Source organism: Lactuca sativa, chromosome 8, assembly GCF_002870075.4.
Source record: "Lactuca sativa cultivar Salinas chromosome 8, Lsat_Salinas_v11, whole genome shotgun sequence".
Taxonomy (NCBI): Eukaryota; Viridiplantae; Streptophyta; class Magnoliopsida; order Asterales; family Asteraceae; genus Lactuca; species Lactuca sativa.
The window spans coordinates 258,410,179-258,482,267 of record NC_056630.2 but is presented as its reverse complement, the minus strand read 5'-3'; the positions used below and the strand labels follow the sequence as shown (position 1 = coordinate 258,482,267).

Below are 72,089 nucleotides of genomic sequence, written 5' to 3'. Positions count from 1 at the left end.
TGGAACCTTCTGGATAAGGCCATGGACGAAAATATGATGGGCTTCCATCATAATTACGTTCACCCCTTGATCCTTTAGCATTCCTTAGCCCAATAACTCAATTATCCAATAATTGCAGTCCAGTCCCCCAAATTTAATTAATCTCTTTTAGCCACAAAATTAATTATCAATTAATTCTTGACTAATATTAATTAAACAATATGATTTCTCCTTTAATATATTATTCTCATAATATATTAATAAATCATATTTAAACCTTTCTCTCCTTAAATCATCCTACATATTGCTATGGTGAAGGCAACCCAAAAGGACCATGCTCATAATCGGGTCAAGTACATATCAAAATAGTTATGGACTTAGACACTAATCCAACATAGACCTCCATCCTTCCTTTGTCTAACCCAACTGTTCTTCCGGTTAAACAACGCAAAAAGATCCCAAACAAGAAATTCCATACTTTTGGAAGATCAGACTTCTTAAAGTCACTTATCTTTGTCAATGGGGGCTGATATCCCATTTCATTAAACATGTGGATAATTTGGGAAAATTGGAATTCAATAAAAGGAGGTGTATTTGGAATGTCAAGAATCTGGCAAAACAATCTCTGAGAAAGCCTAACCTTTTCGTCATTGATTAGGTGGAAAGTAATCGTATCAGAGGCTTTGTTGTATGTGGCTGTAGATCCTGCTTGATAAAGCCATGATACCGGAACAGAAAAGGAATTGAACGTCGCTTTGGATAAAACATAGTGTTTTAAAGCAACAATAAGCATCTTGAATTCCTCAAGACATTGAGAAATTGCACCTTCCACATAATAATTGGTAGATTGAATCTTCATAACTGGTGCAGAGGAAAGGTCTTCAGTAGAAGGATCGACATGCGCAGAAGTCGCCATTGTTAGGGTTTGAAGAAGATGAAGAACAGAGAATTTGGGAATTTTTTAGTTTGATCGCGTAATCGTATAAAAAACTCTTGAACCCCCTTTTATAAGTAACCCTGATTGATTTGAATTTGAAGCGGGATGCATTTAATGCGTCAAAACGCAGCTATCACATCACCTAGAAAACTGGCCAGAATAGCATACGTCACAGATACACAGCCTGTCAGTATCCCTTTTATTGAATTGTAACCGTTAGAACCCTTCGAATGGAGGCAAGGCTCTTTCACTTTTGGGATGAAAAGCGAAGTCATATGCTAGATGTTTGAAATCATCAGCATGAGTTCGTATTACTCAGAAATCATCAGCGTGAGTGCAGTGTTCCAAAGAAAGTTAGACAAGATACAATTCAAAAAAAATTGGAATATGGTGATGTCAAAAAGTTAATTTGATACGAAGGCAGTTAAACCCTGGGCAAAGGTTGCTTCGTTAATCATCAAGAGAGATGATCAACAGCTTGTGTATGTTCCCGTGAATTACAATCGAATACTTTTTGATAAGTATCAAAGGGCTTCTTTTGAAAATACTTCGTGGGTAGGTTCAAAATTTCGTTACATGTCAACCTAAACATAAGGTGATTAATTGTAATAGAAATTACTTGTATGACCAGTGTAGTCAGTGACAAGTCGGCTTTGAAAATTTTTATCATGATAAGAACATTCGAATGAAACTCAAACGGAAATCATATTCATGAAAAAAAAATTGTGTACTCGATCTTGTTTGATAACAAACATCGTGGGTTTCAAATGTTTGATCAAGACCACGCATGCGAAATGAATATGATTTGGAGTTTCGAACTTTGGTACTGAAACAAAAGTTTCATCAATATTTGGAACAATGTTCCCGGTCAATTCCTTAAGTTGTAAGATGTTTGGGTTTCACCTTCATCACGGACTCATAATGTCAGATCAGTAACACAGAATTATTGTATATCTAAGTCTCGATGGGTTTGATCAGAGACCTCTCGGACATACATCTTTGTGTGTGATCATGTAAGAATGTTTAGATGAAAAAGATTGGTATAAGACATAAAGTGTACCTCTATTAAGATTTAGACCAAACAGTAAACTCTTTACTCATATGAGAAGAGTCAGGTAGCTCAGGAGACTAATGTGAATACAAGCCTGATTGGGAAGAAAGCTTCGTATGAAAAGTTCATTAAGGCTTTCGTAGACACACATTGAGTCATGGAGGCTTTGGTTGACATGCAGCAGCATGCTTCTAGGGACATCCTAACTAGTTTGAATAATGAAAACATGTCAATTCATACGAAAAAATGTTTACCTAACCCTTATATTGCTTGCTTTGTCCCTCTCTGAATCATCACCATAATCTGCAACAAAATTCCAAAAAGATGTAAAAATATTTTTGTTGTTTTTGAATTTTTCGAAATAAAGACATAACAAAATAAAATCTTTTTGGATTTTTGGATTTTCGAAAATAAAAACAAAACAAAAGAAGATCTTTTTGGATTTTTGATTTTTCGAAAATAAAAAATGAATTTGTTGCAAACAGACGAATAGTTGGCATTCCATGAAGAGTAACAAATGTACGAATTCGAAGCGTTCAAAGCATTGACCATGAACAGTAACCACTGAATTAACGCTGAAGATTAGTGACAAACATGCGAATTCGAAGCGGTCGAAGCGTTGACTATGAACAGTAACCGCTGAATGCTGAATAACTTTGTGTTATCGTTTATTCAACGCCTCTGAATCATTCTTTTTCGCCCATCATTCTACTTTTTTGCATGGAACAGAAGTGCCATCGATCATTCCAAGACCTTCAATTATTCGCACAAATGACTTTTCATCCAAAGCTTTCGTGAAAATATCAGCTAACTGATCCGTTGTTTTCACGAAATGTACTTCAGTGTTCCCATCCTCCACGTGATCTTTAATGAAATAATAACGAAGAGCAATGTGTTTAGTCTTTGAATGCTGCACAGGATTATGACAAATTCTTATTGCACTTTGAGAATCACAATATAATGGAATCTTTTTCATATTAATTGCATAATCACACAATTGACTTTGGATCCAAATTATTTGTGAAGTGCAAGCAGCAGCAGCCACATATTCTGCTTCAGCTATGGAAATTGACACACACGTTTGCTTTTTTGACTGCCAGCTGACTAATTTGTCATCAAGAAATTGACATCCACCACTTGTGATTTTTTGATCAAGATTGCAACCACCCAAGTCTGCATCTGAGTATGCTTGAACGAAGAATCCTGTTTTCGAAGGATACCACAATCCTAACAAAGTTGTTCCTTTAAGGTAACGAAAAATATTCTTCACAGCAGTGAGATGTGGTTAGCGTAGATTAGATTGATACCTAGCACAATTACACACAGAAAACATGATATCAGGTCTACTGGTTGTAAGATAAAGTAACGAACTAATCATGCTCCTATACAACGTTATATCTGTTGGATTAGTGTCTAAGTCCATAACTATTTTGGTATGTACTTGACCCGATGGTGCATGGTCCTTTTGGGTTGCCTTCACCAAAGCAACTTGATTGGAGAAATAAATAAAGAGAGAGAGGTTATTATGATTTATTAATATGTTATAAGAATAATATATTAAAGGAGAAATCATATTTGTTTAATTAATATTGGTCAATAATTAATTAAGAATTAATTTTATGATCAAGTGTAATTAATTAAACTAGAGGGGCTGAATTGTAATTATGTGATAGTTACAAAATAAGGTAAGAATTATCTTATATATATGGTGGACGAATTTGAAGTGATAATCACTTAGAATTCGACTATGATAAGGATTCAAGGATTATCTTATGGGTTGCTTGGTGGATAAGCAACTAGATAAGGATAATGACTGAAACTCTATCTTTACACCTATATAAGGACCCCAAGGCTCATAAATTCGGGTACACCTTCCCAAGAGGATCTAAGGACGAATTATAACCCTTCTCATCTCTCTTTATACCTTCTCCACTTGCTTATGGTGTTTGTAAGCCATTAGAGGAGTGACACTTGTGACTCTCAGCTTTCCAAAGTCAATTCAAGGAGGAATTGGATTGTTATTGTTATATAACAATCAAGGTACTATCTTAAACCTAATTATATGTTAATATCAATTTCCATATGCTAGAATTAGGGTTTATAGTCTTGGATTCAAAGCATGTACAATAGAGAAACCTAGATCCAAGCATTAGGGTTTGTATGAGCACATAGGATGTCTTATGACCAAAACCCATCAGTGGTATCAGAGCCTAACTTGGTTTCAATTGTATTGATGCATTGTATAACTGGAAAATTCGATTTTTTGGATTCTGGAGGCTGGACTCGCCGAGTCCATGGCTGAACTCGCCGAGTACATGCAGACTCGACGAGTCAACTCGTCAGATGGAGGGTACTTCGGGATTTCTTGCTGTTTTTGCTTATGGATAGTTACCTTATATTGTTAGATCAATATAAATCCGATTTTATGATATATTTTACAATATTCTTGATCTAATTGAAGATATTTATCAATTAATAAGATAATTGTTTCCTTATAAGATAATTGATTAATTATTTTGACTAAATTGATAAATTGTTTTGCAAGAAATCATTAAACAAATCAAATATGGATAATTATGTAATTAAATGTTAATTTTGAATTATTTGTTATTTGATCCTTGTTGTTATGAAAAGTTTCATATTTTTCCCTTTAGGTTTTATAGTTTAAATTTGAACCCAAAAGTTTTGTTGTTTTGAAATTTAAATAGTTGAAACCTTAATGTTTTGAAAAAGGTTTCAAAACTTGCCCTCAAGTTTTGGAATTTAAATTTTGATTAAATAGTTTAACTTTGATGTATATTTAAATTCTAAACCCTAATGTGTTGAAATGTTTCAAAACTTTCCCTCAAGTTTTGGAATTTAAAAGTTGATTAAAAGTTTAATTAGGAATGTTAAATTCTAAAACTCTAGTATAGTTTTGAAAAAGTTCAAATCACACCCTTATGGTTTTATTAATTAATTAAGGTGTATAATTAAAAGAAGTTTAATAAATCCATAAAAGTTTAGGCTTACAATTTAATTAAATTAAAAGTATAATTGTTAAAATTAGACCACCTACTATTTTAAAAGTATAAAATACACCCTATACTATATATAACATTAAAAGTCTAACATTATATATATGTATGAGTAAAAGTCAGTCTTACCGTTAGTAGGCCTCATTCACGAAGCTGGTCTATAAGGGGTGTTTAAGGAAATTGCCTATAAAATGGCGATTGAATGGGTATCCACTCTTACCCACCGCACTCTTGACTAGTGGAGGGTCGTTAGCCGAACGGGTAGGATAAGACGAAACCTTCCATTATAAGTATAATGAATTATAAAAGTAACTAAATGTTTTCAAAATTCCCAATCTTAGTTACTTAGGCAAAAGTGAATTGATGCAATTCCATGAAATTACACTTTGTGCCCTTGTGAAGACGTTAGTGGAGCGTGTGTGGTTTACCGGCACACTAAATGGTTCTAAGCAAAGGTAGCAAAGGGTGACTCAATGTTTGCCATACTTCGGTGGAGCGTGTGTGGTTTACCGGCACATCGAATAAGTGACTGTAACATGTCAGGACACCATGTAAGTTTGCATGGTTATTCACACCCGCTTTATGATCCTCAGCATCCCAGTCACAAACAAGAGGGGCATATCGAGATTTAAACATGCCATTGAAAGTTCAATGAATCTCAAAGGATCTAGGAGTTTTCATAGATTTAAAACTTAAATTTTTTTTCGTTTTTCGTGGTGGAAATTAGTGAATCGTCATTCACTTACCTTCAAATATTCTGCAATTAGGGTTACAGCATCCCTCTCCCGAGTTGTAGAATATTGTGTTGGGTCCTAGCCTTAGTATCTCATTTGGGTGATTTACTAAGGACTCAATCAATCAACTAACTTGAATTCATTTTCTCCCGTTTTGTAGATGTCAAAGTTCGACAACTATGGTCTTCCCAAATCCCGTGGAACAAGCATTCCACATGAAGATGATATTCCACGATTCGATCGAGGAACAAGAGATCATGCTTCACTTCCTCCTCCTCCTCCAATTATTCTCCCTAACCCACAAGTTCAAAGGCTTGAAAAGTTCAAGATCACTCAAACCCGTTTGGCAAGTAAACATAAAGAAGGAAAGTCGGTGTGTGCACACGTCCTAGGGATGAAGTCACACATTGATAGGTTGATAATGTTGGGTGTGTCATTCCCGAATGAGTTGGCTGTGGATTGGGTTTTGCAGTCACTTCCAGAATCATATAATGAGTTCAAAAGAAAGTATTATATGATGGATCATGACGACAACCTCATTGACCTAACTTACATGCTCATCGCTGCTGAATCAGAAATGATTTGGCGAAGCAATGGAGCGTATTTGTTGGGAGAGTCAAACGACCATACTTTCGAGGACGTTTTAGGAGAACCGACCTGCGTTTGCTGCCAAAAGAAAGGGCGTTGGATACAAGTCTGCCAAAAGAACCTAAGAGATCTAAGAGATGGGAGAGTCAAAACATATGGCTTTGATTTAGGTAAAATCCATTGACTAACTATTTTAAGCTTCATTCAAGATTCTTAATACATAATGTGATAAGATTGCAATTGATGTTTTGTAGGATCGAAGAAAAGAAAGGAAGCTTAAGGGAAGAAGTGAGCAGAATCTAACCGTGAAGGAATGGATTTCGATCGCATTTCTCGAAGATTAGATTCTTGAGCTACTACTTAGAGTTAGAATTAGATTGCTAAGAAAGATGTATTAGCATAAGTTTTTCAATGAGTTGCATTGTAAGGACAAATTTTTCCGCAATAAAATAAATTTTGATTTTAAATTTTATTTATTTATCCTTACAATGGCGTGTATGAAAAATTGATGTTAAAATGTTTCTATTATTAGCAATAATGGATTTGGTTCTTATTATGTTATGGAAAGTCAAGAATTTACCAAATAGGGAGAGTTTCTCATCGCCCAAGTTTCAATTGGAAAGAAACTTGGAATCATGCAACGTGGATGCACGATGAATGAGAAATTTCGTATTTGGAAATTAGACTAATTCATTGACAAAGTGTCAAGTGAAGGACTAGGAGATCGAGTACACAAAGTTGTGTGTTGATCAAAGTCCACCATAAGAGTAACAAGATATTCGTCATAATTTATTAAAGGTTTAGTAAATATGATTATACTTATAAGATTAAGTGTAATTCTGAATTGATTGAAAAAGTTTAAATCAATAGTAGAACGAATAACAAGAATCAAGTAGGCAGAGAGATAAAAGTTTCTCCATTCTAAGAAGAAGGGAGAGTACCTTTTATGCTTTATGATAGGTCTTAATGATTAAGAACCATATCTCAATTGATCCTCTAAGTGAGTCTTGGTACAATTGTATGTCCAAGAAGAGGAATCAAAGATTGAAGAAATTGTCAAATCAAGAAGTCAATCATACTTCGTTCCAAAACAAGTCTTAAAGTTAAGATTGTGGCAATGAGTGAAAAGTATTAAAGGTTTAAAACATTCATAAAATGTGGAAAGTTGTGATGTCTTGAATAAGACAAAGACCAACTTGGACCAATTTATGAAGTGTTTTGCTACACTAACTCTTGAATATTTGTTTGTCAAGAAATGGTTATTGACAAAAGAATCTTATATGTCAAAGAGTCAGTGGGAGTCTTAATGGTCTTGAAAGGTTTCAAGAACAAATCAAATAAACCTTATCAATCATCACTAGCACACGAGTTGAGGTTTACAACCTATCGTGCTGACATTATTTTGTTTCTGTGCTATTTTAATTGAGTTAATTAGGCATGTGAGTTCTATGAGTTCTCATTTTGAACGCATAAATGGCAAAGCACCTTAATCGATGAAAGGTACATTGATAGGAAAGGGTGAGCTGCTTAACTACATGGAAGACATGGTGGGCAGCTGTGCTACCATAAAGGCAAGAAATCAAGATTAAGAAAGTTCGGTCCATATGAGTTTGAATTTGTCGTAAACTTTGGTTTTAACAAACTCACATGGATAGGAACACATACACCGTTCAAATCTAAGTGTCATAAGATTTCCTCTTTCATGAAAATGATTGAGAGGAAATGCTTTCACTAAGAAAGATTTTAAGAAGATAGTGATTGTTAAAATTGCATTCTCGAATTCGATTATGGTTACGGTATCCCTTTCCATAATTTGAATTGTGAGGTTTGGCAATTAGTCTTAATTGTTTAGACACACATATGAACTATCTAAGGCAAAGGTGTATAAGTTTAAGAGGCCTTGATAAAAGATTATCAAAGCATTAAGTATTAGAAACATGAACTTAAGAAATTCAATAAGTATTGATTTTCTGAAAGTTAAGATGTTTATGAATACATGTCGAAGCTAGTGGGAGCATAAGTGTTATGTTTTATAATAATCATCAAGATAGTGGGAGCATAAAAGTTATGATTGTATGATTATTAAGGAAAGTATTGCAAGGTTAGCAATATTAATTATAGAAAACAAGAGTCATACTTTGCAAAGTCGCAATAGTTGAAGAGTTGTTTTGCTATAATTAAGGGAGAGAATATTATGCTTCATTTCAAATCTAAAGGTATAGGTTGAGAAATGTTAATAAAATTTAGTCAAAGGTACAAAGTGTGTTCTTAAAATTTCGATTATGATTACGGCATCCCTCTTCACAATTCAAATTTTGAGAACATAGCAAATAAAACATTATGCGTCGTGTCCCATACGCTTCGGGTATAGGATCGATTGCAAATGCTTTAATGTTTGACCATTCTAAAATTTTCCAAATGTCGAGCACATTTAGAGGGAAAAAGGACTAGAATCGGTTTAGACTAAAATGATTAAACAACTATCAAAGGACAATCCAAAGTTCGACGAGGATTGGTCGCTTGTGAGTAGTTGGAAGTATAGTATTGGAAAATATGGAAATATTTCAATATTGGATGGACCATATCGACATCATTACGAATAGATAAGATTCTATTAAGAATGAGTTGTCATATGGAACATATGGAAGTGTGTCCATATTGGGAATTGAATATTGAAAAATCTATGACTAGATTAGAAACTTTTATGCAAAAGGATGTTCAAAGGAATGTACTTTGAGTGAGAGACGTCATATCTAAGGAATTGTCTTGTAACAATCTCCGATAGAAGACTTTGTAATATCATTGGCAATAGTCTCTGTGACTTTGGTGCATTGGCATTACGAAAGGGTAAGTTGCATAAAATGTTAGAATCTAGCATATTCTATAAGTGGCAAGAATTTGATATTCTTAAACTTATGAAAAATGGATTTGGAGTTGTGAAATGAGAAGGATTGGAAATGTGTTCAATGTGATCTATTTCACAAAGTAAGAACCATAGGTAAACATTGTGTGCATGCTAGGAGCATGGGACAAGTGTTGGAATTCGAGTAAGAAGTTGATTAACCGAAACGACAAATAATGAGTAATCGATATGGTGATAAATAAAAGGTGTTTTATTTATACTCAAAGGTTTGAGGTCATATGGGATTAGTATTATTCTTGTGTTTCACATTTGCATGTTTTGACTTCCAGAATAATTGAATTTATTAAGAATAATCGAATTATTCAAACGGGCCACAGTCATTCATATGTTGGAAGTAGATATGAATGAAGATTGTCGTGAATTGGTGTGTGGATTGTCTAAAAAGCATTAGACATAAGCAAATGTTTGCTGTAACGTTCATGAGTGCTTATGAATGTGATTTGAGCATTGGATTAAACCCACGCTCACTTGGATCACTCCATGAATTGTATCACGAGTGATTGGTGAGACGATAACATCTTATATTCTTGAAACCGAGATGTGTGAGTTGTATCTTGCGGATCGGTTGCACATTGATAATATGTAAACGTACTAGTAACTTGGTGTTATAAAACATATTGTTGTGTGTGATTCGGTGCGTGAGTGCAAGCAAGCATTGAATCAAAGTTTATACGTTCCTTTTATCCAAAGTAGGATAAAAGTGATATCTTTGGGCCCCTCGATGGTTTAGTGATGACAAACATAAATGCTCGGCCAGGCTAGGGCTAATTTGATTTGTTCAATTAGTCAGTCGTCATAAATCAGAAATCGAGAAGTAGTACAAAGAGAATGATTTGAAATCATGTCTCGTTTGATATCTAGAATGGAGGAATATATGATCCCTTATCTAAGGACACGCGTATCTGATAGGATCAGAGTTGACAGCGGCTTTGGAAAGCTACGATTGTAGATCAGGATCTGAAGTCATACGCAGAATAGTTGTTAGACTTATCCAAGTGGGAGACTGTTGGATTAGTGTCTAAGTCCATAACTATTTTGGTATGTACTTGACCCGATGGTGCATGGTCCTTTTGGGTTGCCTTCACCAAAGCAACTTGATTGGAGAAATAAATAAAGAGAGAGAGGTTATTATGATTTATTAATATATTATAAGAATAATATATTAAAGGAGAAATCATATTTGTTTAATTAATATTGGTCAATAATTAATTAAGAATTAATTTTGTGATCAAGTGTAATTAATTAAACTAGAGGGGCTGAATTGTAATTATGTGATAGTTACAAAATAAGGTAAGAATTATCTTATATATATGGTGGACGAATTTGAAGTGATAATCACTTAGAATTCAACTATGATAAGGATTCAAGGATTATCTTATGGGTTGCTTGGTGGATAAGCAACTAGATAAGGATAATGACTGAAACTCTATCTTTACACCTATATAAGGACCCCAAGGCTCATGAATTCGGGTACACCTTCCCAAGAGGATCTAAGGATGAATTCTAACCCTTCTCCTCTCTCTTTATACCTTCTCCACTTGCTTATGGTGTTTTTAAGCCATTAGAGGAGTGACACTTGTGACTCTCAGCTTTCCAAAGTCAATTCAAGGAGGAATTGGATTGTTATTGCTATATAACAATCAAGGTACTATCTTAAACCTAATTATATGTTAATATCAATTTCCATATGCTAGAATTAGGGTTTATAGTCTTGGATTCAAAGCATGTACAATAGAGAAACCTAGATCCAAGCATTAGGGTTTGTATGAGCACATAGGATGTCTTGTGACCAAAACCCATCAATATCAACAGCAGGGTTGTCTAACGATGGTGTTAGTTTTATGCCAGTTGCCATTGGTACATGAAGCTTTGTGCTATTTGTAAATCCAAACTTTTCTAACAGATTTTTCGTATATTTTTCCTGATTGATGAAAATCCCTTCTCTGTTTTGATGAATATTCAATCCAAGGAAATTATTGATTTTTCCCATCATGCTCATCTCAAACTTGCTTTTCATCAAATCTTTGAATTCTCTAGACAAAGCAGGGTCAGTCGAGCCAAAAATAATATCATCAACATAAATTTGAACAAGCATAAGATGATTCCCCACTTTCTTTCGAAATAATGTGGTATCAACAGATCGTTGTTTAAATTTAGATTGTTTCAAAAATGATGTTAGAGTTGCATACCATTCTCGAGGTGCTTGTTTCAGATCATAAACTGCCTTATCTAAAATATAAACATGATTAGGATATTCTTCGTTAATAAAACCTGAGGGTTGTTCGACATAAACTATTTCTTCAAGCTCTCCATTTAAAAATGCACATTTCACGTCCATTTGATAAACATCAAAATCTTTGTGAGCTGCATAAGCCAGAAATATTCGAACCGCCTTGAGTCTTGCGACAGGGGCAAATATTTCTTCATAATCAATTCCCTCTTATTGTGAATATCCTTTTACAACAAGCCTGGCTTTATTTCGAACAATGTTTCCATCTTTGTCGGTTTTGTTTTTGAAAATCCATTTTAACCCGACGATCAAAACATTTTTCAGGTTTAGGAATTAATCTCCAAACCTTGTTTCGTTCAAATTCAGACAACTCTGATTGCATTGCAACAACCCAATCTAAGTGTTCCATTGCATTTTTAATTGTTTTTCAAATTTAGAAATGAAAACATTAAACATACAAAATTTTTGATGAGTATTCAATACCTCATTCTTTGCACGGATTTGAGCTCTTGTCATTACTCCCTCTTGTGGATTCCCAATCACTTGATCCTTCGGATGATCTTTTGTCCATTTTTCCATGGGTGGATAAGCTGGATCAAATTCCAAAGGTGTATCTTCGTATGTTTCATCATTTTCTGAGCCTGCATTCGAACAAGCATCATCAACATTATGCTCCCCCTCAACAACAAACTCCCCCTCGACTACATGCTCCCCCTCAATTTCAGCATTCAATTGTTCTTTCTCCCCCTCGAAAGAATGCTCTTCATCATTCAAATTATTCGAATCCAATTGCTCCCCCTCCAGTGGACTATCATGCATAGTTTCGTCTGCTTGAGGAGTCGATGGTGAATCATCAGTAAGTTTCGAAAACTCTGGTATGTGATTCTCAGGAGCATGAACTTCAGCATCAACTGCATGATCTAAAATTCCAAAAATTAAATCATAATCAATATCATCCATTTGTAAAGATTCAGTTTCAACTTGTGTTTCTTGTAAAATTGGATGATTCGAAAATTTATGCTCATTTGTTTTAACATAATAATCATCAAATGTGAGATTGAATTTTTCTTCTACTTTTCGTGTTCGCTTATTTAGCACTCGATATGCCACTGAATTGTGCGAATATCCAATAAAAATCCCTTCATCATCTTTTGCTTGAAATTTCGAAAGATGATCCTTGAGATTCATAATAAAGCACCTACATCCGAAAACATGAAAGAACTTCACATTAGGTTTTCGATTATTCAAAATTTCATATGGTGTAATATTAAATTGACGATGAATGAACGATCTGTTTCTCAAAACATGCAGTTGAAACAGCTTCCGCCCAAAGATATTGAGGTAAATTCGCATATGCCAACATGGTTCTTGCTGCTTCGCATAATGAGCGATTCCTTCGTTCTACAACTCCATTTTGTCGTGGTGTGTATGGAGATGAAAAATTATGCGAAATCCCTTTTTCCACCAAAAATGAATCAAGAACATTGTTCTTAAATTCAGTTCCATGATTACTCTTGATTTTTCGAACAGTCTTCTTCAACATGATTTCCATCTTTTTGATAAAGTCAGTCATTATTTGTGCAACTTCAGATTTGAGCCTGAGAAATTAAACCCACGTGAATCTTGAAAAATCATCAACAATAACTAAAATGTACCATTTATTTTTGAGAGTTGAAATAGTCGAAGGACCACACAAATCGATATGTAATAACTCCAGCGGTGCAACAATTTTCGAATCAATTGTGATTGGATGACCTTGTTTATGTTGCTTGCCAACTTCACAAGCTGCACATAAAGAATCATTGTCAAATTTAAGTACAGGTAAACCTCTTACCAGATCTTGTACCACAAGTTTATTGATGTTTCGAAAGTTGAGATGTGAAAGTCTTCGATGCCACAACCAGCTCAAATCAGATGTAGCTTTCGAAAGAATACATACTTCTGGTTTGCCTACAATTGGATTGATGTCCAAAGTGAACATGTCACCTTTCCTTTTAGATTTCAATAATATTTCGTTTGTGTTAACATTCGATATAATGTTTTCTTCTTCGTTGAAAAGAACTTGATTGCCAGTGCCCACAACAAGTTGAGAAACACTTATCAAGTTATGTTGAGGACCTTCAACATATGCAATACGATTCACTATGAATTGTCCATTTGTGATTTTCCCATATCCCTTGACTTGACACTTTTGATTGTTCCCAAACATTACTACTCCTGCATTTTTTAGACTTCGAAAATCTCTTAAATTCTCCTTCTTCCCAGTCATGTAATGAGAGCAACCACTATCAATGTACCACTTGTTATCATATTGCTCGTCACATAATACCTGCAATCAATGGAAAAATTTAGGTACCCAAGGCTTTTTGGGTCCTTGGAAATTAGATTTCAACTTCGAATGGAATGAAGAACTTTTAACCCAATCACAAACTTTAGTTTTGAGGCTATCAATTAATTTGACTTCATCATCTAAAGGAACTGAAACATAAGTGTTGATAGTTTCGAATATTTAATGACATTACCCTTCGCATCCTGAGTTAATGATTGAACTATCTTCGCTTTTGTGACTGGTCTCCAAGCTTTGACAGAAATATTCGAATCCCTGGATGATGAGATACCATTCGAAGAAGTATTTACATACTTTTTGTATGCTTCAGGAATTTGCTCTTTTGAATATTTACTCGACTGATACATTTTTCCTTTTCCTTCAAGCCAATGATCAACGTTCTTTCTTGAAGTCATTCCTTTTTCTTGAGACGTCCTCATAGTTTCTTTCTTTGTGTTATTAGGAAAATTTGGCTTTTGAGGTACAAAATCAACTTTGGGTTTTGTGACATAGGAGTAAGCATATGATGTATCGACTTTTGATTTAAAATGTTGACATTGAAAAACTTTTTGATTGACATTAGATCTTTTTGAAAAATCTCTTGTTTTGTTGGTTTCAGAAACTTTCGAAAACTTTGTTTGCTTATTTACTTCAGACCATGTTTGATTTGATTGAGATGATTGTTGAGTTTTTGAAAAAGAAGCATTTTTAGCTTTGAAAACATTTTTCGTGGATTGTGATTCAGACATCTTTTGAGACTCAACATTTTGCCAAAAGATTTTCTTTCTTGCTTGTCGTTTTGAAATTTTGTTTTCCTTCGAAAATTTATCAATTTGATCTTTAAATTCCTTAGAGTTTAATTTGACAACTTTTTCTTTTCCTTTTTAAACATTTTTCATTTTCTCTTTTTCAACTTTTGATTTTTCAACCCATTGTTTTTGTGATATTTGTCGTTGAAAAATATACGAATTCTTTGTTAAGGTGTTTTCAACTGTGTTTTGATTTGCGAAAAAACCTTCCTCAGTTGTTTTTGAATTATCTTCCTCAACCATCTTCTTTAACTCTGGTTTGATATTCTCAACATTTCCTTTAGTTACAAAAACTTGATTTGGAAAAATGACATCATTTATGCATTTGAAATTTGAAAAAACCACCGTGTTTGTTTCAATACAATGTGGACCTTTTTCATTCATCACTTCTTCGAATTTTTGTGTATCACCATACACTTGGTCAACAACTATTCGTGGAATTTCTTCTTCCTTTGAGGATGTCTTTTCTTTCGAAACTTTATCAACCTCTTCATCATCACTATGATCAGTTTGGTAATCTTTGAGATCCTTGAAGTTCATTTCATCAACTTTCGAAGTTGAGGGTATATCAGTTTCATTCTCAACTATCAAATCCTTAACTTTTTCTTTCCCTTTAGAATTCAAAGCAACATTAACAATAGTCAACTGAGAACAATCAACATCTTCAAGCTCACTAATTTCACTAATATTACCAGAGTAATCTTCAATATCAGCAAAATTAGATTAAGAATCAGATGTTGAATTCTCAGTCTTTTTCAAAATGTGAATTTGTTCAGATTTAGTCAAAGTATCATTTACAATGTTAACTAAATCATTCGAATCAAGACATTCATCAACTTTGACAATTCCATATCTATACTTGTCATTCGGAACTTTGTCAAAATTAGCTATCTCTTTTTCACAATCATACGAAATGTTGTCTACCTTAGCTCTTTCATAAGCTAAAAATGGCAACAATTTCCTATGTTGTTCTTTACTAATTTCGCACGAATTATGAAGTTCAGTTATTTTTCCATATAATCTCTTAGCAGCATTACAGTAGATGTTTCTTTGTGCTAATAACAGTTTATTATCACTAGATAAATTGTCCCTATCTACCATGATGTTAGTTATTTGGAGTTCTAGACAATCTATCCTAGTGATTTTCAAATCTAACTTCTTCTGAGTCTCAAGCAATTGCATTGACAGCTTCTTAGCCTCATTGCTAGCAGATACCACAATCGAATCAAAATAAGTAACAGTTTCATCAAAAGATACTAATTCATAATTCTAAGCATGTCCTGGAATATTAAAGGATTCAAGAATGTTTCGTACCTTTGTTGTCATTGGTGATTTTTCAGCAACCTTTGATACGAAGCATCTTCCATGCACTTCGTATGAATCCTCCTCTGATTCCTCCTCCATCTTTGCAAACATGGCTCCATGGGTTGGATTGCGCATCTCCTTATCATCTGATCCAGATGACCAGATTTGATAAGTACCATCTTCCTCATCATCTTCACCCATTGCAACCAGAGACAAATTATTGGCTTTCGCACGAACCTCCTCCAACTTTTCAGCATAGTACGCTTCATCCTTGATCTTCTTCTTTCTCTCATCCTTCTTTCAAAGCATGCAGTCATTTGCAAGGTGATTGGCACCATTGCAATAATGACAATCAATCCCAACATCTCTTTTTAGCTTCTTCTCAGTCTTTCCCTCAACAACCTTCGAATCTATCTTCTCTTCCTTCTTCTTCTCTTCCCCAGCACTTTTACTCTGAAAGTTGCCTTTTGTCTCAGCTGACTTTGCCTTCGGATTGAAAGTTTTTTTAAAGAACTTTTTCACCCGATTGATTGAGTAAAAGGCAATTGCCTCATCATCAGAGTTCATGATGAACCCTTCATCTTCATCCGAAGCGTCTTTCTCAAAGATTTTTGACACCAAAGCTAATGGACCTCCCAACACAGTCTTCGATTCTTCAGCTATTTCATTCACTTCGCTTTCATGTGTCTTAAGCTGATTGTACAAGTCATTCAAAGTAGATGTGTCAAAACTCTTTTGATTCTTCACCCTCATGCTTACACTCCGCCATTCCTTTCGAAGTCCCATTACAAATGTCAGATTGAATTCCATGGATGATCTAGTGATCCCATATCGATTGAATCGATAGATCAGTTCATTAAGATGATCATAATAGACTTCAATTGTTTCACCATCTTTATGTCTGAAGTCTTTTAGCTCCACTAAACATTGCTTGACAGAATTAATCCTCGTCTTCTCGCTTCCCTAAAAATTTTCCTTTAGATTGTTCCAGATATCTTTTGTCGTTGTACAACTTCTTACATAGTTGTAAACAACAGAAGGCAAAGCTCCTCTCAACTCTCTTACAAACCTGTTCTCCAGCTTTTTCAGTCGATCAGATTGATTTTCAACTTCAGAATTACCAGAGGAAGAACCAAGTGGTTGAACATTTGACGGTGGATTCAGATTGCCAGTGATGCAGCTCCAGAGTTCTTCATCCAAACCGTTGAGATAATCCTACATACGATCAGCCCACTGATCGCAATACTCAGGGATGAGCATAGGAATTTTGGTGGATGATCCTAGAAGATGAGAAAATGAAGTCATGGAATTCAGATTGAATGACGCCATTGTTGTATGGAACAAAACTTTGAGAATTTTTGAAGAAACTTTGAGAATTTGACAACAAATTGTATGATTCAAATCACAATCACTCTAAGAACACTTGATTCAATTAATTAAGTGCAAAATCATATCACAAACTTAGATCTAAGCAATTTTTCACTTTCAAAAAGTGCGGAAACTTTTGAATCAAAAAGTTTTTTCAAAAACCTTTTGAATAGAGTGAAAATCAGATCATAGATGTAATTCCTGCTCTGATACCAATTGATGAATTAATGAATGAAGTATCAAATGAATTAGAGAATGAATTCAAAGTACAAGTGCGAGATTTGAACACAGAATGTAAATATGATCTGTTTGGCTCGTATTACGCTTTTGCAAGTTTACAGAGTACAATGAATATTCTGTAAAAACTTCGTTACTAAGACACTAGTAACCACTCCTATTTATAGGAGAGGAAAGCGTACAAAAAATATACTAAGGACTAGACATTATGCTTCGAATATTATGCCCTAGTAAAAAACATTACATGTTCGAAGATAATGAATACAAACTTCGACTATTACAATAATTCGACCTTAACACTACCACACGAATATAATTACATACTATCGGTGCTAAATAATTCTTTGAATGAAAGGTCCCACACTACAACGGTTAGACTCAAACAAGAGTTGAACAATATAGTTAGACCTATCCTTCCAAAATTATCTAATCTAAATAATATGTAACCAAACGCATTCTTCCACTAGTTAGCTGGTACTAATAAAATTACTAAAAGGACGAAGCATGCAACATTCGAGCATTAAGTAATTCAAATTAGAACACAACCTAAAAAAGGCATCCTATCGAGTAACTGATCTCATACTAGCATGCAAATATATAAGCTCACATGATAGGCCCATAAAGGCATATCTCTCCTAGCATCCTATCATGCAATCCTGAGCATATCCTTAGCCCTAATCTAGCATGCAATTCTTATATCATAGCGTAAAACATACAACATGTATGGGTATTTTGGAAAGACTTACTTGAGCTCGGCTGATTGCACGCATCGCACCCTTTCTTTTATTTTAATTCCTTAACTAAAATTTTCCTTTTTATGGAAAATCTACCAAATCCTCGAGGCTCTAATACCAACTTGTAACATCCAAAATTTTCAAATAAAATTTTCATTTTAAATTCATTCCAATTATGAGAGTACAAAAATCCAAAAATCATGTGATGAGGAATAACATAGGAAGATGTAGTGCGATCAGGTTGGGCCCTTCCCTTTCGAGCTGGAAGTACCTGAAACATAAACTGAAAACCGTTAGCACAAAGCTTAGTAAGTTCCCCCCAAATACCCATACCATATATATATATATATATATATATATATATATATATATATATATATATATATATATATATATATATATATATATATATATATATATATAACAGAAAAAACAAATTTGGTCTATTTCACCCCTCCCCCTTCAATATCTTTCAACCGGTACCGGGTCTATTGCACCCCCTTCGGTATCTTTCAATCGCTATCGGGTCTATTTCACCCCTACTACTAACACATATAATCATAACACTAAGAGTTATAGAGACATCAAACAGATACATGCATAACATGTAATTGTCATGAAGACAATCATCATACTACAAACATAATCTAGTGGGTCGACATTAGTGCCTTCAACCCCTCGTATACAGTGAAGGAAATTCACCTCAAACTGAAGGTATAAAATCACACTCAAGCTACTGACTCGCGGAATCCTCCCACTAAATTGCAAGTATAAAACCCTAATTATAAATTTGGTCAATAATCCAACCCGATAGTCCAAACCCTAAAAAGGCTGCTTAACCGTTGCCTTATTGGGCCTAAATCACCAAGACCCAAACCAAAACAAGCCCAAAAGAGATTCTAAGTCTGACTAAAAAGGACCCTAAGGTCCAACATAGGGCCTAGAGCTCCATGACGGCCTAAAGCCTACAAATGACCTGATACCATAAGTAGGCCTAAGGCCCAAACTCAAACAAGGAAACACAGCCAATCTAATCCTGAGCCCAACACTCCAAAGGGCTATGTAAGCTCGTACTTACAGTGTACCCGATTCTTACGCCCGACGTATGTTGCTTGATCCGAATTCGGGGTGCTGGCCTAGTAAGCGCAGTGTACTCAGGAGTACGTCCGGCGTACTGGTCGAACAATGTCACACCCCAAAACCAAGAACGGCGGAAACGTTTTGGGGCGGAGGACGTCAGGTATAATATAACAACAATGTAAAGTAGTAAACAAGCAACAACATCATTCATTGCATTAATAATATAATTATTATACAAATGTGTTCTGTCAAATTTTGATAAACACTAAAGCATAAATCAAAATGAAAGATGAGTCTTGAACAAGCTCCATCTTCCTTTTTCCTTGCATCGGTACCTGTCTATGATGACCTGAGGATACAAGTAATTTTGAAAGCGAGTATCAGCTTTGAAGCTGGTGAGATCATAAGTATTTAGTGTCTTAATTTGTATGTAAGAATTTGTAAGTAAAAGAATTGTAAGTATGGAAAATGTATATGAACTGTAAGTATGAAAATGTTTGTACAACAATTGTAAACGTTTGAAAAACCCTAGAAATCCCTATGATTCCTACTATTATATAAAGTGCGTCTTCTACCAAGACCTAACTGTTCTCAATGTAGTCTTCTACCAAGACTTAACTGTTCTAAATGTTTGTTTCTTGTAAAAGTGTGTGATTTTCCCAAGTGTAACTATTATTAACAAAATATAGTTTTTTACATTTATAGTTTAAGTGAAAAGATCACTAAATATATGTACAGGGAAAATTAATGAAGTACTAAAACGTAGCTCTATAAGAACTACTGTTGTACTAACTACCTTAAACCGGATTTATGTTAAGGCATTATGTGATAAATTGCACCATACTATTGACTGATAACAACGACATACGAATGGTCGTAATAACGGAATGACGTTTGGCACCCGCAGACCTGCAGTTTCGGCTGTAGCTAGCAGCAAGGTGTAGGATTGTCAATCCAGTATAGATCTATACGCAAACTCACGTTCTCCCTCCAAGAGACTCTGGCTACAACTCAGGTCATAACATTTAAGTCATGCTCCAATTTAAATCACAATAATTAACGTATTCTTGTATATGTAATGTAATGAACTGTTCTAGCTGTAATGTACGTGCTCTCTACCTAGCAAGTATAGTAATGTAATCATTCTAGTATAGTTGTATATGTTCTCTTCCTAGTATAGTTGTATATGTAATGTACTGTAATGTTCTAGAAAGTATTGACTCATGAATGAACTGACTCATTGTATGATATCGCGTTCTAGTAATTGTTCTAGTATCTTCCTAAACTACCCATATGGTAGTTTACTAGTAATCTATCTGGTACGTATAAACATGGATGTATACCCTTGCTACCGAAGGGCATGGGATGAACTGGAAGGACCTTTTATGACTATATATGTACACATGATATATAACTAATATTTAAACGACCTTTGGACGAGTACCCGATATCCCACCAGACCACATCTCAAGCGCGAAAAGGAAATAGGGTGGATAGCCTTCCTAACTCTTTTAAATATTTCTTATATAACTATACATATAGAGGCATGCAATTTATAATATAAAAGCATAAATAAGTTTTGTAAAGAATTTGAACATAAACATTAATTTAAGAAATGATCGACTTGATGTCAATCTATAAAACAGTTTGAAGGCATACGTTTGATAAAACAGTTTAAGTATAAAGAAACATTTGTTGAAACCCAATTGTAAATAACTTTGAAATGTAATATATAGAGTAAGATGTACAGTGTAATAAGGAGTTTAAAACATATAAAATGTTTATAAAAATCATTTGAAGGAAACTGTTTGGTAAAACGGCTAATGTGTAGCCAAATCGTTTGAATGTTGTATATTAATCACACGTGATTGATATAATAAATAGCGTAATTCTACTTATTAATCACATGTGATTGATATTATAACTAGCATGATTCTACTTGTATCCCCCCCCCCCCCATAAAACATTTACAAATAGTTTAAAACATTATTTAAGGGGTATGAACTCACCTGCAGTGAGTGACTGGAATTGAACGGACTGTTATCATAAGGAAGGATCGGGCAAGTGCTTGGTGTCAAGTGAAGACTTTAGACACACACAATGATCCTAATTACATATGAAGACATATGTATATAAATAATTAGTGATTAAAACACTAACTATACAAGTATAAACATTTTATCGCGAGGAAAACACTTTTGGTCAAGTGCTAGGAGGCTAATGGGTTGCAACAAAGGAGTGCAATGCCTCTAATGGAAGTTTATGGTCAAATGACCATATGTCTTGGAGTTTACGGCCCAGGGGAGTAAACTCCTGGCCGTAAACTCTCAACAAAGCCCCTAAATGAAGTCTAACAATTATACAACTCATGTGGTGAATTGTTTCAAGGCTAAATCAAGTGTTTGGGTGTCATATTAACTCCTTTAAGGAGTTTACGGCCCAGGGACCATATACCCTTGGAGTTTACGGCCGTAAACTCCCTTGGGAGGGTGTTTATGGTGTTTTCAAGTCTCTAAATTAACTAGGAACTAAACTAGGCTTTTGTACTTGGCTTTGGAAGAGGTTATGGCACCATTTGGCACCATTTTATGGAGTTCACGGCCCTAGAACCTTTTGGGCCGTAAACTCCCTTACTCTTGGTGTTCTAAGTGTGTTAGCTTGTCCAAAACTCATTTAGGTACATGCCCAAATTGGTCTCTTGGCTTAAGGAAGGAGTTAGGGTGTCATTTGACCCCTTTATAGGTGTTTACGGCCCAAGAACCTGTCTTGGCCGTAAACTCCTCAATACTAGTGATTCCTTATGTTTTCTAGGCTATAAACACTTTAGGGTACTTGTCCTAATTTAAGCCTAAGCCTTAGGAAGTGTTTCAAAGCATTTTGGCACCTAAAACATGGAGTTCACGGCCTAAGAAGCTCCTTGGCCGTGAACTCACTTCTAGCCATGATTCCTAATTTTTTTGTGGTCTAAAGCATGAATTGGAGGCTTCTGGTTCGAGTTCTAAAGCTTTGAGGGTCATTGGAACCCTTTAGGACCTTAAAATGGAGTTTACTCCCCAAGAACGTTCTTGGGCAGTAAACTCCCGAGTCTAGTCGTTTTGATATGTAATTGATGTTTCTAAACATAATCTAAGCTATATAACATAACTAGATCGAAGTACTCACAATTTGGGATAAAAACCCGAAGATCCGTGAGAGAGAATTTTGACTTTTCTCTAAATGGAATTCAACAAATGAACCAATTTGGTTCAGAATTCTATTTATAGTACTGAGATATTTTTGGCAGAAAATATTTTTATTCCTGGAACGAACTCTAATGTCCTAGAGTATTGGAATAACAGTGTTGCACAAAACCCTAGTGCATCCACTCTCCTAATATCTCCTTAAGTGTAAAATCCTGAAAACTGCCAAACTTATACTCGAAATCTGAGTTTTCACTGTAACTGTTCTACTTCTATTGGCTTCAAATGGTTGGTTCAGAATGGAAATTTCAGGTTGTCACATCATCCCCCTGTTGAAGGGAATTTCGTCCCGAAATTAGAATTTAAGTATGGAAGTATGTACGAATGATCGAGTCGTGAGGAGGAAACTTCCTAATCGATTGGTTCTAGCGAACTTAAGTGAAATCGGGTTCTCGGTTGGCATCCCAACGAACCTTCACTAACTGGCGACGGCGTTGCTTCGTCCGCTTGACCTCTCGGTCGAGGGTCACTATGGTTCTAAGTACGAAGGAGAGGATCTCAACGAGTGGACTTACAAGAGTCCTAACGGGAAGGTATGGTTTCACGATCAAGATGCAAAGGGTAGGATGTACGCTACTAAGTTCGCGGAGTAGGTCTAGTTTGTGCGAGGCACAGGACCGATTCTGATAAGAATCTCGGAGGTCCTAACTATATTGGATTTAGCTTTCCACGCGATACGAAGCGTATTAAGCCATTCCCAGAGTGAGTTAACCTAAAGAGCTTGGTCACTCACTTGGAATTCCAAAGGTTCCTTTTCATGCTTAACTTCCCAGTCAAAGGCCACCCCTTGTTGGGTCAAAGTCGTAAGGGTTTCTGTAATTTTGCGAGGAGTTCTGAATGAACTAAGACGGTAGGTCGGTAAGACCTACAATTTGGCGAAAGACTGTCGGCGTCTTTGTTGTCGATAAATGCTCAATAGTTTTGACAAATTGAAAGAGTGCTCATAATTTCTCACATTACTAACAGTGTGTCATAGAAATTTGACTCTTCAATTTCAAAACTCGTGCCTAGAGAACTTCGCTAAAGTTCCTCTGTAGGAAATGTTTCCATGGGTTTTCTTCTTACTACGAGGGTAGATAAGTAAGTCATTACGTGGAGAAATGACGAACTGATCCAAGTAAGAAAGACGTAACCCTATTCATTTAGCTCATGAAAACTATGGGCGTATTTGTCCTATCCGAAGGGTATCACTACGGACACGAAGTGTCCGCATCGAATTCGGAAGATAGTCTTCCGGACATCCTTCCCTAACACTCGAACTGGTGATATTCGGATCTCAGATCCATTCCTGGAAGTAGTTTCTTTCCTTGCGTTTGCTCAACCATTTCGTCTACGCGAGGCAGAGATAACGATTTCTAATGAAAATCTTGACGGAGTCCTCGATATCCGAGGCACATACGATGCAATCCGTCGATCTCTGGGAGAATAAGACTGGGGTTCTCCAGGGTGAGAAGCCTAGTCTTCTAATTCTCTTTCTGTGTAGTTTGTTAAGTTGTTTGTACTGTTCTTGTATCTCCGTAGGTGTTTAAACTATAGGGTGATCTGTTTACGGGAGTCGTACTGGGTTCTATGTTTGTTCACATGATGATGTGATTACTTGTAGGCTTAAGCAGTTCTCCGTCCTGAAGTTCATATTAGAATTCATACATGGTTTCACAATCACAATTTCGGGTATCCGAGTTGCATATAATTAAGGTTGAAAAGGTAGTCGAATAACTGATTCTTCTTTAAGCTCACACCCCATCAGGGAAAAAAAGAAGTTAAAGTGGAATCATCAATTCTAAACCTGTAGAAGCTTGATTATATATCACTCTTATGTATACCTTCCTTAGTGATAGATCAATCGCACGAATCCTTGGATTAAACTTGACGCACTGCACGAGTGGTACTTCGGGGATTTCTTCGGAAAGAAAATAACTAAGAGGTACTCCTGGCATGAGTACTTCGGTGTTCTGATGTGACGGCTTCGCTGGAAAAGTGATCTAGAAGAAAGGGATGTACGTATAAGACTGTTTTTGTGAGGATCAAATTGAATCGAGTCGTATGATAATGTCGGAATCATACTGAAACTTAAAGACATTAGATTTGAACATAAGATGTTTACAGACAAAACCCAACCGTGCAACTATGAAAAGAGTTACAGTACTTTAGACTTACAACAAGACCATTGCTGCGAATAAGATATACTACAAAAGACAAGTATACGCAGCACAAGAATCACTATACTGACAGGATCTCGCAAAAGTAAGACTCTAGTTGCACTAGTTCTGGATAGTTTATAAGTCTATTACAACAACACGCCTAAGTTACATTAACGAGGGTTCCGGAGTAGGCTCTCCTGCAGCTGTGATCCTGAGAATCCTCCCATCTGCGCCAGAGTTCTTTGCCACCGGGCAATCTTTCTTGAAGTGCCCTATCTCACCGCATTGGTTTCATGACTGGCTAGTACTAGCTTTGGTGACGGGATTGCAGTGTTTAGCCAGTGTTATGTGGACACGAGTTCCTTCCTCGTTACTCCACTTTGAAAACTGCTTCTTAAATCGTTCAGCGTTATAACTAATCTTGTGGGTAGGGTTAGTCCCGATGAAAGGGAATTGAGTGATGGGTCGTGTCGGTGCTCCACAGCTACGAGCATGGTGCCCTATGTTTAGGCAATTGCAACATTGCATCTCATGGCAAGCCCCATGATGATGGAAACTACACTTATCACACTTTGGGAGTTTTCCCTCATATGGCCTGCTCGGTACGGGAACGGCAGGGGTTTCCACTTGCTGCTGTTTTATAGCCAGCCTTTGGGATCTCTTGCGTTCTTTTTGGGCTTGACGCTTTCATTTCTTGTTCTCTGTCTTTCGGCTTTGCGAGCCTGTAACTGTTATTGTTTGGCGACTTCCTGGATTGATACTACGATTGGAATCTTCAATCCCAACATCAGCATTGCTTATGTTGATAGCGTTACGGTGCGCAAGGACAGCTGTCACGACAGCCATCACGGCAGTTGTAACTGTGGTTTGGAAGGTAGCGGCGTCCATAAGAAAGGTAGAGGTTTCGTTGTCTGACTGATTGTTTCCTGATGACGACATGATTCTGTAACCCGAAAGATAAGGATTTGTGAGCGATTCTGGTTGACCCTAGATGTACTTATGTTTCTCAAGAAAAGAGTAAGTGTATGTTCTCGAAAGTTTGACCTACATCCCAATGATGTAGTCCTAGTATGGAATGGAAGTATGTTCGCGAAGGTTTGACCTAAGAAATGGGTAGAAGTAAGTTCGTAGAATGGTCTCAAGACGTTTGTCATTAGAGCCAAGGTATCAAGGGTTGGTGAATAACAAGATCCAACCACTGAAAGAGACTTGGAAATGTCTCCGGATCTAACTTGCTATAGTCCAATGACTTGACTAAAGCATGATTCAGATAGATTCTAATGAAAGAATGATAAGAGTACTTGAATGAAGAATGACACAGAAGTTAGTCGGCTGTCAATATCTTGCATATTCACGACGTAAAGGTTCAGGAAAATGACCTTGTAAAGGTCTTACATCATATCCAAAGAAGATAGTTCCTGACAGCATAAGGACCTGACTAAAAGTACTTACAGTACAAGATAATTTCATAGAAAATGCCACATCAGGCATAGACAGAAAAACACGATTCCTTTTTATAAGGGAAATAAAGTAAAGCGTCTACTACCGGCGACGGTCATCTTTCTGGTGAACTCTCAGTTCAGCCAGTTGACGTTCCACGTCAAGTAGGTGTCTGATGTACACCCTATGGCGTACTCGAAGTTCCATGACTTCGGCTCGTGATTCAGTTAGTGTTTGCAGCAGGGTTTCATGGTTTCTCTCTGATCTCTCATGAGCATCTTCTAGACGAATGGTGTGGAGGGTATGCATTCTAGCATAGGCGACTATTTCTGTAATTTAATGTAGGGCTGTCCTGCCTTGAATCTCATTTCGGGTCACTCTGCGGACCAAGATTGGCAAGACTCTATCTGCTGAGCCCCCATTGTTCAAGTCGCAAAAGCTTCGGTCGCCATTAAATGGCATGGGGTGATCTTGTCCTTGGCTCCATGTTTCCAAGCATTCCATTCACTCAGGGTCGGGCCATGAAAAGCCGGACGAGGGTTAGGAATTGGAAAGGGAGTTGCTCGGGGTAGGTTCTCAACCTCTGGTTCGGAGTTAGCATCATACGAAAGGTCTTCATCATGGTGATCATTCAAGGGGATAGGATGATCATTATCTGGTTCTTCTCCAAACCAACCAGCTATGACTTAATTCGGAAGATACTGGTTGCCGAGGGGATGGAGTCCAGCTTTTCTATGCGAGAATTTAGGGTAAGAGAATAATTATTAGACGAACTATCTAGATAATTATTTAGAAAACCTTCATTAGTTACATCGCTATTTGTGAAGAGCATACCAGATATGTGTAATCTAAACAGGATAGACCTTCGAATAAGTGACCTTAACTCCAAATTCACACAGAATAGGGGTAAGGAAAAGTTTTCACAGATTCTAAGTCTATAACATCCTAATTACATACAGCCTTAGTGTATCCACTTAGCAACTATCAACTTAGTAATGAAGATCCCGATTTAGTTCTCAAGTATAAAGTACTTATAGTAACACCAAATACTCCTATAGTATTTTAATTTTAATGTTATGTTCTATTGTTCTCATTGTGGTAGGGTTGGTAAGATTTTAGCATTGTTGCAACCACACAATTAAACTTAGGCACATGCTAGTCAACCCTCGGATAATATACGTGATCAGGCTATATCTTCCCAGTGTTGACCATATGTCTCTAAGCCCACTTGTGTTGCCCAACAATCGTAATTCTTTTGTACTGTCCTAGTGACACTGATTTTATTATGAATGCAGCACGTATACTTACTTAAATATTTTACTATTTAAAGTGTAAACTCTTGGTCAGAGTATTTTTAATCCCTTATGTATTTATAGTTAGTATATCTTTTATGGGTTCATATACTTAATTCACTATTAACAATGCTCTGATACCAATCTGTCACACCCCAAAACCAAGAACGGCGGAAACGTTTTGGGGCGGAGGACGTCATGTATAATATAACAACAATGTAAAGTAGTAAACAAGCAACAACATCATCCATTGCATTAATAATATAATTATTATACAAATGTGTTCTGTCAAATTTTGATAAACACTAAAGCATAAATCAAAATGAAAGATGAGTCTTGAACAAGCTCCATCTTCCTTTCTCCTTGCATCGGTACCTGTCTATGATGACCTGAGGATACAAGTAATTTTGAAAGCGAGTATCAGCTTTGAAGCTGGTGAGATCATAAGTATTTAGTGTCTTAATTTGTATGTAAGAATTTGTAAGTAAAAGAATTGTAAGTATGGAAAATGTATATGAACTGTAAGTATGAAAATGTTTGTAAAACAACTGTAAATGTTTGAAAAACCCTAGAAATCCCTATGATTCCTACTATTATATAAAGTGCGTCTTCTACCAAGACCTAACTGTTCTCAATGTAGTCTTCTACCAAGACTTAACTGTTCTAAATGTTTGTTTCTTGTAAAAGTGTGTAATTTTCCCAAGTGTAACTATTATTAACAAAACATAGTTTTTTACATTTATAGTTTAAGTGAAAAGATCACTAAATATATGTACATGGAAAATTAATGTAGTACTAAAACATAGCTCTATAAGAACTACTGCTGTACTAACTACCTTAAACCGGATTTATATTAAGGCATTATGTGATAAATTGCACCATACTATCGACTGATAACAACGACATACGAATGGTCGTAATAACGGAATGACATTTGGCACCCGCAGACTTGTAGGTCCGGCTGTAGCTAGAAGCAAGCTGTAGGATTGTCAATCCAGTATAGATCTATACTCAAACTCACGCTCTCCCTCCAAGAGACTCTGTCTACAACTCGGGTCATGACATTTAAGTCATGCTCCGATTTAAATCACAATAATTAACGTATTCTTGTATATGTAATGTAATGAACTGTTCTAGCTGTAATGTACGTGCTCTCTACCTAGCAAGTATAGTAATGTAATCATTCTAGTATAGTTGTATATGTTCTCTTCCTAGTATAGTTGTATATGTAATGTACTGTAATGTTCTAGAAAGTATCGACTCATGAATGAACTGACTCATTGTATGATATCGCGTTCTAGTAATTGTTCTAGTATCTTCCTAAACTACCCATATGTTAGTTTACTACTAATCTATCTGGTACGTATAGACATGGATGTATACCCTTGCTACCCAAGGGCATGGGATGAACTGGAAGGACCTTTTATGACTATATATGTACACATGATATATAACTAATATTTAAACGACCTTTGGACGAGTACCCGATATCTCACCAGACCACATCTCAAGCGCGAAAAGGAAATAGGGTGGATAGCCTTCCTAACTCTTTTAAATATTTCTTATATAACTATACATATAGAGGCATGCAATTTATAATATAAAAGCATAAATAAGTTTTGTAAAGAATTTGAACATAAACATTAATTTAAGAAATGATCGACTTGATGTCAATCTATAAAACAGTTTGAAGGCATACGTTTGATAAAACAGTTTAAGTATAAAGAAACATTTGTTTGAAACCCAATTGTAAATAACTTTGAAATGTAATATATAGAGTAAGATGTACAGTGTAATAAGGAGTTTAAAACATATAAAATGTTTATAAAAATCATTTGAAGGAAATTGTTTGGTAAAACGGCTAATGTGTAGCCAAATCGTTTGAATGTTGTATATTAATCACACGTGATTGATATAATAAATAGCGTAATTCTACTTATTAATCACATGTGATTGATATTATAACTAGCATGATTCTACTTGTATCCCCCCCCCCCCACATAAAACATTTACAAATAGTTTAAAACATTATTTAAGGGGTATGAACTCACCTGCAGTAAGTGACTGGAATTGAACGGACTGTTATCATAAGGAAGGATCGGGCAAGTGCTTGGTGTCAAGTGAAGACTTTAGACACACACAATGATCCTAATTACATATGAAGACATATGTATATAAATAATTAGTGATTAAAACACTAACTATACAAGTATAAACATTTTATCGCGAGGAAAACACTTTTGGTCAAGTGCTAGGAGGCTAATGGGTTGCAACAAAGGAGTGCAATGCCTCTAATGGAAGTTTATGGTCAAATGACCATATGTCTTGGAGTTTACGGCCCAGGGGAGTAAACTCCTGGCCATAAACTCTCAACAAAGCCCCTAAATGAAGTCTAACAATTATACAACTCATGTGGTGAATTGTTTCAAGGCTAAATCAAGTGTTTGGGTGTCATATTAACTCCTTTAAGGAGTTTACGGCCCAGGGACCATATACCCTTGGAGTTTACGGCCGTAAACTCCCTTGGGAGGGTGTTTATGGTGTTTTCAAGTCTCTAAATTAACTAGGAACTAAACTAGGCTTTTGTACTTGGCTTTGGAAGAGGTTATGGCACCATTTGGCACCATTTTATGGAGTTCACGGCCCTAGAACCTTTTGGGCCGTAAACTCCCTTACTCTTGGTGTTCTAAGTGTGTTAGCTTGTCCAAAACTCATTTAGGTACATGCCCAAATTGGTCTCTTGGCTTAAGGAAGGAGTTAGGGTGTCATTTGACCCCTTTATAGGTGTTTACGGCCCAAGAACCTGTCTTGGCCGTAAACTCCTCAATACTAGTGATTCCTTATGTTTTCTAGGCTATAAACACTTTAGGGTACTTGTCCTAATTTAAGCCTAAGCCTTAGGAAGTGTTTCAAAGCATTTTGGCACCTAAAACATGGAGTTCACGGCCTAAGAAGCTCCTTGGCCGTGAACTCACTTCTAGCCATGATTCCTAATTTTTTTGTGGTCTAAAGCATGAATTGGAGGCTTTTAGTTCGAGTTCTAAAGCTTTGAGGATCATTGGAACCCTTTAGGACCTTAAAATGGAGTTTACTCCCCAAGAATGTTCTTGGGCGGTAAACTCCCGAGTCTAGTCGTTTTGATATGTAATTGATGTTTCTAAACATAATCTAAGCTATATAACATAACTAGATCGAAGTACTCACAATTTGGGATAAAAACCCGAAGATCCGTGAGAGAGAATTTTGACTTTTCTCTAAATGGAATTCAACAAATGAACCAATTTGGTTCAGAATTCTATTTATAGTCCTGAGATATTTTTGGCAGAAAATATTTTTATTCCTGGAACGAACTCTAATGTCCTAGAGTATTGGAATAACAGTATTGCACAAAACCCTAGTGCATCCACTCTCCTAATATCTCCTTAAGTGTAAAATCCTGAAAACTGCCAAACTTATACTCGAAATCTGAGTTTTCACTGTAACTGTTCTACTTCTATTGCCTTCAAATGGTTGGTTCAGAATGGAAATTTCGGGTTGTCACAAACAACCAAACCACCCCAAAAGGCTTAACCCATTAAGCTGTTAACATCCAAAATTTAGATCCAAGTTCATTAAGGTGTATTAAGCCATAAAGTTGCAAACTTTAAGCTTCTGAACGACTTAATGGGACTCAAACCATGAATTAAACCTTCTATCTCCCCTAAGTGGTCTCCAACTCATGCATGGTTGAGTTCTAACCTCCAAGATTTAATTTTTATGACTTCATGCACCCCCAAGAGCCCAAAAGGACAACTCAAATGGTCTGGAGTAGTCCATACTCCATGAGACCAAGTTATGGGACCAAAAAATGCTAAGTTTTTCCCCAAACCAAGATCTAGATATAGAATGAACAAGTTTCGGACTTTATACCTCCAACGAGCTAGAAATAATGAACAACCTCTGGATCTACAAGCTCCTTATTCTCCAATGTTTCTCCTCAAGCCTCCTTCTTCTTCAAGATCACAAAAGGACTCCCAAAAACTCTTTGTAAGCTCAAGAATGCTCTCAAGATTGGTAGGGCTTTGAGATTTGGTCAAAAATACAATGTGGGCTGATAAGGTGAAGGACTTAGGGATTTAATGAGCTTAAATAAGCTGAAAACCTTTTTATTATCACATATCTACCATCACATACTTATCATCTCCTATCTACCATGACCTACTACTAACCAATACACATTTATAAGTGTATAATAATCATATGATTAAATAAGTTAAACATCATCTCATAACATCTTATCTAACACATAAAATTCTCAGAACAGATAATAAGCACATAAGCATGTAATTATCTAGATACTTCATATCTATGTGTAAAATGAAAGTAAGTATGCACTCACTAGTTGAAGTGACAACTGGTAAGTTGGGCAACGCTTCGATTCAACACTTATCCTTTCCTTTGACGTAACCCAGGTTCAATTATCACTAAGTCTTAGTTTATTATTTCTTGTGACTAATTATTAGTTTAGATTCGTCGTTAATTCAAAGTCTACTGATCTATAGTTGATAAGGGACAACCATGTAGGATCATGTCGATGGTAGGTTATGTTTGATATATAGAGTATACTGTTTGGAAATCCCATTTTAAACACCTCACGAAATTTGGGTTTGTCATCATCCCCATAAGTACATCAATCAATATAACGACTTGGAATCACTGATAAATCTTGTTTATGTGTTCATAAAAATGATAATGAATTTAAACATATGTTACACTGAAACCATAGTAATTGCAACTTAACTTATAGAGTTTCTAACGAAAAGTTGGGAATTGTGCTGGCAGAATCTAGACCCTAAAGCTCCTTTTAGTCGGGCTCTTTGATGTCTTGAGCCTTTCTAAACACCCTTAAGGGGTATAAGAACTTGTACTCAAGAGGAAAGACGTATTGGAGAAATGGGTTTGCAAGACGTGAGCAAATGAGCGATTTTCGCCACTTATATATAGGTTGCCAGGTCGGAGTATGCCCAACGTACTTTTGAGTTACGCCCAACGTACTTTAGCGCTACGTCCAACGTACTGGCGTGGGCAGCAAACAAAAACACATGTAAAACTTCAATCTTAAAAAATTCATAACTTTCGCATACAAGCTCCTTTCAGACATTTTTTATATACACGCATAGGTATTTCTGAGTAATGCAACTTTCCTTTTGACCCCATCAGCTAATTTTCGATCGATCTTAAATTTTACAGTCTGAGAAGATTACATTGCTAATGATTGTGTAAAATTCATAACTTCTACATACGGACTCCGTTTTGGACTGTCTTTTTATCGTTGAACTCCTACTAATGAGATCTTCAATTCTTGTTTAGATCTATTTGGCTAAAATCGATCGATCTAAAATTCGATTTCTAAGTTGTATACTATTAAGCTGAATCTTAGAAAAATCACAACTTCCTCTAACAAAGTCAGATTTAGACTTTCTTTATATCTACGCTCTCGGTTTAATGGCTACTATGATTTTCATTTATACCACTTAGGCTAAAAGTAGTTTATCAAAAAATTACTTTTTACGATACACAGAGTCGTGCCGGTTTAATCATGAAACTTCGAGTTTTAGAAAAATAGTTCACAGAAATCGTGCTCTGCTCTGATACAACTTGATAGGAACGATAAGATTCTAAACCAAAGAATTCATGTTTTGCAAAGATCAAATTAGATTAGATGAACACATGAAAGTAAATAAGATATTCAATTTCATTAGAGAGCAAAGATAAGTTTGATATAATGACGAAATAACAAATCTAGCAAAAATTACTCTTTCTATCTAACTAACTCTTTTATATATATATATATATATATATATATATATATATATATATATATATATATATATATATATATATATATATATATATATATATATATATATATATATATATTGTGTGAGAAGCGAAACAATTATTCACTAACCAATGAGGTTTGAACACCTAAGCTAACGACGGCTTGTCACATACTAACAAAGTGCGAAGCATAAGATTACAAAACCGCAAGACCTATACAAAGTTAAATTTCAATACATGACCACAACACATTTAAGCTCCGAATCCCACAGAGACACATTTTCTTCCGTGAATAGTAGTCCACTCATTAGAAATCATTGGATGGAGCCTAGAAAACCCAAGGAAATAAGACAGTCGTAGGCGTTTGAACCCGCCGAAGCGATTGCTGATAATCCAATTTCGAATTCACCGCAGCCTTCTTCGGGTGTTTTATCAACTTCTATATTTTGTGTTGTTAATATAATAGGGATATAGTAATATTTTATATTTGACCACAAAAGTACTATTATTTGTTTTTTTAGAGAGGACATGGTATTCAATAATTTTATATTGTTTGTACCTTGTGGCTGCATAGAAAACAGCGTGGAAGAATTTTGGAGAAGACTTGTTTGTAACCCGTGACTTCCGAGAAACCAATAAGGTTGATTTTTTCTGTGGAAGATTTATAATTCAATATACTTTTTGACTTGCTTAATAGTACAATGTATGTCGAACATTTTTTCTGTGGAAAATTTATACATTCTTCGTTGTAATTTTTTTAAATAGAATGTATGTCGAATTTATAATCGTTAAAACAAAGGTTCAACTTTTTATTGTTAAGATATAGTATATATAAATCACGGGGTTATTAAAAAATGATGTTTAAGCAACAATATTCATGTTTGCTGCAGAGTCTATCGTATAGTCGTATAGGATTCAAGTAAAAAAGTTATTCATATATGATCATCGTACAATTCAAAATATAATATTTTAAAGAAAATGTTTTTATTTTTTAAAACGAGTGTTTTTTTTATCTAGTAAAGTTATCATGCGACTATTTTTTTTTTCTTTGTTGTAACCCTAAAATAAAAAATTTAGATTTGTTATAAATACAAAAAGAGTTTTGTAATAAGTTGTTTCAAAATTCCAAAAACCGTATGTCTAACCTTTTCCATTCTCTTTCCCTCTCTCTCCTCCTCTTCCCCTTCTTCTTCATTTCCATGGACGCTCAATCAATTGATTCAAATTACCCCAACTGCCCTGCATACAGTTGCGGGAACATCAACATCAGCTACCCTTTTTGGAGGATCGGCAGTGAAACCTCCACCCAGTTCTGCGGTTACCCTGGTTTTGGAATCAATTGCTCCAACAACGGTGATCGACGGGATATTCCAATTATTAATTTGGAATACGAATCTTACTATATCCAAAATATAACCTACGGAAGAAGAAGTATCGTCCTCCAAGATTACGACGTTTTTACTGCCGTTCATTGCCCGAGGATGAACCATAACATCACCATCGAAAGTTTGCCTTTCATTTTCTCGGATCAGAACGTGAACCTAAGTATACACTTTAATTGTAACGGAGTTCCTCATTTTGCTCATGAAATACCGTGTCTGAGTTCCCGGACTAATAAGTCGTGCGTTAATAGTGTGAATTCCGAGCCGGCGAATTTCAATTGGGATGAGTACTCATGCGATGACGATGTTATTGTAACGACGGTGTTGGATGTATTTCGTTCAATAAATGAGCTGGGGATAGTGTTCATCAGAGCATTGAGGGGAGGATTCGAGCTAAGATGGTGGGAAATAGAGGATTGCGAAATGTGTGAAAATTCTGATGGCCGGTGTGGTTACAATAATGATACAGGAGAGTTCATGTGTTTTTGCTCCAGCGGTACGACCACGAAGCGTCACTGTAAGAATGGTACGTGTAAGTTAAATCCCACATTTAGGGGTGTTAAAAGTCCTTTTGGAAAAGAAAAAAAAAAACAAACATGTTTAGTAAACTAGTTTTAGAAGCTATTTTTTGAAGTTTTTACATAAGAAAAAGAAATTTTTTAGAAAAGTCAAGAAATCCTGACTTTCTGTAACTTTTCTAAAAAGGACTTTTGGGGTTTGAAAAGTTAAGCCAATAACCCTGTTTTGGGAATAATTACAAAGTTTGGCAAAATTAGGATTTTAAATCGGAAGGTTTTGGATTTGCAAAATCAGAATCACAAACAAAGGGTGCGATTGGTTGTGAAAAATTTTCTAGTTTTTCTAAGAAAATCAAAGAAAAACTGAAATTTTGAAAACACGTTTGGTTCATTTAACTTTACAAAGTTTTCTAAAAATAAAAATTTTCAATTTTCCAAATTATATGTAAGTTAGAAAAGTGAGTTTTACAGTTTTCCAAATTTCTAAGATTGAGAATGAAAACTCTACCGTTTACAATCAAACGCGTTGTCATTAAAAACTGAAAATGAAAATTTAACTTTATTTTCTGAAAACATTTTCTTAGGAAATAAAAACAGTTTTTAACAACCAAACGTACTCTTTATCCATAAGTTGATTGTCAATGAGTTCTAAATGTCATTAAAAACTGAAAATTAAAATTCAACTTTATTTTCTGAAAATATTTTCTTAGGAAATAAAAACAGTTTTTAACAACCAAATATACTCTTTATCCATAAGTTGATTGTCAATGAGTTCTAAAATGTTCAAAGCATTTTGCTTTGCAATAGCTAATACATATATTTCAATCTAATCTTACATAACAAACGAGGCATCCACAAGTTCTAAAATGTTTAAAACTTTAGTATTAAAAGTAAAAATATTCTAGTCTTTTGCCAAATTGGACCTAACACCGATACGAATTCGTTGAACAAAGATCATTAAAATTCGACTATATGTGAAGAAGTTATGGTCGTTTAAAATTGGAAGGTAAAGTACATCGTTCAAATGAGAAAAATAGCGGAAATGTAAGTGCGGAACAATTCTATGCCTTGATTATATGATTCCGCTACGATTCTAACGAAAAACAAGTTTAATGAGATCGGAACCGATATTCACGTGTGGGGTCGTAAAGTCGTATGATTTTACAATTTTACAATTGAAAACACCATTTTAACAACTACGGAATTTACATCTTTCTAATTCTCACACATAGAAATAGTTAATGACTACACATTTGTAAGTCGTGCTGTGGTCAATACGTCTTACTAAAATATAAAAAAGTTTACTTAATATGCCAAAATATTAATTATTATAATTAGAAAAAAGTTATATTTTATTAATATTTTATTTATATAACCATATTTCAATTATTTAAATGTGTTATAACTGAAATTGTGCACGGTTTTGTGATAAGAATTAACCGTGGGTGTATATTTTGTTAAAAACAAGCGTTTTACCGTAAAAGAAAAAAAATCACTTTCGTAGAACTTATTAAATGATACGAATTTGATAACAATGTTATTTTATATAAAGGTTAAATAACTAAATCAGTTATGGCACGAACTAAATAAGTTGCGACTAAATCGTTATACATTAAGGTCCTCAAGTGAAAACTGATTTTATATTTCTTCTGAAACTTTATTCTATAAATTGGAATATGAAACGTTGTTATATAAAGAAACAACAATGTTTTATTTGCTTAGAAATCTATGAGATGCTTCAAACAATTAAACATGTACATATGATCATCGATTATACTCACGGCTACTTATTATAGTGTGGGTGATATAATCACCACTAACTACCACTAAGGTTGAGATACACACCATTGTCCTTTTTATTTTTTATTAATAAAATAAATTATATATATATTTAATTAGTTAAATTATAGAGAGAGATGGAGAAAGATAAAGAGAGATACGGAAAATTAGAGAGTGAAACAGACTGATTGAGTGCGATGGTTCGTGCATCCCACCACCAGGGGCGTATCTAACCTTGTAGAAGGTAGGTCTTAGGACCTACCTTTTATTTTTTAATACAAGAAATATATATAGAAAATATGTAGGAACTATATCATTTTTTGCTAAAAGACTTATCTATTTTTGCTAAAAGACCAACCTATTTCAATTTTATTTACATAAGGAACCATGTGGTTTTTGGTTCTAGATTCGCCACTACCCACCACTATTGACCAAGAAAGTTGTTTACCGGTAGCCACCACTAACATCTTGAGATGGTATTCATATTTGTGGTTAGTGGCCACATATACTACGAGAGGTCTCATGATGACCATACGAGATGGTCTAATGCTAGAACTAAATGTGTACTCTAATCAATATTATTCTGTAAATTTTAAAAGAACGAAACATCATTATCTAAAGTCGCATTTAATTTAATTGTAGTATTAACAATTAACAGTTAGTAATATACACTTTTCATATTATCGTTTCTGTTTGCAACCACATACTATTATCTCTTATAATCTTTTATAATCAAAGATTTCAATAATGAATCGAAATCTCGTTTTCAATCAACTATCTCTTAACTAGTGTTATACCTGTCCGGTGGACAGTGTGACCGATGTAATAAAAAAAATTGTTTTTTTGTTGTATATCACCATTCTACTAATTTGGTCTCATATTAGCATTATATAATAACTAATCTACCCATTTAAACAACATATGAATGAACAAAATAATAACAGTAGATTAAAAGACAATAAAACAAAAGAATAACAATAGATTAAAACATAATAAATGAAATCAAGTTCAAAAAAAAAAAAAGTCAAAGCTGTTGTTAAATTACCTCTCAAATTCATTCATACATTGTTTATTGTGGTAAATGTCTTAACAAAAGTAAATTGATATTTACGTTGGTCTCACAAAGTATATTGCTATTTTAGTTACCACATGTATGATAAGAGAAAAATATAATGAAACAAAAGTTTATTAGAAAATAATTGATTTATATTGTTTTTATAACATAAGAAATTTGTTATAACTCACTTAATTGTCTTCCTCATCTTTTGAATCAGTCGTAAAATTGTTATGATGTTGTCAGAAACATTGTATCCCCGGCACAAATAAACTAAATGTAAAAGTAAAAAACAACAATCGTATGAAATTTACATAAGTCAAACCATATGTTATAACTTACATCATCATCATATTATCCTTAATAGCTGTGAGACTCATGTATTACATGGGTTAATTTTAAAAAAAAATGTTAAATATAAAGGTCAAAATATTTGAGAACTCTGAATTTCTAAGAAAATAAGAAAAATAATGATTTATTATAATGAAAATATTTTTTATGTTTTAAATTTAAAAAAATAATTTAAATAAAGAAAAGAAACTTTAATTTTGGGAATTTTGAAATTAAAAGGTAAGTTTATTAGGGAAATCAATATCCATTTATTACTATATTTATTGCAGTTATTACATTAAAATATTATGTGAAATTTAATAAAATAGAAAAACTCATAAAATGACATGTGAGAAAATAAAAATTAATTCAAAATAACCATAAAATGAAACTTGGCAAATTGAATGAGAGTGTAACAAGTGACAAAAAAAACATTTATTTATTAAAGAGGATTTGAAATGTAACTGCTATTTGAATAATCAATAATCCAAAAAGTCAAAACTAGCAGCGAGACGTTCTTTCATTCGCATCCCTTCCCACCATGGAAATTTCAGCTACCATACTTCTATTGACCATCATACCTTCATTTCATCCCCTAAATATCCATCTGTATCTCCATTACTTCCTCTTCACAACAATGTTTCATTACACATCATCTTAATTCTGCTCCCAAGTCTTTCTCTATCAAACATCCAACAATTTAACGAATGTTCAACCACGTTATACATTTGTGGTCAGTCGATCACATATATCCATTTTGGGGAAACTGTCGTCCTTCTTACTGTGGACTCGAGGGATTCGAACATACTTGCAGAGAAGACAACATCACTACTCTCATGAATTTGGGCCGTTGGGCCATAGGAACCAACGGGTACAAAATTATGGACCGGCCCAAGGCCAGGGAAGTTCCTGGGAGGTGCCACTAATTTTGGAATCATGTGCTATGTATTCTTGTTAAAGCAATTTTGGGTTCCAATGTGTGGATTTTGGTAGCGCATCGAAAATACCCGATATCCGAATTATCTGTCCGATTTTTTTGGGTATCAGGTAAATCGAGTATCGGGTTAATTTTTTTGGGTATTCGGGTAACCTGATTTTTTTTAGGTCGGGTATATAGGGTATGTTTGTTGGGTTTCAGGTATACTCGAATTATTTATAAAAAAAAAAAAAAAACTTTCATAGAGCTTATACCCTGTAGCAGCAAGTATTTGATCACGCTCAGATTAATTATCATAATTGTAAAACATGAATCTCTTTTATTATGGTAGTATGGCACCAACAATATTAAGAACAATTGTTTATATGTCAGTATGTTCTTTAAAACTCAATTGTTTTCTAAATTATAGTTTTTTTGCAACTAAAAACTCATTATCTTGACGAAACTTCAGAACATAGCAAAATTTATGGCTACAATTATCTTAAACATTTTAAACTTTTAAACTAAGATCTTTAAGTATTTATTTTTTTAACATCTTATTAGCATCTTATTAGATTAGATTAAGTTGTTAAAAAATTACTTGATATCTCAAGTATTATTGACTAAGAACTCTTAATGTTCAAAGTTTGAGTAACTTCGTTTATATCACGTTTGTTTATATAAAAAAGACTAATAGAGCACGGCATAGTTATTTCATTAAATTTATTTTTTATTAGATTAGATTAAGTTGTTAAAAGATTACTTGATATCTCAAGTATTATTGACTATGAACTCTTAATGTTCAAAGTTTGAGTAACTTCGTTTATGTCACGTTTGTTTATATAAACAAGACTAATAGAGCACGACATATTTATTTCATTAAATTTATTTTTAAGTGTCATTCATATATATATATATATATATATATATATATATATATATAGAGAGAGAGAGAGAGAGAGAGAGAGAGAGAGTCAAGATCAAATAAAAAGAAAATTTTTGGTAGGAAAGTAAGAAATTTATATATATATATATATATATATATATATATATATATATATATTTCGAGTAATACCCGAATTACCCAAACTCGATCTACTACCCGAATTTAATTTGGGTCGGGTAACGGGTATTTTTTTTAAATGAAAACTCCAAATTACCCGAAACCCGAAAAAATTACCCGATCAACACCCCTAGATTTTGGGGAATTTCAATCGGCGCCACTGATCTGGGAAGAGGAGCCTTGCCATTAATGTTGTCATCGTAGATGACATCTGTCGGTTGTTCTGTTATCAGCAGGTTCACTTCGGCCGCCCCTGTATTATCCGGATTTCCAATCATGCCTTCACTACCGTCGATAGCCATCGGTGATGACATTCCTACTTGCTTCGTGCATTAATCAACCGGTCGAATTTCTCGTTCTTCCTGTTCATCGACTTCCATCTGTCTTCATCGGCTTCCACAGCCGCTTTCGATATCCTCCTCTTCATCAGATTCCCCTACCTTGTCAAATGGTGAAGGTTTGAACGGAGACCAATCGTCTGAATATTCGACTACCCCGACTTGGTATTCCACACACTCAACCACGATTGTTATTTCTTCGTTGATCCATTTCCTCGATGATGTTATTACTCCAACCTTTCCCATGGAGTAGTCTCTTCTGTTAGAGATGTTGTCGAATGGGTTGATAACTTTGCCGAGCGGCCGTGCTATGGTGAAGTTGTTTTCGTCTCATACTGGTAGTGGGACTCCCAGTATTTTGATCCAAGCAATTATTTGTAATGGTTTTGGTCTGATCGTACAAGCCCCTTAAACCAATCTCTCCAAAGTAAAATGTTAATAAAATCAATATTTTTTTATTATATGGGTCAACCGTCCATAAAACCGATATAAAACTAGTTTTATTTAATGCAACAACTAACACGTCTTGAATTTAACATGCCTTGAGAATTTCCGTTCTGGTAATTGTACTCCTTAATTCTTTAATATATACTGTATAATTTAATAGGTTTACTGAAGCCAAAATAATATGAGTCGAAAAGTCGAAAAGTCAATACTTTAAACTCAAAATTAATTTCGATTTGAATAATCAACAATTCGAAAAGCCAATACTAGCAGCTCTACGTTTTCGCCCTTCATACTTTACAGAAATTTGAAGCTACTTTCCTTCCATTAGCCATCCAATTTATTCTCATTTTATTTGCTGAATCTTCATCTGTATGTCTTCAACCGATGTTTCCTTTAGTAGTATATTCGTCTTTCTATTCCCAATTCTTTCCTTCGCAACCATCCAACAATTTAACGAGTGTTCAACCACGTTCTATGCTTGTGATCAGTCGATCACATATATCAGCTATCCCTTTTGGGGAAACGGTCGTCCATCTTACTGTGGACTCGAGGGATTCGAACTTACTTGCAGAGAAGACAACATCACCACTCTCCAAATCAACAACACAACGTTCCGTGTTGGTCGAATCGATCAAAACAATACTAAACTCACCCTCGCCCTTGATGATCTCTGGGAAGGTGATCAACCTAATGCTTGTTTGTTGAGACCGAATGAATCGATTGACCTTACCACGTTTCGCTACACTTTTTTTAGTTACGTTCCCGATGGATCTCTTTTTCTAGGGATATACTTTTCGTGTCTGGAAGATGTGGTTAGGTCGATTCCGAATAGGAACAGGTTTAATTGTTCCGGTGATGAAGATGGGAGAGTTAGTTTCATTGGGAATCGATCGATTGCTGTAGGGGATGCATGTGAGCGTGTGATTGGAGTGCCGGTTTTGAGGACGGCGTTTGAGGATTTTAACCGGAGTGAAACGATGCCGTTGCAGGAGTTGTTGTGGATGGGTTTTCAGATGGAGTACAGGGTGGACGGCGGCGGAATTTGCTCCCGGTGTCAGAGATCTGGTGGGTCGTGTTGGTCCAATTTGAATTCCTCCACCCCTTCTTGCATTTGCCCAGATGGTGTTTCCAGTTTGGTATGCGGCTCAGGTTTGTGGATTAGCTCAAATTTCTTTAATATTTATTTGGATTATTTACTTAGCTCAAATTTCTTTAATATTTATTTGGATTATTTAATTGAAAACTACAATAAAGTAATATATATTGGTTTTATAATAGATTTAGTTTTTATATATGTTTTTATTCAATTAAATCTAAAATATCGGTAAACTTATTCAATTTAACAAATTAACCCGGTTAACAGGTCATTTAATTTTCAAAAATTATATTTCTGACTCAGATTTCAAAATTTATTACAAATTTGATCAAAAATTTACAATTTTGGTTCAGATTTTAAATTTTTTTACAAATTTTGTCCAAATTTTAGAATTTTATTATGAATTCATCATAACTTTAGTTTTTTTTACAACCTTTTCTTCTCAAAAATTGTTTTCTAATATGTTTTTTTTATAATCTCATATTTATACCAAAAAAACATATTTTCACATAAAAATCTTATTTTTGCTATATAAAAACTTTTTTTAAAAAGTATTTTGTATAAAAAAATATCTAGTTATAAAAATAGGTTTGGATTGTTTGTTTGATATCTCTTAAAAAATCAATTAAGAAATTAAAAGTAACCCTAAATTATAAAAACATGTTTGGATTATTTGTTCTTTAATCACATTTATATGAAAGTTTAAACTAGTTACATTATATATGAAAATTTAAAATATATATAATATAACAATATTATATTTTATTCGTAAGAATTTTTTTAAGAAAAAAGTTAAAATCATAATTTTGATATATTTTTTTATAACTTTTTAATAAATATATTATCTAAATAAAACATATTCATTCATGGCACGTGTCCAATTTAGGTTGTGATTTTTTATTGTCAATCAACCTCTTCTTACTTGGATTATTTATAATCTTGTATTTCCTTTATTTTTTATGTCTGTTATATGGAATACCGATTGCAATTTATTATCGATAAACATGTTTTTAGGGGAGTGAGAAATGACCAAATACAATAGCGACATAATTATATAAAATATTATGACTATCAATAATACAATAGAATACTTTAACTAAAATTTTAAAGAATTTACACATGAGTTTGGTAAAAAAAATTACTCAAACACCTGAAACATGCTTGAGTTGAGCTTCACAAAGAAAGTATCACAACCTACTCAAAAACATGATGTCGAAATTTTTTAATAAAACGTTTTTTTTTCTATGAACTACAATTAAGAACTGACATTATTTGTCTTATAAATGTGATTAAAGAGCAAATAAATAATATTAAAATGAGTCTAACTAGTTTTCGACAAACTATAATTTGATAGTATATTTTGGGTTACTTTTAATTTCTTAATTGATTTTTTAATAAAAATCACACAAATAATCCAAACCTATTTTTATAAGTAGATATTTCATATACAAAAACTTTTTAAAAAAAGTTTTTATATAGAAAAAATAAGATTTTTATGTGAAAATATGTTTTTTTTTGTATAAATATGAGTTTATAAAGAAAAAAACATATTAGAAACAAAATTTTGAGAAAAAAAGTTGTTAAAAAAACTAAAGTTAGGATGAATTCATAATAAAATTCTAAAATTTGGGCAAAAAGGATAAATTTGGACCAAATTTGTAAAAAAATATAAAATCTGGGCCAAAAGTGTAAATTTTGGACCAAATTTGTAATAAATTTTGAAATCTGGGCTAAAAATGTAATTTTTGAAAGTTGGATAACCTGTCGACCGGGTTAAATGGTTAAATTGAATACGATTACCAGTATTAGGGACTTCATTGAATAAAAAAAATATATAATGACTAAATCGATTATGAGACCAATATGTATGGACTTTATTGCAGTCTTCCCTTATTTAATTAGTTGTTGACAAAAAATAACAATGACTAATAGCTTACCAACTAACTCCTCTAAGGGTGGAGGGAGTCATTCTCTCCTAACCCACTATCACATTAATTTTTGTCTCTTCTTTTTCTTTATCTTTCCCAACCCACAACACACGAAAATCATATTTTTCTCAACTGATTCAACTCACTCAATTAAAAAAATAATAAAAAAAAGTAAGGTGCAAGTTTTAAAACACATGATACAAGAGAAAATGAGAGAGAAAGTAGAGAGAGATGATGATATAAGTTAGTGAAACCAATTAAACAACTCGTTGAAGCGGGAGAGGTACCGACAGTAACTCTATTGCTAATTAAGATTTTATCTTGTTTGTTTTGTATTTTTTTTTAATTGAATGTGTTGAATGAGTTCAAAAAGATAGGGTTTCCGTGTGTTGTCGGTTGGAAAAGATGAAACAAAAAATGATGTGACAGTGGGTTGGGAGAGAATGACTCCCTCCTCCCTAAGGGTTATATAAAAAGTAGTTATAGCGAAGAATGTTAAACAACAACTAGAATAAATATGAACAAGACGATGCGTTAGATCTCCACAAAAACCTTTTATATTATTTTAGCAATTGGGTATATGTTTTACTAGTTTTTTTAGAGCAACTAATCCATAAACTTAGTTTGTTGCCTATTAGATATAAAATAATTTACAATGGATGGTTAAAGCATCCACAAATCGAGTTTAACGAGAGAATTGAACGATATTACAAGTTTAGTTTTCATTTAATGAATGAAATTCTATCGTTATGAGATGTCACAATGATATTGAATGGATTTGAAGTTCAATAACCATTGAATTCTTCAATTGGAAAAAAAAATTAACTCTTGAATAAATATTTAAAGTATGTTTTATTGAATTTTATAGAGTTTAATGGATTGTTAAAATATTGATAAAGTTGTATGAAATATAAAATGATAATGTAAAAATTTATTGAACTCTATGGAATTGTATGCATTATTGATGCCCTAAATAGATAAGAAGAAATGTTAGCGAATATGATGGTTTCAGTTTGTGATTAGTAATAGGATCTCTACTAGAATATAATTTACAGTTACAAAAATGAGTAATAAATTACAATTAGACCATTCAAAGTATTCACCATTAACAATAATTGTGGTTGATGTAGCAATATGGTAAAAGATGAAAGTCACTCATAATGTTGCGTTGAAATGTGTTCACCACCACAAATGACCACATTCAATCATATTTTTTTCTCTCTATCACTCTATCTCTATCTCTATATTTAACTAATTAAAAAAATATTTTTTTTTGTTTAAATAATCAAAAAATAAATTAAATACGGTGGTGTGTAATGGTGGGATGCCAACTTAATGTGGTTACATTTGGTGATGAAGTCATACACACCACATTACTTTTTAGTGATAAGTACTCTAGATGGCATTGAGCTATTTAATACACACCACCCATCACTAACTTGGTGGGTATCAAATCATACTAAACACTTTATATACCTTTGACTCTATATCATTATATCCTTTTTGATTTTTATTATTTAAGTAAATAAATATATTTTTTAATTATTTAAAATCTCTCTCTCTATCTCTTTCTCTCTCTCTCTCTCTCTCTCTATATATATATATATATATATATATATATATATATATATAGAGAGAGAGAGAGAGAGAGAGAGAGAAAGAGAAAGAGAGAAAGAATGAAAATCATTGAACGATATCCATCATTCTTCCCGCCACAAAGGACCACAGCCACTAAGAACCATTAACCACCCTGTAACCACCACCCAAGGTGGTGTTCAATTGTTCATGAATAATGATGGGTGCCAATTAGCCCATGGAGGCATCCGTGATATATATATATATATATATATATATATATATATATATATATATATATATATATATATATATATATATATATATATATATATATATATATATATATATATATATATATATATATATATATATATATATATATATAAGGGTTATTTGGAAAACAAAAAACCCTAAAAAAATTCTAAAAATCATAAAAATGCATAAAAAATACTTAGAGATTACAAAAAAAAATTAATTTTTTTATAAAAAATTGCAGGTTTTTAATAAATTCGCTGAAAAAAAATTAAAAATAATTAAAAAAATATATATTTTTTCAAAACCTTGTCTACCTTTAGTATTTCATCTCATTTAAAAGAAATTGTATTTCTCTTCCAAATCGTTAGTTATACTAATGAATTGTTGTCTATTAAAACAAAACTATAGTATGGATGATCCTAAGACAAATTAATCATACACAATTAGTTTTTTTTTTTTTTTTTTTTTTTTTGTTTAATATAAAGTTTGTATATACAAAAAGGTGTTAATGATCCTAAGACATTACTTGTATTTTTTTTATATAAATTAAGTTTGATCTTTGGTATTAAAGTTTATACTAAATTTGACTTACATCGTATTATCGACAATCCGACCTGATAAAATAAATATTTCGACTAGTTTCCGTCACCTTATTTAAACTGGAAACATGTGAGTTCAAATCCTTAATCCGCACTGGGTCCATTCTAATTTTCTAATTAAATAAAACATTAAATAATTGGTTAGAGATTATTGAATATATATATATATATATATATATATATATATATATATATATATATATATATATATATATATATTGAGGTTCAATAGAGAACCATAATTAACCAAGGAACCAATCTTTTTTTCAACTTTTAAAACTTATTTTTTATCAAAAAAAAAAAATAAAAAAAATAAAGATACAGAAATTCATAACTTTTTATCATTTTTCCAATGCTATAAAACTCGATTTTATTTATTTATTTATTTATTTACGTCAAATTCACAATGTGAATATTCGAAAATTCACAACGTGAATCCGGATTCACACGGTGAATCCGAAAAATATTTTCACATTCACAATGTTAATATATGAATTTAGATATTTTTAGATTTTTTTTCGATAAAGAATAAGCTCTAGAAATTAAAAAAAAGATTTGGTTCTTATAACCTATAATTATAGTTCTCTATTGAACTTTTTGTTATATATATATATATATATATATATATATATATATATATATATATATATATATATAAATGTTGTAAAAAACGCTCGACGTTAGCTAGTCGGTGGACTGGGGTCAAGGGATTAATCGGCTAGGCGGAGATTAATCGGGTACCATTAATTGCTAATTTGTTGAATTTTTAAAAAATAAATATGACTAATATCATATTAAAGTTCGTAAATACTACTAATATGATAACAAAATAGGTTAATATGATTAATACAATGCCAATCATGCCTCAAATAATTTCCATTGAGATAAAACTTCTTCAAATTGTTATAATTTCATCGTTTTATAATGTTTCACTCATTATGTATGCAGAGATTAATCGCTAGGCGCCCTCTAATCGTTTGAGTAGCGCCTAGAGATTAATCGGAGATTAATCGGGACCTAGTCGGGATTTTTACAACAGTGACATATATATATATATATATATATATATATATATATATATATATATATATATATATATATATATATAAAATACTCATTTCAAGTTTATTAAGAGACAAAAACCACAACCCAACCCTACCAAAAAGACGATTTTTACAAGTTGCAACATTTTTTATCCTTAGCCGCTAAAAATGCAAACCACAATAAAGTCACAAAAATATGAATTATTTCATTATACAAAACAGTTCATAGAACAAAAAGGTAGGGATGAGCAAAAGGACCGAACCGGCCGGAACCGGGAACCGGCTTCGGCCAAAATCAAGAACCGAACCGACCCGGCGGTTCTACCGGTTCCGGTTCCTACCGGTTCTTGTTGTGTCTTCAAATATTGGAACCGATCCTTGAAAAATAGCATCATACGGTTCCGGTTCTTGCCGGTTCTACCGGTTTTTGCCGGTTCTACCGGTTCCGGTTATATCGGTTCCGGTTCCTACCGGTTTTCGGTTCCAAAAATCCACAAAAATAACGTCCTGGTCCCGGCCCGACCGGTTCCATCGGGTTCCGGTTCCGATGCCGGTTCCGGTTCCGGCTGGTTCCTCGGTCCATATGCTCATCCCTAAAAAAGGTATTAACCAAACATGTCATGAATGTATCCTAAATAAATTCAGAAAGTACACGTCATCTGTAGTAAAGAAGAATTACTGCAACAAGTAATTTGAGTTTCATACATAATTTAATAAGTGATAAGAGTATAAATAGCTTAAATGGAACTAAAGCCATGAATATTTCTCGTTTCTTTAATTTCTTCTAAAACTCCTATGGATGGACTTTGCTATTAACATTTCTCACAATGTTTTTGTAGGGTCCCCAACTTCGTTGAGAATAAAACTTGGTAAGTCTATTTAATTACTTTATATGATAAATTTCAATTATGTAGCCCATATTAAAAGTAGTCTGTATTGCATGCAAAAAGCAAAACTGAACGAAGGGTTTGCCGACAATTTAATTCGCGGCTGGCCTGCCCTTAAAGTTATAATAAGATTATTAGATTTTCAAGGTGTTTTAACTGAAATTGTAAACTTTACTTTGTCACAGCTTTCGGAATTGGATCTGCACTTCTCTTGATTGTGTTGATATTCATAATATATTGCATTCGGAAATCCTCAACAAGCAGTTGTGTTGCGCTATTTAAGCATCAAACTGAGGACGACAAAAGTGTTGAGACCTTTGTTATACAATATGGATCCTTAAGTACAAAAAGATACACATATGCTGATATCAAGAAAATGACAAACTCATTTCAAGTTAAATTAGGACAAGGAGGTTTTGGTACTGTGTTTAAAGGAAAACTATCAGATGGGCGTCTTGTGGCAGTAAAACTTTTAAACTCATCGAAAGCAAGCGGACAAGAATTTATAAACGAAGTTGCAAGCATCGGTAGGACTTCTCATGTTAATATTGTTACTCTCTTGGGATTTTGTTTTGACAATCAAAAAAGAGCTCTGATATATGAGTTCATGCCAAATGGATCATTAGAGAAGTTTAAATATGGCCATGTTTCTCAATGTACAAGTGAACACATAGGAGTAGACAAGTTATATGAGATAGCACTTGGAATTGCACGGGGTCTTGACTACTTGCATCGTGGCTGCAACACTCGTATTTTGCATCTTGATATAAAGCCACATAACATCCTCCTTGATGAAGACTTTTGCCCAAAGATAGCAGATTTTGGCCTTGCTAAATTGTACTCGAGAAAAGATAGTATTGTTTCTATGTTGGAGGCTAGAGGCACTATCGGGTATATTGCCCCTGAAGTTTTTAACAGAAACTTCGGTGGAGTGTCCCATAAATCTGACGTATATAGTTATGGGATGCTCATACTAGAAATGGTTGGAGGAAGGAACAATGTTTATAATGGTGTTGGATCCGAGGATACGAGTGAAATCATGTATTTTCCAAATTGGATTTATAGCCGTCTTAAGACAAATGAATTCTTATTTGATGGTGTGACATCTTCTACAGAAAATGAATATGTTAGAAAGATGACTATAGTCAGCTTATGGTGCATACAAACTAATCCCAAGCAAAGACCATCGATTAATGAAGTGATTGAAATGTTGGAAGGAAGCATGGAGGCATTGGAAATTCCCCCAAAACCTTTCTTCTCTTCTCCACCACGATCACCAACCACCATGTTTAACATATCGCAAGAAGTGACCGATGAGCACTCATGTATTTCACAAAGGACATGATATATTAACGAAATCAAACTGCATTTTTATGATGGTTTCATGTTTTTTATGGATGAAAAGATTGATGTAAAATTTATAATTTTTTTAACTCTTGGTGATATCTTCATATGCTCTAATTTTGTTCACTACAAATAAAATGACATATAGTGACACACATTTTTAGTGGCATATGATTAATGTGCCACTATATCATGGTTTTTAATGACACTTATTATATGCCACTAAAAAATTAATACATTTAATGGCACTTAATCTTTTGTTTCATTAAATTTCATACTTATCAGTGGCATAATGACTTTTTTTTTTTGAAAGAAGGTGGCATAATGACTTGATATACCACTAAAACTTTTTTTTATTAAAAATACCGTATAAATAATTCTTATAATAACTAAAAATTTTAATTATAATATTAACAATTTATTTTATATTTCTTATTTAAATATGTTATTACATATTTATGGAACTTTATTATTATGTTAATACTTTTAAAATTTTGATTTTGTTGTATTAATTTTGAAAACAAAAACTGATTTTTACTTGGGATTGTTTCCATTAATTTCTCTATTTTCTTGTTTTAAAAAGATTCTAATATAACAACTGCATCGTGACTAATTAGATTTAAGAATAAAAGGAAAATTATTAATTATAACCGAATGCCCAAATAACGTTTTTAGCAAATCCATCTATTCAATTTTACATAATTTTTCTATTCAGTGAATCCCAACTTAAAGGATGACTCAAGCGTAGACCCACTTATACATCCCATCTCAACAACACCACCACTTTCTTTTCTCGATTTCTCGTCTATTGTTCAATAATTCCCGATAAATTAAAATCTCGTGATAAAACTAAAAACTAGTACATAAAACAAAAGCCACACTTAAAATTAAAAAACTGATACGTACAACAATTAAATCTCACCCTCCCACTCCTGACGACGATCTGAACACTATCATCACCCTCTATTCGTCGACGCCGGACGCTGTCGTCGGCCTATGGGTTCTTCCACGATCGTCGTTGCTTCCGATCGTCGCCACTTCATAGATAGTCGCCACTTCCTCGATCGTCGCCGTTGCATCCTCAATCGCCGCCGCTTCCTCTATTGTCGAAACTTCCTCGATCGCTATCGCTTCCTCGATAGATGCCACTTCCTCAATCGTTGCCGCTGCATCCTCAATCTCACTGTTAGGTATTTTTGCTACTCAAATAAGCGTATTTACAAATTTCATTTGTTGGTAAATTTCAAGTTGTATACTGCTCGATTTATTGCAAAATCATTGCCCAAACTGCTAGGGTTTATCAATTTTATGAGAGGCTGCCACTAGTACCTTTAAAAGTCCAATAGTTTTTTATTATTAGAACTGGTGATTGCATTTTGTCTTTCTCAAATAAGCGTATTTACAAATTCCATCTTGATTTCTTTGTCACAATCTGGTGACACCATTAGATCATCTAAGAATGATTATAACTTGTAATTTGAGAGGTCCCTGGTCCATTAAAAACCCACCAACAATTATTACAGTGTTAAAATTTAATAAATTTTACAATTCTACATATGTTAGAAATATGAGTAAATAAGAGAATTTATGACTATCACTAACAGCCACTCATAGATCAGAAGGATGAACATCTTTAGTTTTAGGTTCACATAAGCAATTCAAATCAATGTGCATAAGCAATTAAATATAAATATTATGAAAAGAGGCATATGACTAATTGACAACATCTTTAGACATTATTTGACTTCATTGATGATCAGCTATTTGTTTCCTGTTACCAGCATTGTCCTTCCTTTAGAGCTGATTTTCTTATTTCTTTTCATAAGCACATTCTTCATTCTCTTTTTGTTTCTTCAAAAGATGTTCACAATCCAATTGTCCTGTATTATTGACTTCAACCATATCTTCACATGATAAGCTATGAATAAGAATAACTCACAAAGGCACATATACTCAAGAACTCATATGATTGATGATAGTTCTCTCACAATTATAGAGGTGAGAGTCTCTCCAAGTTCATAAGAAAAATTACAAAATTTTCCATAAACAACCCTACACCACACACAAGCTTAAATACTCTCCTAAGGGAATAATCCTCAAAATAGGGACCACTGGGACCACAACCCAGCTGGAACAATCCCCACGATTACAACAGTACAACAAAATTAGTTCTTGAGGCTTATCATCACACCACAATAAGCTTATAAATTTATAGGAAATGTAATTACCTATATTGCTTCATTAGACTCATTAAGTTCATTAAATCAATGTGTTTGTTAATATAGTAAAATTAATGACTTAATAGTGAAAGTCTCATTTCCTTGACTTTCTTTGTTAGGAATCTAATTATTCAACATCATATTTAGGTTACGTTACCTTAATAGTGTCGATTTGGTTTTGCATAGATTCACGATACTGAGTTTCTCCAGACTTGTCAGAAATCAGAACTTGAAGCTCTTCTTCCAGGGTTTCACTAGGCATATCCTTTAGTTCCGATTGCAACCCACCAAAATAGAAACATACTATACTTACAAGTATGTAACTATAATAACACTATATGACTTGATACTTGTAAGCAAAGAACTAAAATAATCAGTGCATATTTAATGTGGAGTTGGGGTCAAGTAGTAAGCAAAGACAAACAAATGTGACATAAAAGAATTAAAATATATGTTATGAAAACCAACCTTAAAATTTTCAACTCTACCCTTCAGTTTCTCCAATGATTCCTTCACCTGTAAAACAAAAAGATTTGTGAACAAACCAACAATTTGAGATTAACTATTAACTCACATCAAAAGGATATTTATTTTTAATTCTGTTAACATGAAAAGGTTAGAATTTTGTGTAAACCTTGTGATGTTCTAAGGAAACAGATCTCATTTGTGTCAGCTTGTCAAAGTTAGCTTTCGCAGCATCAACCTTTGTCATTGTATTGTTGTACGCATTATCCTAAAAATACAAAGAGTACTTGGATTAAATATTAACTTGTATTAAACTAAGCTGTCATCCAAGGATACATACCAGATTTCCACTTTTGACTAGGGTTGTAGCATCATAGTTTCCTGTGACATAAGTTTCAAAGTTTTCATTATTATGTCTTCTTTCAACAATGTTCAACTAGGAAATGAATTTATACCTGAAGATTTAGTATCCCTGTGGTCAATTTGTGTGTTGACCTGTACCATGTTAATTCAACATTAATAGGGGCATTTCCATCACTAGATAGTAAATAAAGTTTGTTGCTATAGTTAAAAGTCAATTAATTAATACAAGCCTCAAAATTATCACTTTCTCTTTTTAAAATAACTATCGATTTTGACTTTATCCAAAATAATCTAAATTGCCATTTTTAATAAGATAAAAGAAGTGACCAGGCATGGGGTTTTCATTTTTAATGCCTGACATGTTTTTTTTTTCATTTACATCTTCTTCAAATCGGCATTTTTTTTGAAATAAGTTGATTTGCTTTTTTATTTCATGCACAAATAGAATAATTACAAAAAACAAAAAACTTAAATCTAATTTTCAACCTTGAACTTTTTAAGTATTGCACGGTGCCTTTTGAAGTTTTTGTTTCCTAAGCATTTCATAAACCATATAATTTCAATTACAAACACTACTATATTAGAGTATTATTCTTCGATTTTAATCCTTAACATATATCTATAGTAATTAATCAAATTTCTTTTTATCAAAGGAAATAAAAATGAAAGTTATGTTCCATATATTTGTCGGCAAGTTTTAATAATAATATGACACTCTATTTATAACAGTAACCCACAGTTCTAATAATAATAATAATAATAGTAATAATAATAATAATAATAATAATAATATTTTTATCAAAGGAAATAAATGAAACCCCAAAAGATTCGTGGCCTCGTTTGTAATTAAAAATTTGATCTTTACAATATGGCACTCGAATATTTTTTGGTTAAAAATTATCATATATTATGATTATCACATAAGATATTTTATACTCTATAATACGTTTGTGGTAAATATTTTTGGGGGACAAAGTGAAGCATAACTACATCTTGTTATAGAAAGTACATTGCTATTGTGGGTAAAAGATAAAGTAAATTTATGGAAAATAATTATGTAGAGCATGTGTGATTTGAGGAGAAAGAGCCGAGCAAAGATGGAAGAACCCCATGTTTCTGGGACAAAATCATTTGCTCGACTTGCTCACGAGAGGTATTATTATATTTTATTATTTTGACTTATATTATCGTCTTTTTTTAATTATTTATTTTTCATCAAACATAACTACATCTTGTTATAGGCATTGAAAAATGGTGTATACCCAACACAAGGACAAATATGTGTAAAAACCTGCACCCGTAAAAATGGAAATATCATGAATGAAAAAGTCGCTCAAGTTATGGTAATGATTTCCCGAGACATTATATATACATGTTTTTAATCATATCAAGTCATATACTCTTTGTTTTGTTTTTAACCTTGTAATTTGTCCCACTTTCAAATTATTAGAAACATACCTTTAAAGTAGGTTGCTATACTATGATAGTATAGCAACCACTTTCAAAGTATGTTGCTATTAATTTGAAAGTGGGACAAAAACAGTGGTTGAGAAACACTTGTCATGTTTTTTGTATGTTGCTATTATGCAGACTTCCCTACAAGCCATTGCAAGCAATTCCTCAAATACCCTAGGATCTGTAGATGATTTTTCAAAAGATGATTACTCTAAAGTTAAAGTTCCTGAAAAAAGAGGGTATGTCAGATGTGTTGGAAGGATGCGTACCGTAAAAGAGAAGGTTGTTTCTTGTTTTAATGATCCAAGTGTCGAACAAAGAAAAACTATGGTGAATGTTATGGCAAATATCATCCAAGAACATATCCCAAATGCAAACTTGTCTGGAATTCTTAGCAATATGAACATACAGGTACATATGTCATCTATAATTGCATTGTTCCTTTTCAATTACCCTATGAACAAAAAAAACATTCATTAAAATTAGTCCATTATCATATTTCCAATTGGACTCAAGAATGACCACTTTTGCCCTTCTGAATAATCTTCTTGGTGTACATATGCATCTTCTTAAACAAATTCTTCTTGTTCATTTGTACAAGACTAGTAGAAGATATCTAGAGTTGGACATTAATGTTATATGTTTTCATTAATTTGTTTCAGATGCCAGGCAACACTTCTACAGTTCCATGCAACTCTAATTTAGTTAACCAGAGAGCATCTTCTGAAAGTCATCATAATGATGGTAATCATTTTGATGAGCTTTTCTCTTTCCTTTGTTCTAATAAATATAGTTTATTTGTGTTGAGTGTTATATTATTTATTTTCTAAAATAAGCCTTATTTCACTAGATTCTGGATTATCTTTGTTTTTTGACAGGGAATTGCTAGCATTGATCCTTGAGTATGAGATAACACAGTTTATTCAACCTATCATGTCTTTGTTTTTTTGTTTTATTTTATTTTTATATGCATGTTTTAACTTTTGTTCATTACTTTATGTTTAGCATGTACTTAGACATATTTGATATTTACCTAGAATATTGATGAAAAACAATAAATTTTGATTATTTTCAATGTGCTACAATTTAATTATTCATTTTATTTTATATTATAGATGAAATTGTATTGTGGTAAATAAAATTGACACTAAAATCTTAAAATATGTAACTAAATGTAGTATGAATTTTTTAAATCACATGAGCATTTAATGGCACGAAATATATTCCACAAAAAAATTTCTTCTGCTGTGACACATAAAAAATGCCACTATTTTTTATTGTGGTAAATAAATAAGTGCCACTAAAATCTTAAAATGTGTAACTAAAAGTAACATAAATTATTAAATCAAATCAGATTTAATGGCACAAAATATGTGCCACAAAAGAAATTTGTTTTACTGTGACAAATAAAAAAGTGCCACTGAAAGCCTAAAAACTGCAGCAGCAAAAGCAAAAAGTGCCACTAAAAGGTTTTAGTGGGAGCGTTTCTAGTGGCATTTATTAAATGTGCCGCTGATTCTTTGAGAAGCCTTTAGTGGCATTTTTTTGGACTTTTAGTGCCACTAAATGACATATTTTTTGTAGTGGTTCAAATGTTTTTTGGGGTCCAATACAACATCTTCAATTGTGAAAATAGTCTGCATCGGTTGTATTGTAAAACATGTCATTACCGTATTATATGATAGCAAAACCGTGGAACACTATACGTATTAGATAGAACAAAAGAAAGCTCAATTTTGAAATCTGTATACAGATTTATACAACATGCTATATGATAAGAATGGAAATTCCTTGAACCACCTGTCATTATGCATGTTGGAATTAAACCAAAGAAACATTGAATTAAAGTGATAACATGGACATTCGTATCAGAGAGGAGAGATGTTTATATATGCACTAACTAATGTCTTTATTGATGACACATCAATTACAAAGGGTTTATGAAGTCTTTTAAGTATACGTAAAGATAAATAGGTTATAGTTAAAGAGTAAATAATTAAGTCAAAGTCAAAATGTCAATGAAAGTAATCAAAATTAATTTGTCTCATGGATCTTAAGCCTCAACGCCTCGCCTCACTGCCTCACGCCGCGTAAATCTAATGAGGCTTAAGCCTCGTTATAGCCATCTGAGGCTTAGGATTTGAGGCATTTTCCCCTCGAGAACGCCTTTTTAAACCAACAAAATATAACTGTTCTAACAGTATAACTTCCTTCCCAATTGCAATTGCCTTCCTAAGTGCATTAGTTACTTCTTAAAATTACTAATATAACCCTAAGTCTAGATTATATTTCAATAATGCGCACATTTGTGAAAGATTAACTCCATATTTTCTGATAATGATTGGTTTGTGTACAGCGATTCTTGAAACTTATTGCGAATAATCAATTTTAGTTGGTTAAAAATAGGAAAATTGGTTTTCTATGTAATACAACTTACATATATTACTTCAAGTGTAATAACACTTCATTCTTCCTTCTATGGCTCTTGTTGACTTTTTCCCATCTGCGATAACATCTACCATCCGATGTTGGGAAATTTATTATCGAAATGTGCGAAAGCGTGTTATTTTCGCATGAATTGCCTCTTGGACTTGAAATTCATTAATATAGAATATAATTACAATATGGGCTAAATAATACAAGGTAGAGATATGGGCCTATACTAAAATACTGACATACATGCATGCGTAGATGATACGCTAATACGCCCCCACAGTTTGAGCTAGAGGTCTTGAGCAAACACTCAAACTGGATCTGAAATCATTAAATAACGTAGTCGGCAGTCCTTTTGTGAAGATGTCAGCATACATACTGAGGTCTGGAGGGAACATGGAGGAAATGAACAGATCCAGTGGCAACCTTTTCGCGTACAAAGTGAAGATCAATTTCAATATGTTTTGTACGTTGATGTTGAATAGGATTTGAGGACATGCAAACCGCACTTATGTTAACACAATTAACAATGGTTGCTTTGGTGACTGGGGAGTGAAGCTCACCAAGAAGGTTGCGAAGCCAACATGTTTCGGCTATGACATTGGCAACTCCTCGGTATTCTGCTTCGGCGCTGGAGCGGGAGACAGTCTGTTGTCGTTTGGATGACCAGTATAGAAGGCTGTCATCCAGGAAAACACAATCTCCACTCGTGGAACGACGTGTTGTGGGAACCCCCCCCCCCCCAATCAGCATCAGAGTATGCGATAAGGCCCGTAGTGTGGGAGGGATGAATTTAAAGCCCGTAGTGTAGGGTACCGCTAACATAGCGTAGTACACGCTTTAAAGCATTCATATACGGTTCCGGTGGGTCATGCATGAAGAGGCATATTTGTTGAACAACAAAAGATAGATTCGGGCGAGTGAAAGTAAGGTACTGTAAGCCGCTTGCGAAACTCCGGTATAAGGTAGGATCAGTGACGGGAGTGCCGTCACTATCAAGCTTTGATTGCATGTCTGCCGGTGTTCTACAAGGTTTGCAATTAGACATAATTGCCTGATCAAGGAGTTCCAATGCATATTTGCGCTGGGATAAAAAAATGCCTTTTTCGTCCCGGGTTGCTGTAATACCCAAGAAATAAGATAGATCACCTAAGTCCTTCATGGCAAACTCTACGACCAAAAGGGAAATGGTGCACTGAAGAAGCTCTGTAGAAGATGCTGTTAGAATGATATCATCAACATATAGAAGGAAATAAACTGCCTCTGAACCCCTGCGAAAAGAAAACCAAGGACGAGTCGCAACGACTGTGAGTGAAACCAATCTGAGTGACATAAGTTGCGAATCGCTGAAACCAAGCTCTAGGAGCTTGTTTGAGTCCGTAAAGTGACTTTTTGCAGATGATAAACATAATCTGGATGAGCCAGATCCCGAAATCCTGGAGGCTGATGCATGTAGACTGTTTCATGCAGTTGACCGTGCAGGAAAGCATTTTTTATGTCTAACTGATGAATAGGCCATTTACGAGACACCGCAAGGCTAAGGACGGTCCGAATAGTAGCTACTTTAACAACTGGGCTAAAAGTGTCATCACAATCAATACCGGGCCATTGGCTCCTTTCATTTGCAACCCGTCGAGCCTTATATCGTTGGGGAGAATCATCAACCTTATATTTCTTTCTAAACAACCACATGGAGCACAGAATATTGGCGTTAGAAGGCCTCGGAACAAGGACCCATGTTCTATTAGCAATAAGAGCATTAAACTTATCCTTCATGGCAATTGTCCAATTTGGATCTTGGAGGGCGTCAAGATGGGATCGAGGAAGGGGGGACTCTGTGGTGGTGTGAAGATTTAGTCGATTAAAGGGTTTCCTGATACCCAGGCGACCTCTAGTAACCATAGGATGAGTGGGGGTTGGGTAGGGTGAGGTTCAGGAGGTGACTGAAGTGAGTTAGGAGGCATGGGGTGTAAGGCGAACCAGCTATAGGTGATGGAGGTGGTGTGGTGACGGTGTCAGTAAGCCCGTCAGTAGAAAGAGAAGGTGGTGAGGAATTAAGTAGCTCACGATAGATGGGAGACTGATCAATATATTCGTCAAGGAATGAGTACGAGGGAGGTTCATTAGGTGTCATGGAACGATAAGGGAAGGAATGCACATCAAAGGTAACATGTCGGGAAATTATAATTTGGTGGGTGGCAAGATTGAAGCACTGATAACCACGATGATTGGAGGGATATCGAAGAAAAATACAAGGTGCGGAATGTGGGGAGAGTTTATGAGGTGGGAATATGAGGATAGCAGAGGCATCCAAATACACGAAGGTCAGAGTAGGATGGTGGCTTTTGAGTGAGTTTAGTGTATGGGATTTCATTATTGATGGATGTGGAGGGAGTGAGGTTTAGTAGGTGAATAGCCATATGTAGTGCTTCGACCTAGAAATCTTGTAGTAAGTGAGCATGTAAAAGAAGGGTACGTATGATATTGTTGATAGTGCATATCATACGTTCAGATTTCCTGTTTTGTTGGGAAGTGCGAGGGCATGAGAAACGAAACATGATACCATGTTGGTCGAAAAATTGGTGAAATTGGGTATTGTCAAATTCACCACAATGATCACACTGAAAGGATTTGATGTCAATATTGAATTGATTTTTGACAAAAGTTCTAAAGTGAAGAAATTTGGAAAAAACATCGGGTTTTTTGAGGAGGGGATGAACCCAAACAAAATGAGATAAGTGATCAATAAAAAAAAACGTAATATTTGATGTCACGAATGCTCAACAGGAGATTCCTACAAATCAAAATGGACAATATCAAATAAACCATAAACAATAGAATTTTAAATGGAAAAAGGTAACCGAATGTGTTTGCTAAGTTGACACGCTTGGCAACTTATAGTGTTTGGAGCTTTATTATAATCAATAAAATGACTAGAAACTAACTGATTAAAAACATGAGCTCCGGGATGACCAAGACGTTAATGCCATAAGGATGCCCGGGTGGAGATAAGACACTACTAAAAAACTAGGGCAATAGCTATGACACAATCCGTAGGTTAAGGCAATACCTACGGATTTGCTACAGAAAATGACATGTAGCATAAATGCCCGTGGGAAATTTGTACCTACAGACTAGCTACGAAATAGCTACGGCCAATTCCGTAGGTATAATACCTACATATTAGCTATGGAAAAGAATTGCTACGGATTACTGACAGGAGTTGAGTTTGACTAAAGCTGACTAGTTTCCTACGGAATAGCTACGGAAACACATAGCTACAGATTTGCTACGGATTACTGACGGAGCCCACTTTGACTAACATTGACTTTATCACCTACGGATTTCCTACATCTCACATTACCTACGGATTTTCCGTAGGTAATTACTTTTTATTTAAAAAAAAAACAGCAAAAAATTATAAAAAACCCAGTTTTTTCTATCCAAAATATTAAAAAAAAAACATTACATTAAACTTATAACAATATTGAAATTCAACCAGAATAACCTTACCATAAAACTAATAAACCTAAAAAAATGTCAAATACAAATATATATTACTAACATTCTCTAATACTACATTAAATGTATCTAATAATACACATTAAAAGTGTCAACCACAAATGTTTAACTAGGTGTTTACAAACATAAAACTAAGAATTATTTAGTGGATTACTCGGCAATTACCAGGTGAGTTAAGTCGAGTCAATAAAGGCCGACCCGTGTTCTTCAATTTGAGTTTTGAATCAAATGCCGCCAATTGTTCCTGTTTAAAACACCATAATCAATGATCACAAAAAATACAAACATAGCAATGTACTTTCAAGTATTTGTTTATTATGCCATAATTAGGAACATTTTTGAAAGTACAACGCTATAAGTAAGACAAAATGAAAGTAGGATGTTATAATAAGCATGTATATCTTGCATTTAACTAGCTCAAAAATTAAAACAAATTTCCTTCTAATAATCACGTTGTTGAATCACTATAATAACCGACTCATTAAAAAACCGTAATTTGAAACTAAAAAAACATAATTTTAAACTAAAAATACATTTTACTAACCAAAAACATTACATTAAAAACCACATTACAAATTGTAAATACAAATTGCCAATAAGGATAGGTACAATATCAAATTGACAATCATTAACCTATCAAATGAAAGATACAAAGGTTCTTTAAATTAAGCAGTTTTGAAGTCTTGTTTACCATTTACATTAGTTCATCAATTAGAATACCTGGATAGATGGATAGTTCTACAAGTATTCTTTGGTGTAATTATTTGAAGCAGCAAAGAGAAGCCCAAAAAACAGAATCTTAGTTTTAACTTTGCTATCCTCACACATATTTCGTTTGCCAATATCCAAAAAAACCTGTAAAATCCATGATATGAATAGTGAATGCTCTAGTTTCCATCATTAATAAGAAAAAAGGTTCAAATCCATGACACGACCAAAATGACTTGTTTTTACAACATTTGACATAATAAATAGAGTTTAGAGTAGAATCTCTCTTTCCAAACAGAGAGTTTACATAGGGGAACTTTTATCAAACAAATGGTGTGTAACATCCCGAAATTCAGGTAAAGCTATTATACCCTTCCATTTTGTCAGGTTGTCAAAAGTGGTCCCTTGAAAGAGTTCTTGTAGCAAATGAGTACGCTGCGCGTACTGGGGAGTACGCTACGCGTACTCATGCGCTTAATTTGGACGCGGATTCGCCTGGGTACGCTGGGCGTACCAAGGGTTACGCTGGGCGTAATGGGTCCAGATGCAAACCCTAATATTTGACTTGTGCACTATATAATGGATGCTAAGGCTCATTTCTCAGCCTCCATATCAGTGAGTAAAACCCTAAGAGAGCCTCCTAATCGTCCTTAGCTTGAGAGTAAGTGTTTTGGAGCTAAAAGTGCCTTGGTGTGTTAGTGAAGAAGAAGGAGAGGAGCTTGTGGAGGCTAGAGCTTGAAGTGCAAGTTTGGATATGAGATCTACAAAGGAAGGAGTTGCATTAGGTGGTATAAAGTTCAAAACTTTCCTCTTCATTTTGGTTTGATGTTTCATGGACCAATTTAGGGGTAAAAGTCCCAAAGGTGGAGACTTTATGAGTGTAATGTGCTCCATGGACCTAGATTTGTCCCATTTTAATGGTATTTGTATTATAAATCCATAAAGTTTCCATCTTGGTCGTGGATATGAGGTTATGCATGAGTATTGAGCTTTCTAGTGTTAGGAAGTGGAGTATTATGGGTGTTAGTGACTTGTCCAGCCATGCTAGGGCTTAAAGTCACCGACTTTATGGATTAAGAGGGTTATAAATGGTCAGATCTAGAAGTTGGATGTGGGTCTTAACGGATTAAGACCCCAAAATGCTTAGAGTCTGAAACTGGGAGTTACGCTGGGCGTAATCCCAGTACGCGCGGTGTAAGCGGTCGCGTACCCTGTTTTCTGTGAAGACACTGGGTACGCCCATCGTACATGTGTGGTACGCGCAGCGTAACCCGGGGAGTTGACTTTTGTTGACTTTTATGGTTTGGTCAACTTTAGGGTCTTTGAGCCATGAGAGGGGTAAAATGGTCTTTTACCCTTCTGAGAGTACTAAGAGGAGGAATAGTCTAGCCTTGAGAGATGTATTGATTTAGAGTGTTTATTTCATATGATTAGGCGGAGGCTAGATCGGATTTTACAGAGTTTCAGAATTTACCGAGTTACCTGAGGTGAGTCTTCTCACTATACTTTACCTAGAGTGGTAAATAGAGTTATGTGACAAAGTATTTTGTATGCTTTTGCTTGATGTGATTTCTATGTGATTTATGCTATGTATGTACCAGAGTTTTTAGAGTTAGGACTGTAAGGTCCATAGAGTTAGGGCTAGAGGGCCCACAGAGTTATGGGACTAGAGGGTCCCACTAAGACACATTGACCAGAGGGTCAAATAGAGTTATAGCCTCGAGTGGATAATATGTATTGTGTGGTATTTTAGGGAACTCACTAAGCATTTATGCTTACAGTGTTGTGTTATGTGTTTCAGGTACCAGTGATGATCGCGGAAAGGCGCCAACTTGATCAGTACACACACGATGAGTTTTTACATTTTGATCTGGGGATGTGATGTTATGTTTTGAGTATGTGATACAGTGATGTTCTTATAACAATTATGAATGAAAATGTGTTTTATAAAATGTGAAAAATTATTTTGAAAAATTTGGGTATTACAAGTTGGTATCAGAGCCTTGGTTTGAGGGATTCGGGTACACCTTCGGGCATAACTGAACTCAAACTGAGGATTTGGGAGATTTTCAAAATAAAATTTACAAAATTTTCTGAAGAGTAAAAAGTTTTTGAAAGAGCAGAGCAGAGTAGTGTGTACAATCAACCAGCGCCCGAACGGTGATTTCCCAAAATACCCTTACATTATGAGTTATGAGATATGTTATGATATAATATGCATGCTAGAGTAGGCTAGGTATTCTTATTAGGACTAGAGTGGCCTGATTTGTGATGCCTTAGCCTAGGGATTTTGCTGCTAGGAGATGCTTGAGAGTGAATAGATAGCAACTAGGAGCTTATGAGAGATCTACTAGAGAGTGGACTATGCATAAAGAGAGAGTAGAGTACTTGGGATTTGGAATCCTAGGAGGAAGACTTGGGGTGAATATTGATGCAGTGTGGATGGTAGTATTGGGCTCGTACTACCGAAGGCACCAGATCAGTGTGCAACCTAAGTAAGAGTCCTTAAGGTACCAGGGATCAAGTAGGATTGGGATATCGAGTGTGTGTACACTCGAGTGAGTCTTTGATATCTTGTGTTGTATTTCAGAGAGACGTCCTGGTGGGGACACGCCACAGGCCAGGGACTAGTGAGGGGGTGTGAGCGATGAGGAGCTCCGCCAGATGATTCATGATGAGGTGGATGCTGCCATCCACGCTGAGATTCCAGAGATGTTCGGGTCTATCAAGACCACCCTGGTCGAGACTTTTGATGAGTGTTATGCTGCTCTTACTAATGTTGTAGCCACTGCGGCCGTTGCTGCTGCCACGCCACAAGGGGGTGACGCGTTGCTGTACCGGGAGTTCAGCAACACAAAGCCACCAGAGTTTGATGGGACTCAGGATCTGATAGTTGCGATGAGGTGGATCTCTGACATTGAGGGGTGCTTCTACACATGTTCATGTCCGGAGCATCTGAGGGTTCGGTTCGCGCTGAACCAGCTTCGCTTGGGGGCGAAGGATTGGTGGCAGTTTGTGACAGCGCACTATTCTTCTGCAGAGCTTGCTGCGGTGACCTGGGAGAGGCTCACCGCTATGTTTCGTGATGCGTACAATCCCATGGTGGAAAGGGAGCGTTTGGCCTAGGAGTTCCTCAAGCAGGGTATAAAGTCTGTTACTGTGATCACTAGGATGTTTCATGAGAGGGTGATGTTCTGCCCTGAGCATGTGTCTTGTGAGTAGGCACGTATGAGCCGTTATTTGAGCATTTTGAAGAGAGACATCTGCTAGTTCATGGTGAACTCAACGTACCGTACATTTGCCGAGCTTCAGGAAAATGCCCAAAAGAGGGAGATTGAAGTAGAGACTCAGGTCAGGGAGGAGGTGGAGTCTTAGGGGAGGGATCAGCGACCGACGCAGTCCCAACCGGCTGCCAAGCGGGCTAAGCCCGCCGATTCGAGATCTGGGAACCAGAAGGGCCGCACTTGTGGCAAGTGCGACAAGAGTCATGAGGGGGTGTGCAAAGCAGGATCTTGCTACAAGTGTGGCAAGGAAGGGCATATGGCCAAGGATTGCCCCAAGGGGTTTGCAGTTTGTTTTCACTACAACCAGAATGGTCACCGGAAGGCCGAGTGTCCGCAGTTGCGAGGGTCAGCTCATGGAGCTTCTCAGGGGTCTGTCCCTGCTGCTATTCGAGCTATAGAGAGTCGGCCAGTGAAGACCGAGGCGCCGAAGGCTCGTAGGAGAGCCTTCCAGTTGACAGCGGTGGAAGTCCACGCAGCACCCGATGTTGGGGCTGGTATGTATTCTTTCATATCTTTATTTTAAGTTTGTGGTGTTATGCTTATATTGTGGTATGCGTAGGTACATTTCTTGTGTGTTATGTGCCTGCTTTGGTGTTATTTAACTCGGGTGCGAGTCGGTCTTTTGTGTCATTAGCCTTTAGTCAGCACATCAGTATTTGCCGTGAGGCATTAAGTCGACCTTTGCGAGTTTCCATAGCTGACAAGTGAGCAGTGTATTCCACTGATGTGATTCGAGGATGTGTACTCGAGATATTCGGCGTTGATTTTCTGATTGATTTGTTCCCGATTGCTATGGGAGATGTCTGTGTCACCGTGGGCATCGACTGGTTCAGCAGATTTGGAGTGGTTATCGACTGCGAGCGACAGCTGGTGACCATACGAGACCCTAGTGGGGGAGTTCTTACGGTTTATGGAGAGGGTACCCGTTCTGGGTCGGCGTTTTGTTCAGCCGCGAGAGCGAGGCAGAGTCTACAGAAGGGCTGTGGTGGGTTTGTGGCTTATGTGATGGATATGAGGATAGGTGTAGAGAGACTGAGGTCAGTCGATGAGGTCCCGATAGTGCGTGAGTTCCCGAATGTTTTCCCCGAGGAGTTGTCGGGTGTGCCTCCCGAGGCAGGTGGAGTTCCGTATTGATTTGGTTCCGGGGGTAGCGCCTATCGCCTTGCACCTCCAAAGATGTAGGAGTTGTCCTTGCAGCTTCAGGAGCTGCTGGGGAAGGGGTATATACGGCCGAGTAGCTTGCCATGGGGAGCGCCGATCCTTTTTGTCAAGAAGAAGGATGGTTCACACTGGATGTGCATTGATTACCGGGAGTTGAACAAGCTGACGGTCAAGAACCATTACCCCTTACCGAGGATCGACGATTTGTTCGATTAATTGCAGGGAGCGTCTTGGTTCTCCAAGATTGATTTGAGGTCTGGATATCATCAGATGAGGGTGCGTGATGAGGATATCCAGAAGACAGTGTTCAAAACTCGTTATGGGTATTACGAGTTCATGGTGATGCCTTTCGGGCTTACCAATGCACCGGCGGCATTCATGGATCTCATGAACAAGGTGTGCAGGCCGATGTTGGATCGTTCGGTGATCATATTCATTGATGATATATTGGTGTATTCGAGCTCCAGAGAGCAGCATGAGGAGAATTTGAGGGTGATCCTCGGAGTTCTGAGATCGGAGAGGCTGTACGCCAAATTCTCCAAGTGTGATTTCTGGTTACGGGAGGTCTAGTTTCTAGGGCACCTCATCAACCAAAATGGGATATTGGTCAATCTGGCCAGGATTGAGGGGGTGATGAGCTGGGAGGTACCGAGATCCCCTTCGGAGATCAGGAGTTTCCTGGGGTTGGCCGGATATTATCGGAGATTCATTCAGGATTTCTCCAGGATTGCGGTTCCTCTCACCAAGCTGACCCGGAAGGGCGTGGCTTTTAGTTGGGGCCCGGAGCAGCAGGCCTCATTCGAGACACTTCGCCAGAGATTGTGCGAAGCCCCAGTGTTGGCCCTTCCGAAGGGAATGGAGGACTTTGTGGTATATTGTGACGCGTCGATATCGGGTCTGGGCGCGGTGCTGATGCAGAGAGGGCATGTGATAACATACACATCGAGGCAGTTGAAGCCTCATGAGACGAGGTATCCTACGCATGATCTGGAGTTGGGGGCTGTGGTGTTCGCCCTCAAGATCTGGCGTCACTATTTGTATGGGGTTCGGTGTACCATATACACGGACCACAAGAGCTTGAAGTATCTGATGGACTAGCCCAACCTGAACATGCATCGGAGGAGATGGTTGGACGTGGTAAAGGATTATGAGTGTGAGATCCTGTACCACCCGGGCAAGGCTAACGTGGTAGCCGATGCTTTGAGTCGCAGGGCAAAGAGTGCCCCTTTGCGAGATGTTTGTATAAGGTTGACAGTGCTGAATCTGGTGTTGGACACCATTCGGGAGGCCCAAGTGGAGGCCATGAGACCGGAGAACCGCAAGAGAGAGCGAGTGATTTGGCAGATATCAGAGTTCATTGCCGATAGCCGGGAGCTTATGACCTTCCAGGGCCAGATTTGGGTGCCATTTGAGGGTGGGGAACTTGCTATTTTAATGGAGGAGGCGCATAGGTCAAGGTTTTCGATCCATCCCGGGGCCACTAAGATGTATTTGGACCTGAAAAGAGATTATTGGTGGCCCTGTATAAAGATGGATGTGGCTTGGTTTTTAGAGAGGTGCTTGACCTGTCGCAGGGTTAAGGTTGAGCACCAGTGTCCGCATGGCAAGTTTCAGCCGCTTGAGGTTCCCCAGTGGAAGCGGGAACATATTTCCATGGATTTTATCACCAAATTGCTGAGGACTGCGAGAGGCGTCGATGCAATTTGGCTGATCGTCGACCGACTGACGAAGAGCGCTCATTTTCTTGCTATCAGTGAGAGCTCTTTCGCAGAGAGATTGGCAGAAGTGTATGTGAGAGGGGTGGTATCGCGACATGGTGTACCGATCTCGATTGTTTCGGATCGAGATGTGTGTTTCACTTCCAAGTTCTGGAAGAGGTTCCATGAGGAGTTGGGTACTAGGCTGCATTCCAGTACCGCTTACCACCCGTAGACGAACAAACATAGTGAGAGGACGATTCAGATGCTCGAGGACATGCTTCGGGCACGTGTGTTGGACTTCGGAGGAAGTTGGGACATGTATCTGCCTTTGGCTGAGTTTTCTTATAACAATAGTCACCATTCGAGCATTGGTATGCCTCCCTTTGAGTTATTGTATGGGAGGAGGTGTCAGACTCCCATGTGACAACCCGAAGTTCGTTCCGTCGTCGTAAGCCGTTTCCGTTAATAAAGTCGTTACGTTCCAATTTTTCCGTTAACTTTGTTTTAAATTAATTTAATTGAGACTTCTATTTAGGATTCATGAGTGTCGGGATACATTTTAAAATATTAAAATATTTTCTATTTTCATTTAGAAAATATTTAGTTTCATCTAAGTCGTAATTACGGTAACTTAATCGGGTGTGACCAAAAGCCTCGTTTAACGTCAGTATCGGGTAGATTTCCTCCAGGCCACAAACTCAAACCTTATATAAAGGATGAGTGGACCTTCATTTAAAGCCTTTTTCCCATCTCATAACTTTTTTTCACTACTCTCTCTCTAAAAACTCGAAATTGAGCCAAAATCATCCAAATCAAGCTTCAAATCATCAAGGTAACTATCCTAGCTCCTAGTATAACACCTTTAGCCTTCAAATTCGTGATTTATATGAGAAATAGGACCATAAACATGTGTTTACGGCCCTGGAGCATCCTTAGGCCGTGAACACATGTAAAAGGGTTTTTTGAGCCTTAAAACCCTTCTAAACCTCATTTGGAGCTTAGATATGACTTAAGGACTCATTTGCATGGACTTAGAACACCTTGAACTCATCATTTAGGGTATAAACATGAGTTTATGTTCCAAGCATATGCTTAGACCGTAAACACCTATTCATGGGGAGTAAACATCATTTAAGATGTTAGTTTGCCCCTAAACACCTCCAACAAGCTTCCAAGAGAGTATAGAACCTTATAATCCTTCAAGAAATGCACCAAAACTTACACAAATGGGAAAAACTTGAGTTTACGGCCCAAGAACATTCTTGGACCGTAAACACATCTCCTTAGACCTTAAACTCATCCAATGGGTGTTAAAGTGCCCTTAACACCTTGTATGGCTTAAAAATTGGTCTAGAACTCAATATGCTTAACTTTCAACCACTAAAACCCATGAATCTTGGACAAACATGAGTTTATGGTTGTAAAATCATGTGTTTAAGGTAGTAAACTACCAAGAACATCTTCATAGACCGTAAACTACTTTTCCAAGATCAATTCAAGTCCCAATCACTTCCTAAGCCATGGAATCAACCCTAGAACCTTCCTATGTGCATTGTAATGACCTAAGACCACCAAAACATAAAAGTATTGAGTGTGGGGGCGTTTACGGCCGTAAAATCCTAGTTTACTGTAGTAAACTCCATTAGATGGTCCATATGAAGGTTTAATCCATTCTTATGCCCTAGATTTGATCCTAGCTAATTTTCCCAAGTGATATAAGGCCATTTAACACCATAGAACACCCCACCATGAGTATACGGCTGTAAACTCATGGGGAGTGGGTCATTAGGGCCGTAATCTCTCTTAGGAGTTTACTCTTGAAGAGTGAACTCCATATCCAAGCCATACTCGTCCATAGATGCTACCCGGGTCACTCCAAACACTTGAATTGAAGTATTTTCACGTCTAGAAGTGTTTACACTTATCTAATTAGTGGTTTGAAGTATAATTAGATACAATTATGTATCATTTCATATTACATAGGAACCTCACGCGTTATCAAGCCCCGAACTGACACTTAGCATCCTAGACGACACGTTCCTCGACTGGTGAGTTCATACCCCTACACCCTTTTCCGTGTTTTTCAATGTTTTCAGGGGGGAATACAAGCAAAATATAAATTTTTTCAAAATCTAAAACTGATGTATTTCTATAAATATCTGGCAAACTTATAGATATCTTTACCCCTTATGTATTATGTTGAGCTTAAGGGATGTTTTATCGATTATAACTACATGGATTGAAAGGAAACAATCAAATCAATCAAATTATTATGGGAATAATTTGGGATTTTAGTTCTTTTTTAACGAGCACAGATTTATGTAAAGTTATTAGATAAACTATGTCTGATTCAGTTTATCTCTGTTTAATTTAGAGTATATTGCCAGATAATTCCATTATATCTAACTTTTTTCACTGTATTATGTTTCAAAACGATTAGTATGTTTGATAACGTCTGAAAACACCGTGAATAACTTAATACTAGCTTGTGAGATTCGTCATTATTAAACCCTTTAGGTTATCAGTAAATCCTCCCCGGAAGTAACCAGAGTCTCCTGGTGGGAGAGCATGGAATTTGTGAATAGATCTATTCGGGACTAACAATCCCACACCTAAACTGCTAGCTACAGTTAAGCGGGCACGCCTGGGGTGACAAATTGTGGATATCGTCCGACATCTGACGAACGTCAAGGAGGTCTCGGTGTCGTATTAGCATGGTTACCCAACTCACAATATGTATTAATACAAGTTTATTCACGGATTTGATTTCATATCTATCTTCAATCTATAGTTTTTATATATGGTACGGGATGGTATTCCCATAGTTTTGAAATCTATATCTGTTACGGGATGGTATTCCCATGGTTTTGAATCTATATCTAGTACGAGATGGTATTCCCATGGTTTTCAATCTATATCTAGTACGGAATAGTATTCCCATGACTTTCAATCGATAGTTTTGTGTATTAAAAACTATTTTATATCTAGTACGGGACAATATTCCCATGGTTTTCAATCAATATTTTTATGTATTAAAAATATCTACTGTTGTACTGGATGGTAATTCTCAATGGTTTTCAATATATAGTTTTATGTATTAAACTATACATTGTGGTATTTAACTAAACTTTACTTTCAGGAAAATAAGGGTTTTTCCTGGGATAACTGAACTATACATAACCGAATCGTATAACAAACAAATAACTAAACTATACTTATAAGAAAATATGGGATTTTCTTGGATAACAAACTTTTTCGGAAAACCAAAGGAAACATGTTCATTTTCAGAAAACAAAACACTTATGAACTCACCAGCTTTATGCTGATTTTCAAACTTCTTGTATTCTCAGGTCCACATTAGACAGGTACCCAACGGTCCATTTGGCAAAGACGGAATACGTAGAAGACACATCATTACTTTTGTTCATATGATATATATATATATATATATATATATATATATATATATATATATATATATATATATATATATATGTATAACACATGTAACTCTTGTTTTCAGACAATGTAAACAAATCTATGTAATGTAAAGTTTTGTGTTTAATATGCTTACTATGTAAATTGGTTGTGATATTCATGACGTCCTCCGCCCCGGAATGTTTCCGCCTTGGGTTTCGGGGTGTGACATCCCATTTGTTGGGGAGAGGTAGGGCGGCGAGTGATGGGGAGCACTGAGATAGTGCTTCAGATGACAGAGCAGATACAATAGGTTAGACAGAGATTGTTGATGGCCCAGAGTTGTCAGAAGAGTTACACGGATAGGCGTCCATCCAAGCTCGAGTTCTAGGTTGGAGATTTTGTACTCCTGGAAGTGTCTCCTTGGAAAGGAGTGATCCAATTTAGGAAAAGGGGAAGTTGGGGCCCCGGTATTACAGCACCTAGTTCCTGGTATGTAATTTAAACTAAGTATTTTTGCATTTTTAGCTGGAACTCGGCGAGTTGTAGGCCCGACTCGTCGACTAGGGTCGGGATATTGAGCACGTTTAAGTTGGTGGCTCGACGAGTCCATAACCTAGACTCAGCGAGTCCGCCAGTCTGGAAGAAACCCTAATTTCAAGGGGTTGCACCCTATTTAAACGTCGTTTTGTGCCTCATAGCGGACCCCATTACATCCAGAAGACGCCCTCTCGAAACCCTAAACCCTCTTTTGGTATTTTGGGTGCTTTTGGTGCAATTCCTTGAAGTTTTGGAGAGAAGAAGAAGGTAGATCAAGAGGAGAGGAAGAAGATCTAGAATCTTTGTGCCATTTCAAAGCTTCTAGAGGTATTAGACTCGAAACCCTCTCTGTTCCTTCATTATTATCTCATTAAGAGCTTATGATAGTCATTTTAAGGCCTCTTCTAGTCTTGATCTTTGAGTAATGAGCTTATAGTGTTAATGGACTTCAGATCTAGGCATGATTGGGCTCTAGGAGCTCGGATCTACTGCCTTTTTGGAGCCATATTACATGGAAGCCCTAGATCTACTCTTTTAGTGCATTTTGAGCCTTAAAACCTTCATTGGTGTTTATTTATACGTAAAGTTGGAAACTTTACGTTATAATCAAGCCCTAAGAACCCAGATCCATGAATGAAATGCACTGGATTCAAGCAGAATCAAGTATATAGAAGTTGCATGCATGCGACTCGGCGAGTCGTTCTTCGGACTCGGCGAGTCGAGTCGCGAGTCCCCAATTTTTCCCCTTTTGAGTTATGCCGAGTGGGACTAGTGAGCTTTAGGTGGACTCAGTGAATCGGAAGCCAGAATCAATAATGGAGGGACTCGGCGAGTCAATGCCCTGACTCGGCGAAGTCCAAGGCAACCTTCTTACCTCAAGAACAAACTCGGCAAGTTGTTCATACAACTCGGCGAGTCACAGACCAAAGTATTCATCAGATGAAGATGAACTCGACGAGTTGTTCATACAACTCGATGAGTTGGATGAAGGACAGTTGGATATCAGTTTAGAAAG

The 72,089-nt window shown here is 35.3% G+C and overlaps 1 protein-coding gene and 1 pseudogene across 2 annotated transcripts; one reads left to right on the top strand and one right to left on the bottom strand.

Moving 5' to 3' along the window:
- The first annotated feature begins 34,346 nt into the window (after positions 1-34,346).
- Positions 34,347-49,840, top strand: LOC111903578 (LEAF RUST 10 DISEASE-RESISTANCE LOCUS RECEPTOR-LIKE PROTEIN KINASE-like 2.1). Of its 2 annotated transcripts, none has more exons than XM_023899345.3 (3): positions 34,347-35,158; positions 48,416-48,445; positions 48,649-49,840. In XM_023899345.3, exons 1-3 carry the CDS (start codon positions 34,387-34,389, stop codon positions 49,806-49,808), a joined length of 1,962 nt encoding a protein of 653 aa, XP_023755113.2. In that variant the 5' UTR covers positions 34,347-34,386; the 3' UTR covers positions 49,809-49,840. The 2 variants fall into 2 exon arrangements, with proteins under 2 accessions (XP_023755113.2, XP_023755112.1); XM_023899344.3 differs by lacking the exon at positions 34,347-35,158 and adding an exon at positions 40,387-42,226.
- A 7,168-nt stretch (positions 49,841-57,008) lies between these two features.
- Positions 57,009-58,876, bottom strand: LOC111903604 (uncharacterized mitochondrial protein AtMg00810-like; annotated as a pseudogene).
- Positions 58,877-72,089: the final 13,213 nt, after the last annotated feature.

Bases quoted from the DNA above. Each gene is read 5' to 3' on its own strand.
- LOC111903578 (XM_023899344.3), top strand. From the start codon at position 41,449: ATGTCTTCAACCGATGTTTCCTTTAGTAGTATATTCGTCTTTCTATTC. The intron at 42,227-48,415 runs GTTTGTGGATTA...ATGTTTTTGTAG, and splicing joins CAGTTTGGTATGCGGCTCAG to GGTCCCCAACTTCGTTGAGA. The intron at 48,446-48,648 runs GTAAGTCTATTT...ACTTTGTCACAG, and splicing joins TTCGTTGAGAATAAAACTTG to CTTTCGGAATTGGATCTGCA.